Below are 72,089 nucleotides of genomic sequence, written 5' to 3' on the forward strand. Positions count from 1 at the left end.
ACGTCGGCGGACTGGCCGAGGGCCAGTATGGTTTCAGGAGGGGGAGGTCGACGGACGATGCGGCCTCCCTCTTCAGGGACTTGGCCCTCAGGGCCAAAACTGAGCAGGGCTTCGGGTTGGCTGTGAGCCTGGACATCCGAAACGCGTTCAACTCCGTGCGATTGTCACACATCCTCGGAGCGCTGGACGCGTTTCGGGTGCCTCCTTACCTCGGGCGGATGATCCGGTCGTACCTTAGCGATCGGGTCATCTCTTACGAGAGCGCCGCGGGCCCGAGAATCCGACCTGTTACGGGAGGCGTCCCGCAAGGGTCAGTTCTCGGGCCTTTGCTGTGGAACATCGCGTACGACGCGGTGTTCCGCGTTCCGCTACCACCGCACGTGCGTGTCGTCTGCTACGCGGACGACACGCTGGTGGTGGCGGAAGGCGCCTCGTCCGAGGAGGCTGGATCCCGGGCAAACTGCGCGCTCAGAGCAGTCTCCGCCTGGATCCAGCAGGAGGGGAGTGGACTTAGCCTCACCCTGGACAAGACCGAAGCGGTCTTGTTCACGGGCAGGTACAAGTTCACTCCTCCACGGCTCGCCGTGCTGGGGGTGGAGATCCCGCTTAAGGACTCCATGACTTATCTGGGCCTCGTCATAGACAAACGTCTAAAGTTCGGGCCGCACATTACTCGTGCGGCCCAACGGGCCCAGAAAGTCATGAATTGTCTGGCGGGAATCATGCCCAATCTGTTAATCAGGCCGAGAGAGATGCGGCGCAGACTTTTAGTCAGCGTCGTACACTCGGTCCTCCTGTACGGGTCCCCGGTTTGGGCGGATACTCTTGAGTATTCGTCCAAAAACCGTGAAGCCCTGCTCAGGGTGCAGAGGCGGGCGGCGATCCGGACTGTTTCGGCGTACCGAACGGTGTCCGGAGTGGCGGCGGGTATCCTGTCGTCACTGCCGCCCGCCGACCTGCTCGCCGAGGAACGCGCCGCCGGGCATGAGCTCCGCCGAGAGCGAAACCGGTCCCTCGAACCCGAGGACCGGCTAGCGCTCAGGCGGATGACCATGTTCCGGTGGCGGACTCGCCTCTCGGAGGAAACGAGAGGCGAGTGGACCAGGTCCCTCATAGGACCCGATCGGCTGGACAGGTGGGTGGACCGGACTCACGGTGAGATGACTTATCGTCTCACCCAAGTGATGTCCGGCCACGGCTGCTTTAACGAGTACTTACACCGTATTCGTAAAGCAGCCGCGCCGACGTGCGACCACTGTTCGGATCGCCCGGGAGAGGCTGATAGCGCTTTGCACACCCTCTTCCGGTGCGAGGCGTGGGCCCAGGAACGGGACTCTTTAGAGTCTCGACTAGGGTCCACGTTCCGAGTCGGGTCCATGGTGGACCTGATGTTGAGAAGCCGGGAGGCGTGGAGGCTCGTCCAGGTGTTCGCCGAACCCATCTTGAAAAAGAAGGAGGAAGCTGAACGCCTGAGACAGAGGAAGCCGCGCCGCCCGGTACAGGAGGACCTAAAGCGCTGGTTTAGGCCGGCGCCTTAGGTACTAGTGTTTATATGTTTTTNACAGATAGCGCGTTATGGGCAGGTGCATTGTCCTGGTGCAAGATCCACGAGTTGTTCTTCCACAACTCGGGCCGTTTCTTACGAACCCGTTCTCGCAGTGTTCCTAAAACTGACAAATAGTAAGTCTGGTTGACAGTCTGACCCTCCGGAACCCATTCAGTCATCACGATACCGTTAATGTCGAAAAAAACGATCAGCATTGCCTTAAATTTTGATTTGGACATCCTTGCTTTTTTGATTCTGGGCGATTGAGGCGTCTTCCAATGCATCGATTGCCGCTTTGTTTCAACATCGTATTGAAAAATCCATGTTTCGTCGCAAGTAATAATGTTTTCCATCAGTCTGGGATCGTCTTCTAACCTTTCAAGAAAATCTGAGCAGACTTGTTGACGCAAGAGCCTTTGGTCAGGAGTCAGATTTTTTGGCACCATCTTCGCACAAACTTTTGTCATGTTCAATTCCTCGTGAAAAATTTTTCTAACCGTTTCCTTATCGACGTTTACGGCCTCGGCAATCATCCGAGGCTCATTCGACGATCTGCACGCACAATTTGGTTGATTTTGGTCACTGTTTCCGGAGTTGAAACAGTGACAGGGCGACCTGGGCGCTGATCATCTTTAGTGCTCTCTCGGCCATCACTGAAGCGCTTACACCATTCGAAAACACGCGCACGAGATAGAGAATTGTCCCCGTAGGCCTCTTTTAACAATTTATAGCACTCGGTTGGAGATTTTTTCAACTTGACGAGAAATTTGAGATTAATACGTTGCTCGTGTTTTTCGTCACAGATGGTTTTCGGCACGAAAAAACAACACGTTTGTTTCTAACCGCTATTGCACAAATACTATAATAGTGATAAAAACGTGTTTTGGTACGTAAATAGATAAGACTTTAAGCTATCCAACGCACTACTCGTATTTTGCACCACCACTATAGGACGCTCTATAGGCCCGCAGTCTCGTTATTTAATAGCCAGACCTCGTATATGTTTTTATTCTTTGACCAAAATTAATAAATGTAGGTTTTAACCATAACGGTGAAGGCGGCGGAGATGGGGGAGGACGATTTCTTGCGTCCCAAACGAAAGGAGATCTCCCTACCATCATATTGGAGGACACCCTGCCCATGCCGGCGACTCCTCTGTCTTTTTTTTTCTACCGACGGCATGAACAGGCGGGAGCGTGGTCGCTGCTGCGTCGCTCCTACGGAGAGGAAGGGACGTGTCCCCGACGGCCATAGATGGCGGGCCATAAGTGTCCCAGCAGTAGTCCGTCTGGGACGACACGTCGACTTTGGTCACCGGGGCACCAGGATCTGTTGTCGGTGACTCCTGCTCCGGCGTGCGAGTCAGATGAAGATCAGCTAGGACCCTAACACTGTCTATGAGGGCCCTTGCCATCTTAACCATACGGCAGTGCGGGGAGTAAACCTCTAATACGTCCTCGAGTTGCCCCGCTTGTTCTCCGAGGAGGGCCAACCCAGCCGATAGCACCTCGTCGGATCGGCCAACCACCCTATTTGGTGATCCGTCGGCGCTAAACAAGTCCAGTGCTGTCAGGGTCACCAACCTGGGCTTCTTGGCCAGTACCGGTGCAGGCATCTCCGGCATGGGGATGGCCACGCTAGGCGGGGTGTCCTCAAGCGTAATGGTGGTGGGTTCGAGGGGTGGAGAGATCCCCTTCCTTTTGGGACGGAGAGAATCGTCCTCCCCCAGATCCGCCACCTGTACCACACTGCCTACCACAATGGTCTGACCCGATGGATCCATCCTTGTAGAACCACCCCTAGACGCGCTCCGCAATCTCTCCAATATGGAGGGTTTTAGAGACGCATCCAGGGAGGTGGCCGACGTCAATTCCGTTCCACTATTCAAGCTGTCCATCCAAGGGCGCGGCCCCTCCCCTCCTCGTCCAGCTCCTTCTGACAGCGCTCCAGCCTCCGCTCTGGTGGTTATNGATCGGTCCGGGACTCTGCCGGCTGGTTATTGGACCGGTCCGGCAGAGCGGCGATCGGCGTGATGGACCGCGGCCTGACGGTCGCGGACATCGAGTCGGGCGACGGTTACGTAGTGGCGAGGATAGTAGGCATGGACGTCTTGAGCTGCTACGCGCCGCCCAGCTTGCTGATCGCCGGACTCCTCGAGTCCGTGTCCTCCTGCCTACGGGCGAGGAGACTATAGCGGCCGCGCGACGGCCGCGGGGAGCTCGTGGCCGGGGACTTCAACGCTCACTCCCCGGTCTGGGGGTCGGCGGACACGAATCAGCGTGGCGAAGAACTGTTGGACCTGATGTCGGCCCTCAGGCTGGTGTCGGCCAACAGGGGATCCACCCCGACGTTCGAGGGTCACTCCTCGAGCTCGGTGGTGGACGTCACGCTGGTGTCTCCGTCGCTGCACCCGCACGTGACCGGCTGGTCGGTTCTCCCGTACAGGGAAAACCTCAGCAACCACCGGTACATCGTGTACGAGTGCGGCGATGGCGGCCGTCCCCTTTGAGCCGTGCCCCGCGTGCCGTCTCGCGGAGGGCGAGTGGGCTGGCGGGTCGGACCGGCCACGGACGTCGACGCATTCGAGACGTGCTTACTGCTCGCTCAATGGTCGGCGCCCGCGGTACCGGACCGATACGTCTCCGCGAACGAAGCGGCGGAAGAGTTGGACCCGAGGGAGGTGCTGAGGTCGGCCCGCAAAGAGCTGAAGCTCGCCATCAGGCGGGCCAAAGCGAAATGCTGGGCTGAACTCGTGAAGTCGGTGGACCCGTGAGGGAAACCCTATCGGGTCGTTATGCGGAAGCTCCGCGGTCCACCGGCTTCCGGTCAGCTGGAGGTGGAAGTGCTGGAAAGGGCGGTAGACTCGCTCTTTCCGACACATCTGCCCTTGCCTCCCCCGGTGCTCGGGGACGACGTGTCGGTGGTGGAATTCACCAGCCATGAGGTAGCTGACGCGGTTGCGCGTGTGCGGGGCCGGAACACAGCTCCTGGCCCCGACGCGATTCCAAACCGGGTGTGGTGGTTGGTCCACGACCTCGCCCCGGACTGGATACGCGCCGTCGCGAACCGCTGCCTCTCGGAGGGTGAATAGCCCTAAGGTCGCCATGACGTCCAACAGTTTGTCGCCACGCCGGTCCGCCGAAGCGGATCCCCATACCGGGGACGTTAAAGTCCCCAGCGACGAGTTCGTCCCTGCCACCCCGCAGACCCGAGGAACGTCTGCCCCGCAGGCTGTGGGCGACACCCTCCAGGAGAGGGGCGATCAGCTGGTTTGGCGACGCGTAGCAGCTCATGACGTCAATGCCGTCAATCCTCGCCGCCACGAATCCGTCGCCAACCTCGATGTCCGCGACCGTTAGGCCGCGGCTCATCACACCGATCACCGATCTCCCGGACCGGTCCAAGTACCACCCCGGGGCGTCCTTGATCAGTCCGACAAACGGTTCCGAGATTACGCACACGTCGATGCGCATCTCGTATACCGCCTGCCGGACCAGATCCTGCGCCGCCCTACAATGGTTGAGGTTCTTTTGAAGGAACCTCATCCACTGGTGGGCGGCGCACAGGATGCATTAGGGGTCCCTTGGATCGCCGAGGCATTTCTCGCCTCTGCTACGGGCTTTGCCGTAGCCCCTCCCTTTTTCCCCTTGTCCTGAGGACCGGGGCAGTCTTTCGACAGGTGCCCCACCCTCCGGCACCTGAAGCAGGCACCCTTGGGGTCCGGGCCTTTGCAGGCGGCCGCAATGTGCCCTCGCTCCAGGCACCTGTAGCACTGAGGACCCTTGTCTTCAAGGATCTTCAGCCTACAGGAGCTCCACCCTACCCTCACTCGCATGAGAGCCGCTAGGTGTGGAGCCAGCCGGATGGGCAGGTCGCACCTGGCGTACCACCCCTTGCCGACTCCGTTGGTGCGGACCGTAACCGCACCAACTTCGGCCTGTCTGTGGCCTGGTGGGTGGAGACCAGGGCGGACTTAATGTCCCCCGGTTCCATCCACTCCTCTACGTCCAGGAGCATGACGCTGCAGGTCTTAGTCGGCCTCCTGAAGGGCCTCCTTAAGCTTGGCGGCCAGGAGGTCTGCGTGCGAGGCCACGCCCTTGACCTCCAGCAGCACCGCCCCTGCTTGGGTCCTCCTGGTGCCGGTAACTTGGACCCCTAAGGCCAACTGGTTGACTGGAGGTCAACAGCCTTTTTTTTTTTTTTTTTTTTTTTAAACCGACCGGCGCAACTGTGGACCGCCCTGGAACTACCGTGAGGTATTACTTCAGGGCGGCCCACGCCGTCTCTAAAATTCACACCATCACGTTGTGAATCAGCCCGAAATTAATCAAGAGCTGATTCACAACGTGGTGTGGCCTCCTCCGTTGAAAGCGAAGGGGCAAAAATAACTCACATAAACAAAAAAAAAAAAACATATAAACACTAGTACCTAAGGCGCCGGCCTAAACCAGCGCCTTAGGTCCTCCTGTACCGGGCGGCGCGGCTGCCTCTGTCTCAGGCGTTCAGCTTCCTCCTTCTTTTTCAAGATGGATTCGGCGAACACCTGGACGAGCCTCCACGCCTCCCGGCTCCTCAACATCAGGTCCACCATGGACCCGACTCGGAACGTGGACCCTAGTCGAGACTCCAAAGAGTCCCGTTCCTGGGCCCACGCCTCGCACCGGAAGAGGGTGTGCAAAGCGCTATCAGCCTCTCCCGGGCGATCCGAACAGTGGTCGCACGTCGGCGCGGCTGCTTTACGAATACGGTGTAAGTACTCGTTAAAGCAGCCGTGGCCGGACATCACTTGGGTGAGACGATAAGTCATCTCACCGTGAGTCCGGTCCACCCACCTGTCCAGCCGATCGGGTCCTATGAGGGACCTGGTCCACTCGCCTCTCGTTTCCTCCGAGAGGCGAGTCCGCCACCGGAACATGGTCATCCGCCTGAGCGCTAGCCGGTCCTCGGGTTCGAGGGACCGGTTTCGCTCTCGGCGGAGCTCATGCCCGGCGGCGCGTTCCTCGGCGAGCAGGTCGGCGGGCGGCAGTGACGACAGGATACCCGCCGCCACTCCGGACACCGTTCGGTACGCCGAAACAGTCCGGATCGCCGCCCGCCTCTGCACCCTGAGCAGGGCTTCACGGTTTTTGGACGAATACTCAAGAGTATCCGCCCAAACCGGGGACCCGTACAGGAGGACCGAGTGTACGACGCTGACTAAAAGTCTGCGCCGCATCTCTCTCGGCCCTCCCAGATTGGGCATGATTCCCGCCAGGCAATTCATGACTTTCTGGGCCCGTTGGGCCGCACGAGTAATGTGCGGCCCGAACTTTAGACGTTTGTCTATGACGAGACCCAGATAAGTCATGGAGTCCTTAAGCGGGATCTACACCCCCAGCACGGCAAGCCGTGGAGGAGTGAACTTGTACCTGCCCGTGAACAAGACCGCTTCGGTCTTGTCCAGGGCGAGGCTAAGTCCACTCCCCTCCTGCTGGATCCAGGCGGAGACTGCTCTGAGCGCGCAGTTTGCCCGGGATCCAGCCTCCTCGGACGAGGCGCCTTCCGCCACCACCAGCGTGTCGTCCGCGTAGCAGACGACACGCACGTGCGGTGGTAGCGGAACGCGGAACACCGCGTCTTCGCGATGTTCCACAGCAAAGGCCCGAGAACTGACCCTTGCGGGACGCCTCCCGTAACAGGTCGGATTCTCGGGCCTGCGGCGCTCTCGTAAGAGATGACACGATCGCTAAAGTACGACCGGATCATCCGCCCGAGGTAAGGAGGCACCCGAAACGCGTCCAGCGCTCCGAGGATGTGTGACCATCGCACGGAGTTGAACGCGTTTCGGATGTCCAGGCTCACCGCCAACCCGAAGCCCTGCTCAGTTTTGGCCCTGAGGGCCAAGTCCCTGAAGAGGGAGGCCGCATCGTCCGTCGACCTCCCCCTCCTGAAACTATACTGGCCCTCGGCCAGTCCGCCGACGTCGGCCAGGTGGGCTTCGATCCGGGTGACGAGCAGCCGCTCGAGGATTTTCCCCAAGTCGTCCAACATGCAAAGCGGTCGGTACGACGAGGGGAGACCCTCGGGCTTGTCACCCTTTCTCAGAAGCACCAGCCTGGCCTTCTTCCACTTTGTGGGGAATTCACCCTCCGAGAGGCAGCGGTTCGCGACGGCACGTATCCAGTCCGGGGCGAGGTCGTTTACCAACCCTCACACCCGGTTTGGAATCGCGTCAGGGCCGGGAGCTGTGTTCCGGCCCCGTACGCGCGCCACCGCGTCGGCCACCTCCTGGGTGGTGAATTCCTCCACCGACACGTCGTCCCCGAACGCAGGGGGAGGCAGAGGCGGGTGTGTCGGAAAGAGCGTGTCTACCGCCCTTTCCAGCACTTCCGCCTCCAGCTGACCGGAAGCCGGTGAACCGCGGAGCTTCCGCATAACGACCCGGTAGGGTTTCCCCCACGGGTCGTGGTCCACCGACTTCACGAGTTCGGCCCAGCACTTCGCTTTGGCCCGCCTGATGGCGAGCTTCAGCTCTTTGCGGGCCGACCTCAGCGCCTCCCTCGGGTCCGGGGATTCCGGGTCCCGCGGCCAACGGTTGGAGCGCGTCATAGTCCTCCTGACCCTGACGCACTCCTCACGCCTGACCGCCACCTCGGCGTTCCACCAGTGGACTGGCGGTCCGCGAGTCGACGGCGGTCGTTTGGCCGGGAGGGCGAAGTCGCAAGCTGCGACCACCCTCCGGTCCAATTCTTCCGCCGCTTCGTTCGCGGAGACGCGCCGGTCCGGTACCGCGGGCGCCGACCATTGAGCGAGCAGTAAGCCCGTCTCAAAAGCGTCGACGTCCGTGGCCGGTCCGACTCGCCAGCCCACTCGCCCACCGCGAGACGGCACGCGGGGCACGGCTCGAGGGGGACGGCCGCCATCGCCGCACTCGTACACGATGTACCGGTGGTCGCTGAGGTTTTCCCTGTACGGGAGAACCGACCAGCCGGTCACGTGCGGGTGCAGCGACGGAGACACCAGCGTGACGTCCACCACCGAGCTCGAGGAGTGACCCTCGAACGTCGGGGTGGATCCCCTGTTGGCCGATACCAGCCCGAGGGCCGACATCAGGTCCAACAGTTCTTCGCCACGCTGATTCGTGTCCGCCGACCCCCAGACCGGGGAGTGAGCGTTGAAGTCCCCGGCCACGAGCTCCCCGCGGCCTTCGCGCGGCCGCCCGAGTCTCCTCGCCCGTAGGCAGGAGGACACGGACTCGAGGAGTCCGGCGATCGGCAAGCTGGGCGGCGCGTAGCAGCTCAAGACGTCCATGCCGTCTATCCTCGCCACTACGTAACCGTCGCCCGACTCGATGTCCGCGACCGTCAGGCCGCGGTCCATCACACCGATCGCCGCTCTGCCGGACCGGTCCAATAACCAGCCGGCAGAGTCCCGGACCGATCCGGCATGCGGGTCCGAGACGATGCACACGTCGGTGCCCATCTCGTACGCCGCCCGCCGGACCAGATCCTGAGCGGCCCGACAGTGGTTGAGATTCGTTTGAAGGAATCTTCAAACGAAGGATCGAAAGGATCNCGGACCAGATCCTGAGCGGCCCGACAGTGGTTGAGATTCGTTTGAAGGAATCTCATCCACTAGCGGGCTGCGCTCCGGGAGATCCCTCGGCCTTTCCCCCTTTCTTCTTCACGGGGGGAGCCTTCTTTCCAGGCCCCCCCTTTGTCTTCGTGGCCTTTGAGGCCGGCCCCGCACCCGGACAGTCCTTGGCCTGGTGCCCCGCCTTTTTACAGGAGAAGCACCCCTTGGACCTGTCTGGTCCCTTNGGACCTGTCCGGTCCCTTGCAGGTCTGAGCCACGTGCCCGTGCTCCAGGCACCTGTAGCACCTCGGACCCTTGTCGCCAAGGATCCTCAGCCTACAGGTGACCCATCCCACACGGATACGAGCGAGACCTGCGAGGCGAGGGGCCAGCCTTGCCGGAACCTCCACCCTGGCGTATCGCCCTTTGCCGCCGGAGTTCTCTCGGACCACGACGGGTCCGATTTCCGGCGGCGACTTGTCCTCCGGACGGCGGAGGGCGTCCAGCAGTGCTCTCTGCACATCGCCCTCCTCCGTCCATTGCTCCACGTCCAGGAGCATGACGGGCACTGTCATCACCGGACGGTGGACGCGAACGTCATGCTCCTTCAGGGCGCCCTTCGGCTGTCAGCTAAGCTGTCAGCCTGGGCGCCCGATCCCCGGACCTCCAGCAGGACGGCTCCCGTACGGGTCCGCCTGGTGCCCGCTAATTGGACCCCAAGGGCGTTGAGATCAACGGCAGCCATCGCGGTCTTTATGACCGTGGCGTACCGTTGCCCCTCCTTGAGTGGTCCAATCACCACCGCCTCCGTCCTCGGAACTTTTGCCCTAAGCTGGGCGGCAGTCGGACCTCGGGACAGTGGTGGCGGCTTAGGCTTGGGCCCACCAGGGACCTCCGCCTTGGGAGCCGCTGTTGCTCTGTCCACTCTCTTGGCCCCCCTCCGCTTTACCACCTCTGACCAAACGGTGGCAGGAGCGGGGGCTGGAGAGCTTACAGGAAGAGCTGGACAAGGAGGGGGTGGGGCTGCACCACTTGACGGCAAGGGCGCTGTAATGTCCACAGGTGGACACACATCGTTCTTTGCCGTCCCCTCCTTCATCTTTTTCCCTTTCTTCCGCCGCTTCTTGGCGGCAGGGACAGGCGGGAGCGTGCCCGCTTCTGCGTCGCTCCTACGGAGGGGAAGGGACGTGACCCCGACGGCCGTAGATGGCGGGCCATAAGTGTCCCACCAGCAGTCCGTCTGGGACGACACGTCGACTTTGGTCACCGGGGCACCAGGATCTGTTGTCGGTGACTCCCGCTCCGGCGTGCGAGTCAGGTGAAGATCAGCGAGGGCCCTAACACTGTCTATGAGGGCCCTTGCCATCTTGACCACACGGCGGTGCGGGGAGTACACCTCCAATACGTCCTCTAGTTGCCCCGCTTGTTCTCCGAGGAGGGTCAACCCAGCCGACAGCACCTCGTCGGACCGGCCTACCACCCTATTTGGTGACCCGTCGGCGCTAAACAAGTCCAGTGCTGTCAGGGTCACCAACCTGGGCTTTTTGGCCAGTACAGGCGCAGGCGTCTCCGGCATGGGGATGGCCACGCTAGGAGGGGTATCCTCCAGCGTAATGGTGGTGGGTTCGAGGGACGGGGATATCCCCTTCCTTTTGGGACGGAGAGAATCGTCCTCCCCCAGGTCCGCCACCTCTACCACATTGGTCTGTCCCGAAGGACCCATCCTTGTAGAACCACCCCTAGACGCGCTCCGCAATCTCTCCAATATGGAGGGTTTTGGAGTTGCATCCAAGGAGGTGGCCGACGTCAATTCCGTTCCAGTATCCAAGCTGTCCATTGCCAATATCCTCCCGGCTATTTCACCGGTGGGAGTGGCTTGGTCACCACCACTCCCTGCAGTCGCAGTACCAACCCCGTGGTTGGCTGCAGGAGCCTGCCTCAACACTCCTGCATTTAACGTGTATTCGCTTGATCCTAGCGACACCTGGTGGGTACACCCCCCACCAACCGCCGGCACTGGGGCATCCGAATCCCCTGATGCAGTAACCTTTTTCTCCGTGTTTGCCATTATTCATATAAAATAATTTTCTGAGGGGGCTGCCCTCATAGCCAGTCCCTCCGGCCAGTGAGTGGCTAACTACACTGGTTGCGTTGCCATATATCTCCATTCTCACCCAAACGCTACCGCTTATTCGACCATAAAAGGCTTATTTCACGGCTACCCTGTATATCTACAGGGCTAACAAGCGTTTGGGCGGCTCGCTGTCCGCGACCGCTTATTCGTCAGTCCAAATTAATGGACTGCTTATTTCGCGGCTAACCTGCATATCTGCAGGCCGTTCCTCTATCCGCAACCTGAGGACGCGCCCGATTCCCCGAGCTAGGGAAACTGCGCCCGTGCCGACGTTTCGTAGCCCCGTAGAGCCCGATCACACCGACACTGTAGCGCAGCGCAACGGGAGGTCAACAGCCGCCATGGCCGTTTTCATAACGGCCGCGTACTGCTGCCCCGCCTCCGTGCGGGGTACCTTCGCCTTCATCTGGGCAGCCGAAGGCTTCCTCGACCCCGCTTTCGGGGAAGGTGGCTTCGGCTTCAGGGCGGCCGTTCTTACGTCCCGGGACCCCGGGTCGGTCGGCTTCTTTGCCTTGGCCTTCCGACCGACGACTTCGGTCCACAGCGGCGCTACGGGAGTGGCGCTCGCCGGGACCTTGGCCGTCTCCGGGGCCGTCGGCGCTGTCTCACTCGACGTAGCCGGTTTGTCCGCCGGCTACGTTTGATTGCATCGCGGGGGGAATAGAGGCGAGAGTAGCGCCACTGGCATTCTCCGCCACATGTTCGCCCGTGCACGACAGGGGCTGCAGGAGCCTGCCTCAACACTCCTGCATTTACTGTGTATTCGCTTGATCCGAGCGACACCTGGTGGGTACACCAACCGCCGGCACTGGGGCATCCGATACCCCTGATGCAGTAACCGTTTTCTCTGTTTGGTCCATTATTCATAGAAATAATTTTATGAGGGGGCTGCCCTCGTAGCCGATCCCTTCGGCCAGTGAGTGGCCAACTCACTGGTTGCGTGGTCCATGTAGCTTCTTCTCACCCAATCGCTACCGCTTATTCGTCCATAAAGGCTTATTTCACGGCTACCCTGCATATCTACAGGGTTAACAAGCGTTTGGGCGGCTCGCTGTCCGCGACCGCTTATTCGTCAGTCCAAATTAATGGACTGCTTATTTCGCGGCTAACCTGCATATCTGCAGGCCGTTCCTCTATCCGCAACCTGAGGACGCGCCCGATTCCCCGAGCTAGGGAAACTGCGCCCGTGCCGACGTTTCGTAGCCCCGTAGAGCCCGATCACGCCGACACTGTAACGCAGCGAAACGGGGCTAAAGAGTGCCCATCAAGGATGGACCCAACCCATCGCGAAGTCCTGCCCCCACATCCGCGTGGTGCAGCCCGGGCAACGCACCCACCAGTGGGGTCCGGCTAACGGGGGAGGCAGCACCGCGCTGTGATCCGGCCCCGGATTAAGTTCGGGCCGAAGCACAGCGCGGTGGCAGAATTGTTAGAAAGCGACGTAGGCCGCCTCGAAGCAATGCTTAACGGCAGTCCCGGGGCGGTCTGCATGAAGTCGGCTGTAAGAAAAAAAAAAAAAAAAGGAGGAGTAACGGTACGCCGCGGTCTTAAAGACCGCGATGGCTGCCGTTGACCTAAATGCCCTTGGGGTCCAATTGGCGGACACCAGGCGAACCCCTACGGGAGCCGTCTTATTGGAGATCCGGGGATCGGGCGCCCAGACTGACAGCCTTAGAAGATGGTTTTTATCGTAATATTGAATAGATTTTCATAAATAAATACCTTCGAAAAAAAAATGTATGACTTAAAATATCCATCAAAGTTAAAATGGGTCATATTGACCCTCACGCGACTATGAACGTTATAATTTTTTTTTGGACTTGTATTTTTTTCAAAATATCGTTTTATCGTAAATGCAATTTTATAATCGATATAATATTGTGGAATTGGGATTATGTGGATCTGCCACCGTTTGTGCAATTAATTTTTAAAAATAAATAATCTATTGAGAATTTCCACTACTCGATGATACGGAACAAATACGAACTAAACATGTAATAAATACATCCCGTCGCAATGTGGACACATTGATTATCGGTGCCTCATTTACAATTACCACTATTCACATTTACCTATCCTGACCTTACTCGTATTATAATAATTAAATTGTATTGTAATATTAATAATAAAAAAATTCAATTTAGAAAAATGATTATTTAAATGTAAATACACATAAAACTAGTAAATATAAGCCATGTTTGAGCTCAAAGAAATACAAGAAAAATTAATAATAATACATTTTGTAATAGGGTCAATCCATGCCAAATCATCCAGAAGTGGTTGCACGACCACCTCATATTTTCCTTAAATTTTTAGGGTTCATTATTTGTGCTATAACTAGATTAAAACAATTTTTTTTTTTTTTTATGACCTTCCGATTTTTATGGCTATTTCAATGTAAAAAATGTTGAAAATAGCCAGAACGTTAAAAAACACACAGATTATTAAATATTAACACAATCGAATTAAAATTTTAGGATTGACCTTATTATAACTTAAAGATTACATTAAAAAAAAAAAAAATTAATGTGAAATTATAAACTTAAATGACTTTCAAAAAATGGCACTTTTTTGAGAAAATTGACGTTTTTGAGCTCACTTTAAACCATTAAGAAGTTAATATTTTATTGTGATTTTTACATGTGGTATTATATAGTGTATAATCTATGTTTCAACTAAATTTCAAATATTAAAAACAATTATCTTGGGATTTAGAGGCTTACAAAGTTGGAAATTTGATAAAAATACGTGTATCAAAGTGCAATATATCTGTTGGGGGACCTAATTTCTAAAAAATTTTTTTTTTAGTTTTGTAGATATATATCTGCTTTATACACCATAAAAATTAAAAGTTTGAGAAAAATGTGTAACATGTAAAATTTAGCATTAGAAAATCAGTAAAAATTAAATAATTTAATGACAGTTTTTTGTTGTTTTCAAACGACATTTTTAAAATTTTTTTATATATCATTGTATATGTAATATATTATAATTCAATATAATTATTAGACACATTATAAATATAAAACTCATTATTTTAGTTGGAAAATAAAAAATAAATAAATAAAATTATTATGATAGTATTGTAAAATATTTTAATAAATATTCATGGTTTTTCTAGTAGTTAGAATATTGTGTCTTCATAAGTATCAGTTAATGATATCTTAAGACTTTTTATGGTATTGTTACTAATTGATAAAAATCTATGATATTCTCTATTCCCGGGAATACTTTTACAAAATTTAAATCCCATATTAGGTGTTTTGTTGTACTTCTGAGGTGGGTATATTAATGTATTTTATCTCTTTAATTTTGATACATTTTGTTACTTTTATTTTTGTTGTTCCATCAACTCCAAACTGCTGGTGGTTTTATTATATAGATAGTGGACGATTGGGAAGGCGTGCGTGATTGCTTCCGCGATGATATGCCACTGACCCAATCGGAGTTTACTCGATGGGTCGACTGGCTCCATTGCATGGGGGTTGTGGAGTCGACAACGGATTGTTTTCCGTGTGGCCCGTTCCGGACGGCTGAGGCGTTCCGGAGTTCAGAGTCCACTGTATTAGGGATGATGCAGAGGGACCTGGACGATGGGCGTCCGTTTGCCCCGGAAAGGGTAAAGGAGTATGACCCTTTAGAGAGTGTCGATGAGCACAGCCAGAGGGCTAAGAAAAGGCGCAGGAAGAGGTCGAAGAGCGGTAACAAGGGAGGGGAACCCGCTACAGTAAAGGCAGCGCCTCTGCCGGGTCCGCCGCCCCAGACTGTGGCAGCACCTGTGGTACCGCCGCCGGCCACTTGGTCTGAGGTGATCAAGCGACGGAAGACGCCTAACACGATGGTGTACCCCCATCCGACCCCTGGGTTTCCCGCTACCACGCGAAGGCCCGTAATTAGGGCGAGGGCCCCGAAAACCGAGGCCATTATTATTGGTCTTCTTAAAGAGGGCCAACAATATTCGGCCATTATAAAAAGGGTCATGGCGAATATTGACCTTCAGGTGCTGGGCGTCGTTGTCTCCGGTACCCGCAGAACCAAGTCGGGAGCAGTGCTCCTGGAGGTTTGGGGTACCGCTGCCCAGGCCGACATGCTGGCCGCCAAGGTCAGAGAGGCCCTGAGTGGCATGGACGTCCGCGTACATCGCCCATCAATGTCCGTGGCGTTCATGCTGTTGGACGTGGAGGAGTGGATAGTGGAAGAGGACGTCGTAGGGGCGTTGACTACTATCCTCTCGTTATGTAATGAGGAGAGAGGAATAAGAAGATGTAAGATCAGTTATGGTAATTATTGTTTAAGGAATTAAAAGTAGAGGATGATGAGATGGAGGGATGTTATTGAATGCGATACGAGGATGGCTGATGTGTGCGTAGATGATATAGGAGATCTTGTCAAGTGGAAGTTTAGACTAAGGATGGCCGATCCCAAGAATTTGCGATAAAGGCTAGAAAAAAGAAGATACAAGAAACAATAAGCTTTCATTTATTTATTTTTTTAATAATTTCTAAAGCTTCTTTTATAATAACTGGATACCATCTTAAAATGTCCACAAAGTTATAATATACAATTAAATTATGATATATTAATGATGTAAAGAAAACATAGCTAAAAGTGGTAACAAGCACTTGTCTACATTAGCACAAAATGGCTACAATTTTATATTTCATACAGAAAATATATTAACATTTTTTAAATTTGTTTATTTTAATAATATAGGTTTAATAAAAAGAATATGATAACAAACACCTTAGTGAACTGCCACGTAAACGAGTAATTCAATTTAACATCATTCTTCTACTGCTAATTTTATAGCAATCACATTATATAATTCCTTAAAATATTTCTGTTGACTTTTATTAAACTTTTTCTGTAAATAAAAATTGTAAGTACATATAAATCTGTTGTCATCTATTATTATTAAAATAATATCTGTGGTTTTTAACCTAAAGCTTATTTGACATTAAATTTCGATTTTGGGATTATATGTTTAAAAAAAAGTGTTTTTTAGATAAAAAAAAATGAAAAACATTTAAATGGTTAGCTATGATTTTTGCAACCAAAAAATATCATTTTGCATAAAATGCTATTAAAATATTGTTTAGTAGTTACAATATCATATAGATAATATTGAATAAATTATATAGATAATACAATTTTTTCATAAATTTATGTTATATTTCATTTTTTAAGAATACTAAATATAACTTTAGTTTGTAACTAAAATATAAATATAAGTTATATGCGATACAAAAATAAAGTGCAATTTACTCTAAGTTACTCAATAAATTTTTAAGGTTAAAGGTTAATCAATTTTGTAAAATAGATACAGAAGTGTGTTAGCAAGATAAAAAATAAAAATACATCAATTCATAACATAGTTTAACAGTAAAATTTGAAATGTTATTTAAAAATAGTTTTAAATGTAATTTTTTTTTTGGTTACCAATAATAACATATTATTATTGTTTAAATAGCTATGTAAAACTTTTTAAATTTATCCTTTATGCCATGTATGGGTGGCATCTTTATTTTATAAAATATTTTGAGCTTAATAAAATATTTTATGTTAGCTTCGATGCGAAGCTGAGAAGATATTGGTTTTACTATGATGTGTTGTGTTTTTTTTTGTGTCTGTTACCACTTTTTCTCAGCTCTCACCGAACGGATTTCTTTCAACGATACGTCAAAAGATTACAAATCGTATCTAGTCGAAGACATTACCCTTAAAAATTCAAAAAATTCCCTCGTTCCCCGTAAATGGGGGAAACCTCCAAAAAAATTACAAATTTAAATATCGCTAATTTTCGAAATTTTTTCAATTTTTTTTACTAAAAACTGCCGTAACTTTTTCAAAAATGAACATATCAATATTATTTTTTTTTATAGATGCTTGATGTCTTTACCTATCATTTAGTATATTTTTTTTGTAAATTTGACTCTTTATCTGCCTACAGGGGGGGTTTTAAAATGACAACTTTTTCACAAAAAATTAACTTTTTCAACTTAACTTTTGAAAATGTTCCGGAAGGTCTGACACTTTTATATATATCTTAAATTAAAACTAATGTAATGGACTTTAATTTGAAAAAAAAAATTGACCTCTGGACTTGTCTTCATGGTGAAAACGGCTACAAAATGCTATTTTTGTGTGAAAATTCTCGAATTTATAATTTACATTTTTTACTTTAAAGTGCTATAACTTTTTGAAACATATATGGACCAATACAATTTTTTATGAGAAATAATATTTTTTAATAATCTCTTATTCATTTGAAATACTTTATCTTAATCAGGATATTAATAAGGAACTAGTAGATCATGTAGCTTTAGGAATAATACACCAATTTTTAAAAATTAAACTCTATCTAAAGATTTGCATCGAAGCGTTTTTTTTTTTTATAGGGATTTTAATCACTATCAGATATCATTATACTTGATCCAACTATGCCACGTCACCACTGTGCCACNTAATCACTATCAGATATCATTATACTTGATCCAACTATGCCACGTCACCACTGTGCCGCGACCCCACTGTGCTGGGTTTTTTATTTTAATAGTGAATGACATTTGAGTTTTTAATATAAGATTATTTGCTTATTAGAAATAAAACATTAAATTTTTATATATATAAATTAAAAATTTGTGTTCCTACTTGAAAGTTAACACCTTTACAAGGCATAAGGAATGAATTTAAAAAGTATTACATAGCTAGTAATAATAGTTCAATAATAATATGAAATTAAAGGTAACCAAAAAAATAAATGTGTAAATTATTTTATCAAGAGGAGAATTGTCCTTCTCCTCTTGTGTTTACTCTTTCGACTCTAAGTTGGAACGCACACTCAATGAAATGCCATGAAGTAGAATTAGGATAGTCCTAGGGGACTTAAATGCCAAGTTAGCGAAGGAGAACGTATTTACGTCAACGATTGGTAACCATAGCCTAGATGATGTAACTAGTGAGAATGTATTCAGACTTATAGATTTTGCAAGTATTGGAAGACTTATTTTAAAGAGCACAATGGTAGATATGTCAGTCAGATGGCCCATAGCATTTTATAGATTTGATTTCGAATTTTGTAAGAATATTCTATAAAAAGATATAAAAACCTATATAAGTTTTCAAGTGATTTTTTCAATATAAGTCAAGATAGAAAAAAAGAAACGTTATGTAAAAACGAATACTTTGATATATAATCTTTAAAATGTATTGAATTTTTTACATGTGATAACAATAAATTGATAACACAAAAATAATTAAACAGCTTATTTTTTTACTCTGTTATTTTAAAAGTTTTAACGTGTCATTAAAACCTTTTCCAATGTTTATACTGACTTTAATATAAATTACATAAGTTATTGAGTTGAATTTTATAGCATTGAACTAGTATTAGTTTAAACAAATCATTGAAAATTTGTATACAAAAATAAATACATATAGTAAAAATATAATCATATAACAAAATTTTAAATGTGAATTAAAAATAAATTTTAATTATCTAGATTTTATTTTAGAATGTCTTACCCATGCACTACTACTGAGACTTCGATTATTTCTACAAAATAAATCTTTGTAAAATGAATGAAAACACTTTTCAACGGCCATTTTACATTCCTCGTTATCATTGCATAAATTATTTCGCATTATTCTATATTGGTTTACTATATCGAAATCTTCCAATAAAATTGCATGACTAATGTCTGTTATCATATTAAAAATACTTTCATCATCTTTGTTATAGTTGTAGTCTGCAATATTTTTATTAAATAAATAAATTTAAAATTAATCAAAGGTCTATTAATTTATAATAAAAGAGTTTTGGTGTTACTCAATAATTAAAAAAAAAATATATTGTTTTACTCCTCATCTCTTACCTCATCCTTTCTCAAGTTTCCTCAGTTGGCCAACAAAATATATATTTTTAATATTTCAAGTTAAATGTCCTATATTTATTCTTTTTAATATATTCTCAAAATATACATAAATAAATATTTAAAACATTATTTTGTTAGCATATAGTGGAAATATTTCAATATAATATATTTGTATTATATTTTGAGATATTGTCACAATATTTGCTTCAAAATATTTTAAAAATTATTTTGTAAAAATATTTTGACAATATTAATATATCGAAATTGCTATTGTGATGACTAATACGAAATCTTAATAAATATTTTCTAATTTTTCTTCATTCTTGGGATTTGTTTAAATCCTATTTTTTTTATTATTTTATTTAAATAATAAATGTACATATCTCTTTTTTTTTAATTGTTAAAATAACAATTTTTCAATAGCCATTTTATTATAAAAATTTTTGATAAATTGATAATAACTTTAATGCTTATTGAGTTACAAGCATTTTAAATCAAATTTCGGTATATAGCGTGGGTCGAATGTTCGTTGTAAATATACACCATTACGAGCTGTAACCAACCACCTAACATATTCACTCATTATAATAAAAATTTAAATCTAAATTTGTGATATAAGATATTTTGAAATAATTCATATAGTTAATTATATTCTGTCTTGTTATACAACTAACTAATATAAAATTTTGTTTAGTATTTAAAGAAATGTGCAAAATAAAGTAGCATAAAATGTAACTGTAATTGACGGAAAAAACTTATTGATATTTTAACGTTTTACATGGTATATTTATATTATATTACGGCGTTTTAAAATGTTATAATTAATAATTATTACGTTGTAAATACGTTTTCAAGCCCTGTTGTAATTTACACAAATTACCTTTAAGATCTTCCTCAAAACACATCAAGATATCATCTATAGCGGTTTCTCTGTTACAATTTAATATTATATTTAATTGCATTTTTTCATCTTCAGATATTGCCGAAATGGATCCCTGTACATAAAAAATTTTTTTTTTATTAATCTTGTTTAATTACGTATTAAAAATAAAATTATCTATAAATTTAATGAAACAGTAAATGTTTACTGAAAAGTATTTTATTTAATATTGGCATTAATTAAATCGTATTACACGTTATTAAGACTAAAATAATTTACCTTTAATGATTTAATTTTTAGCTTCGATGCAAAGTTGAAAAAATATTTACTTTTTTTTTTATTAATTTTTTTTGTGTATCTGTATTTTTTTGTAACCCTTTCCAGATAATTATCATAAAACTTGAACAGGCGGAATTTCGACAAGAAAAATTTAAAAAAACCTCGATAATGTCAGAAAATTGTTCGAGCCAAATAATAATAATAAAGAAAAACATCATATACAAAAATAGATAAAAATGAAGTATTGAGTTAATAAAATCAATTATGTTTTGACCCATGACGATAAATGTCGGTTATAACCGAGATGATACACTATCTGAATTATCTGATGATACAGCTTTAAATAAGGTTGAAAAGTTGTGTTTAAGAATGGCGCTTAATCGAAAAGTGGCCAAAAATAACATCTTTATGTATGCTAAAACATCTTAGAATTAAAATCATATGTCATGTACTAAAATACATTTTGTGTTGTTAAACGAGTACCGCAGAGCATTTAACGTGAAGATGAGTGAATCCAAGTATATTTAATTTAATTTCTAACAAAAATCTTTCATTAATTTCCTTTACGATCATTTAAAATTTTTAATAGTTTCTGAGAAAATGAGTATCATGCAGTACATATTGACACTGAGCATTTGGGAGAACAACGGCGCTTTAACTAGTGTTATCAGAATATACGACCACTTATGGGGATATTTTATAAAAACGTCTCAAAAATAAACCAATTTCTTTCAACAATACGTCAAAAGGTTATAAATAGTATCTAATAGTAAGACATTACCCTCAAAACTTGAAAATATTTCACTCGTTCCCCTTAAATGGGGAAAATCTCCAAAAAAAATTACATATTTGAAAATGTTCTGAAATAACTGCGTCCTTTAAATATACAGGCTGTTCAGTAAGTCAGGAAACGGGTTTCTATTGTTCTCATTGTTTGTAATAATGAGAACAATAGATACCCGTTTCCTGACTTACTGAACACCCTGTATATCAAATTAAAGTTTGTTTTAAATTTTTTTCTACTTAAAACCGCCATAACTTTTTTAAAAATCTATGGATTAATACAATTTTTTCTTATAGATACATGAGGTATTTACCTATCATTTTGTATATTTTTTTTATAAATGTGACCCTTTACCTGTTTACAGGAAGAGATTCAAAATGACATAATTAACTTAATTTTTGAAAATGATCCGGAAATACTGACACTTTTATATACAGGGTGTTCAGTAAGTCAGGAAACGGTTTTCTATTGTTCTCATTGTTTGTAACAATGAGAACAATAGATACCCGTTTCCTGACTTACTGAACACCCTGTATATCTTAAATTAAAGTTAATGTAATGTACTTTAATATGGGGAAAAAAAAATTTCGGACTTTATTTCATCTTTATGGTGAAAATGAGATACTATGTAAATTCATTTGTAATGTAATGTAAATTAGCGTTCTCACAAAAAGAAATTATTGAAACTAAATTGTAAATTTAATTGTTTTGTATATATTAAGTCCTAACAGTTTTTCTTTTAAATCCATTAGTTTTCTAGAAAAATGTCAAAATACATAATATTTCATACAATTGTCGAAATTGGCATATTTACGAATATTTCATCATATCTGGCAAACTATATGTGATACGACCTAATGTTTCATACAAAATAGTTTAAAATTAAATTATACGAAATAAAAGTAATAAGTACAAATTTCATTGAACCGATCGTTTTATTGCTATAACTGAAATAGATCGGTCATATTACGATTTTTACTAAATATATTAATTTTATTCTTAGATTCTATTAGTTATCATCTGGTACATTTCAACACTTATCGTGCAATTACGTCGATAATACTATGGTATGACTGGATTGTTATTATTTTTTAATTATTAATAACTCTGGAAACGTAAATTTATTACAAAACGCAATAGGTATAGCAAACTCATACTTATATCACTTAAGTTGCTTACGTCACGTATTCAGTTCAACTGCTTCCTATTGTTTTTAGCTTCGATGCGAAGCTGAGAAGGTATTAATTTTACTATGATGTGTTTTTTTTTTATTTTTTTTTTATTTTTTTTTTTGTGTCTGTGAACGCTCAATCTCAGCTCTCGCTGGACCGATTTTGATGAACAATATGTCAAAAGATCACAAATCGTATCTAGTCGAAGTTATTACCCTCAAAAATTGAAAAAAATTCCCTCGTTCCCCGTAAACGGGGGAAATCCCCCAAAAAATTACAAATTTAAAAATCGCTAATTTTCGATATTTTTTCAATTTTTTTTACTTAAAATTGCCATAACTTTTTTAAAAATGACCGAATCAATATAATTTTTTTTTTTATAGATACCTTAGATAATTACCTATCATTTTATATATTTTTGTGAACATTTGACCCTTTAACAGCCCAAAGGATGGGGTTTCAAAATGGTAACTTTTTTACAAAAAATTAACTTTTTCAACTTAACTTTTGAAAATGTTCCGGAAAGACTGACAATTTTATATATACCTTAAATTAAAGCTAATGTAATATACTTTAATTTGAAAAAAAAAAATTTGACCTCTGGACTTGTCTTCATGGTGAAAATGACTACCGTATGCAAAAATATGCTATTTTTGTGAAAAAATTCTTGATATTATATTTTACATTTTTTAACATTATGTTGCTATAACTTTTTAAAAAATGCATGAATCAACTTTATTCTTTAATGATAAATACTTTATATATACTTCTTTCATTCGACATACTTTTTTTTAAAATCGAACCATTTCCCTTTATACAAGGGGGGTGCAAACCTTTTAAAATGCGTATAGAAAGTATAACTTTTTCAAATTAACTTTTGAAAATGTTCCGGATAGACTGACACTTTTATATATATCTTAAATTAAAGCTTATGTAATATACTTTAATTTGAAAAAAAAAAATTTGACCTCTGGACTTGTCTTCGTGGTGAAAACGGACATCAAAGTTAAAGAAAAACGTACGATTTCCGTGAAAAAAATCTCGATTTTATATGTTATATTATTTAATTTATATTTTATATAACTTTTGGAAAAATGTATGGATCAATATTATTATTTTTTTATAATAAATATTTATATACCCCTTTCATCTGGCACGCTTTTTTTGTAAATCGGATCATACCCCTTTAACAAGGGGGGTCAAAACTTTAAACATGCGTATTGTTACTACGATATTTTCAATTTAATTTTTGAAAGTATTCCGGAAATACTGACACTTTTAAATATATCTTAAATTAAAGCTTATGTAATATACTTTAATGTGAAAAAAAAAAATTTGACCTCTGGATTTGTCTTCATGGTAAAAATGACTACCGTATGCAAAAATATGCTATTTTTGTGTTAAAATTCTGGGTTTTGTATTTTATTTTATTTTAAAATACCTGACAAGGGGAGTACAGATTTTCATAAATATTATATAAATTAAAATTGATATAGTATAGATAGTTAAACTTATTTAAATTTGTTTGCTTCTTTTAAGTCGAGTAAAATAACTTTGAAATTTGAACTAGCTTAAATAGCCAATTTTTTCATCCGACGCCATCGACGTACGGTTGCCGAGTTGGTAAAAGTGATGTTTTATACGCTTGGGGTACGAGGTTCCAACCCGCATATGGCAATGAATTTTTTGCATTTTTTCTTAATTCTTTTTAAGTTAGTATAAATTTTAACTCGTTTGATTTTTATCACATTTAGATTCAATAACTTCAATAAAGATCAAGGATCCCATCACTTTAGTCGCCCCTTGCAAGAAGAAATTTCTTATTCGTATTAAAATTATTTTACTATATTTTAAGTTTTCGCTTCGATGCAAAGCCGAGAAGATATTTTTTTGTGACTATCATTTATTTTCTCTGCTCTAACTTGACCTACTTTTTTCAACAATACGTCAAATTACTACAATTCGTATCTAGTTGAAGATATTACTCTCAAAAATTGAAAAAAAAATTCTAATTTATCAATTAAACAGTTAGTTATTACATCGTCTCCATAAAGACAATTAAAATCATTAATTTCTAATGTTTTCAAAATATTTATTAACGAATGAAGTTTGATATGATAGGTTTCAACTACAAAATTAAATCATTTTACTTTGTAATTTAATAATTTTTTTACTCTATTTGTGTGTGCTACTACTAGACTATAATATTACAATTTTTTTTTGTAACATGTTGCTATATAAATCATTTCTAAAAAAAATGATTGTTTTTTCTCCTGAATTAACAATTGATTTTTACAAATATAATCAAATTTTATAATACACTCAATTGAGTAAATCTTTTTAACAACTTTGTTTTGATTGGTACATTTAGTTAAAGTAAATCATTAAAATTAATTAAGTTCTCAATATTTCAATTATAGAATCTTTTCAACAAACAACAAAAGTTCCTAGGAAATTATTACTATTACTTCTATTTAAGTTATCTATTACCATAAAAATGCAAAAAAATATTGAGCTTTTCTGATAAATTTACAATAAATAGTAATTATAAAACTTTCTGACTGCATATTGATCTTAACGATACAATTTTTTTAATTGTCATAAAATTTTCTATTTAATTATGTCAATGTCAAACTTACCAATTGAGCTAAAAGTTATGGTAAAATAAATTTTTTTTTTTTATTATAAACATTTACAACAATCAACTTTAAACGATTAACAAAATAGGTTAAATATGTCATTTTCCTTATTTTTAACTTATTAATAATCAAATTAATATTAAATATTATATCAAATCAGTATTAATTTAAAACAATTTTTTTTGTTCTTAATTATTTTTTTTTATATGTAAAAACTATTTTTTAATAATATTAAAACTTAGAAGTTATAGAAAAAGTCTAATTGCACATTTTAAAACATCGCGAAAAGTTGATTTAGAATAGTATATTTTTGTTTCTGATGGAAGTTCCTTGTAGTCCAGTGTATAAAACTTATAACTTTGTTAATTGTTATAACTTTATCAAAAATGACCAAATCAGTATATTTTTTTTTATTTAGATGCATGTCTTTATCTATCATTTGGTTTTTTTTATAAATCTAACCCTTTACCTGCCCACAAGAGGGATTCAAAATATTAACTTTTTTTTTTTTAGTTAAAGTAAATCATTAAAATTAATTCAGTTCTGGATATTTCAATAGTAGAATCTTTTTAAATATCAAAAATTACTTAGAAATGATTACTATGATTTCTATTTAAGTGTTCTATTACGATAAAAATGCAAAAAATAATGAGTTTTTCTGATAAATTTACAATAAATAATAATTATAAAACTTTCTGACTGCATATTAATCTTAAAAATAACATTGTTTTAATTCTCATAAAATTTTCTATTTAATGATTCATTCTAGTCAACGAAGGAGTAATTTTGCAGAATAGCAGAAAAAATTCCCAACAAACTTTTTTTTTTTTTGTTTTAATTAGGCAATTGGTGGATTATTCCAAAAGCAACATCAACTCTTATTTCTTTAATTATATCATGATTAGTAGTTCTTTGATTTTAAAATATAATATTTGAATATATACTAATTATAATTATTAAATTTAGTATGAAATTGATATTTAATATTGTAATTTAAACGGAGAAATTATAAAAATAATAAAGAAGTTATATTTTGCTTTACTTTTACGTGTATAAAAATTTAAAGGGCTTGATACAATAATTTTCAATAAAAACTGTTTGTTACTATAAAAAAATGCACTGGACTACAAGGAACTTTCATCAGAAGCAAAAATATACTTTTCTAAATCAAATTTTCGCGTTGTTTTCAAATCTGCAAGTAGACTATTTCTATCACTTCTAATTTTTTATATTATTACTAATTATATATATAAAATAATAATTAAAAGAAAAAAAAATTTGTTTTCAAATTATTACTGATTTGATTTTTAATATGTTAAAAATAATCAGTCCAAATTTTCAATTTTAACCTATTTTTTTGGTTCTTTAAAGTTGATGAAAAATTTTTGATAAAGATTTATGAAAGTTTATAGTAAAATAAATTGAATATATTACCATAACTTTTAGCTCAATTACAAGTTTAAAATTGACATCTAGGCCTGTCAACAAAGGAAAAATTGCGGAAAAAATTTTGTTTTTTTAAAAGTTGAATTAAAATATGTATAATGACATACTAATAGTCCTCAAAATTGGAATTGAGCTTTTTTTTTAAATCCTCGCAAAAGTTCAAAAATATGAGCTTTCTTAATTTCTTTCTCAAAAAATATTTAACTTACAAAAAAAAGTTTCGTACAAAAGTTGTTTAAAAGACAATTATAAATAAAAATATAATCTTATATTTTTTCATTTAAACAAATATTTTTCGAGTTACATTACATTTAATATGAGTAATAAAATTTATATTCCATTTTTTTCATTTTACGGTTACTTTTTATCATGTTATACTTACATTAGACACAATGTTATAAATGCATATGTGTGTATGTGTGAGTTTATTTATTTATTGTATCATTAAAGTGTAGTGTATATTGAGATACAACCGATAGAGTAGGTAATTGATTTGACGCTATATTATTTAAACCCAACTAAACGCTAAATTGTACATTCCGAAACAACAATCATATTATGTCAATTGCCACCGGAATTTCTGGTAATATTTTTCTTTTTCTTTGCCTTAATCCCAACTACTTGGGGTCGGGCACCCTTATCCTAAGATTCCACTTGACACGATCTCCCACATCTTCTACGCTCACATCAGCTGTCCTCAAATCGCATTCAATAGCATCCCTCCATCTCTTTTTTGGTCTTCCTCTATCTCTTCTTCCTTCAACATTCATTTCTATAACTGTTCTTACAGCTTTCGATCCTTCTTTCCTCATACCATGACTAAACAATCTAAGTCTATTTTCTGTCAACTTATGCACGATTGACGCAACACCTATACTTCCTCTTATATGCTCGTTCCTTATCCTATCTTCTCTAGTCACTCCACTCATCCAACTAAGCATTCTCATCTCTGCTACACTTATTCTCTGCTCTACTTTCTTATCAACCGCCCAACACTATTAACCATACATCATAGCTGGCCTCACAATTTCATACTAAATTTAAAAACTATAATTAGTATTTATTCATATATTATATTTTAAAATCAAAGAACTACTAATCAGGATATAATTAAAGAAATAAGAGTTCATGTTGCTTTTAAAATATTTCACCAATTTCTCTAAAGGAAACACTATCTACAGATTTGCATCGAAGCGTTTCTTATGATAGTGATTTTAATCACTGTCAGATATCATCTATATTTATCTCATCTATGCCACGTCTATACTGTGCCTCGACCCCACTGTGCTACCGTTTTTTTTATATTTTTAACTTAATAATGCTCTAACTTTTTTTATTTTAGTGTACGTAAAAATGTCGGTTGTATTACAAAATGACAATAAAATATTTTTGTTAAGGTTTTTGACTACTCAAATTTTAGGTTCAAAACTTCCATCCATTGGGTAAGTTCTAAAAGTTTTTTTTTATAAATTTAGAATTTTTAATCTTACTATAAGAAAGAGTGTAGAATTTACTATTCGCAAGTGTAATATTTTTTTGGACAAACCTAGAATTCCTACTCGTGCATTTCTTCACTGTGTAAACAAGTTAGTTAATTTTTATGACAAGTGGCTCATTTTACAAAAGAATTCTTACAAAATTGAAGAAACATTTAAAGTAAAAGAAATTGAGTTCATGAATAATTTCGATAATTTGTTTGATATCGCTCAAGCCGATGCTTTAAATTTGATTAAGGTAGTTACCAATGAACAAATTTTAATGAACCAAAGACTCCCTGGTTAAATTGGTTGTCTAGGTGGTATCGACAAAAAATTACAAGAGAAAGAAGAGAGATATAAAGATTGCCAAAGAGCAGTATGCAATTTTTTAAATGATTCGATATCAATACTAATTTTTTAAATTTGCATACAAGTAATTGGAATACTCATGTTTTTTATTTACACGAAAAAGAAATTTTATGTTCACAATTTCAGTTATAGCAATATAACGAACGGGTCAATGAAATTTGTACTTATTACTTTTATTTCGTATAATTTAATTTTAAACTATTGTTGTATGAAACATTAGGTCGTATCACATATAGTTTGTCAGATATGATGAAATATTCGTAAATATGCCAATTTCGACAATTGTATGAAATATTATGTATTTTGACATTTTTCTAGAAAACTAATGGATTTAAAAGAAAAACTGTTAGGACTTAATATATACAAAACAATTAAATTTACAATTTAGTTTCAATAATTTCTTTTTGTGAGAACGCTAATTTACAAGTTAATTGCTAAAAACTAATAAAGTACCCATTTTTGCCGATTTTCAACCCCAAGTCGGCACGGGTTAAACTTATTTGTTCGGGCTGAAATTTTTTGTAGGCGCTTTTTATATGTATATACACAAATCTAGGAGGGAGCCGAAAAAATTTCCAAAATTTGAAAAATAAGAGACACCCTAATTTATATACTTGTCTGACACTTCAGTACTATCGAAAGTGTAAAATAGCCGTTGATATAGAAAGGACAAGATAGAATCGTCGAAGTACAAGATGCAGAGAAAGTGCAAGATACAAATACCTGATGTACTTAATTGAAGTCTGAAGTACAAGGTGTAGACAATGTACAAGACACAAGATAAGGAAAGGTATCCAGAATAAACAGACAAATTATTGACGTGCGGTTGTTTAGGCAGCAATAATTGGGTATTGAGACTGATATTTGACAATAAATCTGAAGTTAACTGACATTAAATAACTTTTGTCTAAATATATCAGATGTTACTAACATATTTACACCTGGGCGATATGAGAAATGAGGAAAAAAAAATGTCATTAGAAATTTCTCGTTTTATTGTATAAATATACAGTAAACTGAAACATAAAGATGTGTAACAAGATTATGATAAGAACCATTTTAATTCCATGTCACGTAAACGAATAATTAAATGTAAAATCATTCTTACTTCTAATTGTTTAGTAATCCGATCATTTAAATTGTCAACATATTCCTCTTGCTCTTCACTTAACTTTGCCTGTAAGTAAATGTATAAATTCATAGAAGTCTATTTGCCACATGTTATTATTAGTATAATATTTGTGACTTTTATTCTAAAGCTGATTTAAAATTAAATTTCGATTTTTAAATTATATGTTTGAAAAGTTGGTTTTTTGTCATCTACCAAAAATTATAACCCAATTATAATGATATGCTATGCTTTTTGCAGTTCAAAAATATCACTTTGTATAAGACGTCCTTAAAATTAAAAGACATTTTGCGTTTTTCAAAAATAAGTAAAATTGACAAAAAATTTACTAGGGTATGAGTTTTTAAAGGGTCGATTAATATCAAAAGTTAACCATATTTAAAATTATATAGATAATATTGAAAACATTAGATAGATAATAATTTTTTTTCATAAATTTATGTTATTTTTCACTTTTTAAGAATACTAAATATAACTATAATATACTATAAGTTATTTGCAATAACGAATGTATATATGAATAATGAATAGCGAATGTACAAATTCGCTCTATTTTTTAATATTAAAGTAATTAAAGTACAATTTAAGTTACTCAATATATTTAAAGGCTAATCAATTTTTGGAAAATAGTCACAGATATGAGATAAAAGGATACAAAAATAAATACATGTAGTCAAAATAAAATTATACAGCAAAATTTTATATGTGAATTCAAAATACATTATAATCATCTAAATATTATTTCTGAATACTTTACCTTGATTTTAATACAACATTTTATGTTATCTAAACATAATAAATCTTGGTGAAATGTATTAAAACATTTTTCAACGAATTTTCTACAATTCATTTCGTGCTTGCATATAATATCTCTCATTTCTCTATATATCGAAGCTATATCGGTATTTGCAAATAAAATCTTATGACTTGTGTAATGTGCCTTATAAATTAAATTTTTTTCATCGGATTTGTTATATTTGTATCCTGCATTATTTTACTTAAATAAATAAATTTAAAATGAAGCAAAGCTATATTAGATTATAATAAAAGGGTTTTTGTGTTATTTTATAAAGGAAATATTGTTTTACTCCTCATTATAGTTCTTAAATGTATATATTTTGAGTTTTTCTAATAAAAGAATACTATTAATAATATTAATATGAAGACTCATATTAATATTAGAATATTTGATTGATAACAACTTATGAGCTATAATTTTAAATACTACTATTTTATATTTGTATTATATTTTGACAATATTAATATATCGAAATTGCTGTTGAATTAACAAATATGTAATCTTAATAAATCTTTTCTAATTTTTCTTCATTCTTGAGAAATGTTTAAATCATATTTTTTATTATTTGATTTCATTAAAATATATATACAGTTTCACTATTTGCGGAGAACGAGGGAAAAATTTTCAATTTTGGAGGGTAATATCTTCAACAAGATACTATTTGTGATCTTTGACGTATCGTTGAGAAAAATCGGTCCAATGAGAGCTGAAAATATTCAGTGACAGACACAAAAAAACAAAATAAACACATCATGGTAAAATTAATACCTTCTCAGCTTCGCATTGAAGCTAAAAAAAACATGTCAATAAATTTTTTGCTAATAACTTGACAGATATATAAACTTTTTTTCATATATGTATAATATTTCAATAAAAACAAAGGGTATTAGCTGTTTTATGATACCTGCGTTTTCAAAAATGCAAAATATTTATTACACTTTTATAATTATCATTGAATAAAAATATAAAATTTCAAATTAAATTAGTCAAAACTACATAATTCAACTGATAGCACAAGTTATAAAAGTAGTTTAATCAGGGATTAAAATTAAAAAATTATTTTAATTTTTACCTTATACATTTTAAAATTTGTTTTGTTAATGGTATGTTTTACTTAAACGTTTCCTTACTAATATTTGAATTTTTTTTTACTATTCAAAAGGTTATATATTAGATATCATGATAATACAGACAAAATGTTATTGATATTTAACGTTTCTTGTGTTATAGTTGTATTGTTTTTGACGTTTTAATACGTAATTATTAATAATCATAACGTTATAAAAACGTTTTCAAGCCTTGTTTTAGCTTACCCATTTACCTTTAAGATTTTTTTTTAAACACTTCATGATATTATTTATAGCGGTTTTTGTGTTACAAGTTACTAAATAATTTAATTGTATGATTTCTTCTTCCGATATTGCCGAGATGAATTTCTATATATGTAAAAGTTTTTTTTTATTAATTTTTTCTTTAATTATGATCAGTACGTAATAGTTATTAAACAATTTATTAAATTGTGCAAGAAACATGATAAATGTCATGTTCCTTTTTAAAACAAAATTTTAATAATTTTTAATACCCACATAGCAATTTTCACATATTATTATTGTCAAAATATTAAAAAAAAAAATTTTGAAGTAAATATTGTTTCAATATCTCATAAATATGATAAAAAAGTATATTCTATTTGAAATATTTTTACAATATGCAGACGAAATATTTGTCTATGTATATTTTGAGAATATATTAAAGAGATCAAATACAGAATATTACACTAAAAGTATTTCTACATTATGCTTAAAATATATCTTTTTAAATATTTGCTAATTAATATTATGAAAATATATTAATGTGAATAAATATAGAATATTTAACTCGAAATATTTATACGTTATAATATCAATATAATTTTTTAAATATTAAAAATATATATCTTATTGACCAATTGAGTTAACTTAAGAGAGGTAAACCATCCCCTTGCGTTCCTTTAGTTACATCTTTGGATGTTATATATACTAATTCCTAAATCTTTTCCAAGTAAACAACAGTTTTCTCTAATTAGTATCAATTTTAATTAACTTAATTCAATTAAACTAGACAAGTCAGAGACAATAAAAAACCTTATTGCTATTATTTGCAGGCCTATCGAGTTAAAATTTGTTTAATTTTATCAACGCAATTATATCTTATTATTGTTCATTGAAACTTAAAACCCTAAAAAATGTATTTTACTATAGTAAGAATAGTACAATTCTCCGGTTCAAACTTTTCAAACTGGAAATTTACATTTATTTTAATTCATTTTACATTTAGGTTAGAAACTATTACTTTATTCGTTCGTTACTAAGTCACGTTGTTACGGCTCTGTTGGTCGAATATGTCATGTATTAATAAATAAATAGTATTTTTCTTAGAAATTTTAACCATGTCATTAATTAGTTACTATTATTATTATAGTTACTATTTAATGTAAATTGTTAAAATTATAAATACAAACAAAAACATATATTTTTAGAGGCTGTTAGAAGTAACAATGATACAGACTATACAAATACAACTAATTTGATTATTGAAAAAAGTATGGCACAAGTTTTACAAGTCATCCTTCAAAAGTTTAAATTATACACAAAATTAAACCAGTTAAGTAATTGAAAAAAAAAATGATATTAATTATTATTTAATTTTTTTAGTTTAGTTTAATGCTTCTCTCAATTTTTCAACCTTAAGTTTATTTTATGTTCATCCCTTATACCTTATAGGTGTAAAAAAAACGGTAGCACAGTGGGGTCACGGCACAGTATGGACGAGGCATAATTAGGACAACTATAGATGTTATCTGACAGTGATTAAAATCACTATCATAAGAAACACTTCGATGCAAATCTGTAGATATTAATTTTAATTAATTTTAAGAAATTGGTAGATTATTTCAAAAACAACAGTAACACTTATTCCCTTAATTTTATCCCGATTTATAATTATAACATATGAATACTAGGGTGGTTCTTAGTCATATAGGTCAATTATTTTTTGTCGAAATTCAGCTTTGCATCGAAGCTAAAACTTAAAATAAAGTAAAATAATTTTAATATGAATAAAAAACTTCTTCTCGCGAGTGGCGACTACAGTGATGGGATCCTTGATCTTTATTGAAGTTATTGAATCTAAATGAGATAAAAATCAAAGCAGTTGAAAATTTATTCTAACTTAAAAAGAATTAAGAAAAAATGCAAAAAGTTCATTGCCATACGCGGGTTGAAATCTTGTACTCCTAGCATATAAAACACAAGTTTTACCGACTCAGCAACCGTACATTGATATCGTCGTTTGAAAAAATTAGCTATTTAAGCTAGTTCAAATTTCATAGTTATTTTTCTCGACTTAAAAGAAGCAAACAAATTTAAATAAGTTTAACTTTCTATGCTATATTAATTTTTTATTTATATATTATTTATCCAAATCATTGTACTCCCCTTTTCATGTATTTTAAAATAAAATACAAAACCCAGAATTTTAACACAAAAATAGCATATTTTTGCATACGGTAGTCATTTTCACCATGAAGACAACTCCAGAGGTCAAATTTTTTTTTTCAAATTAAAGTATATTACATAAGCTTTAATTTAAGATATATATAAAAGTGTCAGTATTTCCGGAACATTTTCAAAAGTTTAGTTGAAAAAGTTAATTTTTTGTAAAAAAGTTACTATTTTGAAATCCTTTCTGTGGGCTTGAAAAGCGTCAAATGTTCACAAAAATTTACAAAATGATAGGTAAATATCTAAGGTATCTATAAAAAATAAATTGTATTGATTCGTTCATTTTTAAAAAAGTTATGGCAATTTTAAGTAAAAAAAATTGAAAAAATATCGAAAATTAGCGATTTTTAAATTTGTAATTTTTTGGGGGATTTCCCCCGTTTACGGGTAACGAGTGATTTTTTTTCAATTTTTGAGGGTAATGGTCCAGCGAACACTGAGATTGAGCGATCACAGGCAAAAAAAAAAAAAAAAAAAAAAACACATCATAGTAAAATTAATACCTTCTCAGTTTCGTATCGAAGCTAAAAAGACTTTATGATTGACAAATTAAGAAACTTAGTTTCTTCTTCTTTTTGTTTAAAAACATTATACGTAAAAGTAACAAATAAAAAAAAACCCAGCACAGTGGTGACGTGGCATAGATGGATCAAGTATAATGATATCTGACAGTGATTAAAATCACTATAAAAAAAAAAAACGCTTCGATGCAAATCTTTAAATAGTGTTTAATTTTAAAAAATTGGTCGATGATCTTAGTAAAACCAATACTTTCTCAGCTTCGCATCGAAGCTATAATATTAATATAATTTTTATTTTTGACTAATTATGTTAAGTAATTCATGATAAGTGGAATCACTTTTAAAATATTATCTAGATGTACGATAGTTTCCTTTATTATTGTTGTTATATTAATATGACAAAGTAATTAAATTAAACTAATTATTAATGTTTTGCATGTGTGGATGTCTTTAATAATTATACATAAATAACGATAAATATATCATTTATTTATATTCATAAGACATCCTGCTAAATATTGTCGAAATATTTTTTTTTATAATATTTCAGAAATATACCTAAAATATATTGTGAGAATGTAATATTCCTTGCCAAAATATAATCTGAGAATATTATGAAAATGTTTTAAGATATTCTGGTTATATCTAAAAATATTTTTAAAATATTCTAAAATATTTCATTGCTATGTATGTATATTATTTTTTAATCAATAAACTTTAACAAATAAAATTACTTACTAAAAGGCATAAAGCAATAAGTAAATTTTTGATCATGTTTAAATCAATAAATTCGTGAATAAATTCATGTAATTTACTCTAACAATAATTTTATATTTATGAACAAAAACTTTATAAAGGAAGTAACTTAATATTCAACTGTATTATTTAGAAATATTTTCTGAATTTAAAATACTTTCTGAACATTTTGGATACTTATATTTAAATTCACCAAGAATCAATATTTGACCAGATTTGTTTTTTGCAATACATCTTATTATTCCTGCATAGAATTGCAATTAAGTTGGCAGGTAATATTTAATAAATTATTCAAACAGCCAAAAAAATTCATATTATGCGATTTCAAAATATACTGACGAAATAGAATAATTCAATTTAAAAAAGCTATATAGTATAATTACAAAAATATCATTTTTGAAAAATTCAAATAATAATAATTTTAATTTTTAGCTTCGATGTGAAGGTATTAATTTTACTATGATGTGTTTTTTTTTTTATTTTTTTGTGTCTGTAAACGCACAATCTCAGTGCTCGCTGGACCTATATTGATGAACAATATGTCAAAAGATTACAAATCGTATNGGACCGATTTTGATGAACAATATGTCAAAAGATCACAAATCGTATCTAGTCGAAGACATTACCCTCAAAAATTGAAAAAAATTCCCTCGTTCCCCGTAAACGGGGGAAATCCCCCAAAAAATTACAAATTTAAAAATCGCTAATTTTCGATATTTTTTCATTTTTTTTTACTTAAAATTGCCATAACTTTTTTAAAAATGACCGAATCAATATAATTTTTTTTTTATAGACACCTTAGATATTTATCTATCGTTTTATATATTTTTTTTATAAATTTGACCCTTTCCCTGCCCACAGAAAGGGGATTCAAAATGACAACTTTTTCACAAAAAATTAATTTTTTCAACATAACTTTTGAAAATGTTCCGGAAAGACTGACACTTTTATATATATCTTAAATTAAAACTAATGTAATATACTCTTATTTGAAAAAAAAAAAATTTGACCCCTGGAGATGTCTTCGTAGTGAAAACGGACATCAATGTTAAAGAAAAACGTACGATTTCCGTGAAAAAATTTTGGATTTTATATTTTATATTATTTAATTTATATTTTATATAACTTTTGGAAAAATGTATGGATCAATATTATTATTTTTTTATAATAAATATTTATATACCCTTTTCATCTGGCACGCTTTTTTTGTAAATCGGATCATACCCCTTTAACAAGGGGAGTCAAAACTTTAAACATGCGTATTGTTACTAGGATATTTTCAATTTAATTTTTGAAAGTATTCCGGAAATACTGACACTTTTATATATATCTTAAATTAAAGCTTATGTAATATACTTTAATTTGAAAAAAAAAATTTGACCTCTGGAGTTGTCTTCATGGTGAAAATGACTACCGTATGCAAAAATATGCTATTTTTGTGTTAAAATTCTGGGTTTTGTATTTTATTTTAAAATACATGAAAAGGGGAGTACAATGATTTGGATAAATAATATATAAATAAAAAATTAATATAGCATAGAAAGTTAAACTTATTTAAATTTGTTTGCTTCTTTTAAGTCGAGAAAAATAACTATGAAATTTGAACTAGCTTAAATAGCTAATTTTTTCAAACGACGATATCAATGTACGGTTGCTGAGTCGGTAAAACTTGTGTTTTATATGCTAGGAGTACAAGATTTCAACCCGCGTATGGCAATGAACTTTTTGCATTTTTTCTTAATTCTTTTTAAGTTAGAATAAATTTTCAACTGCTTTGATTTTTATCTCATTTAGATTCAATAACTTCAATAAAGATCAAGGATCCCATCACTGTAGTCGCCACTCGCGAGAAGAAGTTTTTTATTCATATTAAAATTATTTTACTATATTTTAAGTTTTAGTTTCGATGCAAAGCTGAAAAGATATTTTTTTGTGACTATCATTTATTTTCTCTGCTTTAACTTAACCTACTTTATTCAACGATACGTCAAATGACTACAATGTGTATCTAGTTGAAGATATTACCCTCAAAAAATAAAAAAATATTCTTATTATAAATGAAACAGTTACTTATCCCATGTTCTCCATACAGACAATTAAAATCATTCATTTCTAATGTTTTCAAAGTATTTATTGACGAATCAAGTTTGATATGATAGGTTTCAACTACAAAATTAAATCATTTTACTTTGTAATTTAATTATTTTTTTACTCTATTTGTGTGTACTACCTCTAAATTATAACATTACAAAATTTTTGCTAACATGTTACTATATAAATCATTTCTAAAAAAAATGAATGTTAGTTTCTCCTGGAATAATTGATTTTTACAATTATAATCAAATTTTATTATACGCTCAATTAAGTAAATCTTTATAACAACTTTGTTTTGATTGGTTCATTTAGTTAAAGTAAATCATTAAAATTAATTAAGAATATTTTTAAATACCAAAAATTACTTAGAAATGATTACTATGATTTCTATTTAAGTGTTCTATTACGATAAAAATGCAAAAAAAGTTTTTTTGATAACTATACTGTAAATAGTAATTATAAAATTTCCTGACTGCATATGATTCTTAAAAATACCATAGTTTTAATTTTCATAAAATTTTCTATTTAATGATGTCAATTTCAACTTGTAATTGGGCTAAAAGTTAAGGTAACATATTCAATTTTTTTACTATAAACTTTCACAAAACTTGTCAAAAATTTTTTATCAACTTTAAAGCACCAAAAAAATAGGTTAAAAATGAAAAAAAAATTGTTTTATTATAAACTTTCACTTTAAAGGACGAAATAAAGAAGGTTAATAATTATTACTTTTAACATATAAAAATTAAATCAGTAATAATTTGAAAACAATTTTTTTTCTTTTAGTTATTATTTTATATGTAATTAGTAATAATATAAAAAATTAGAAGTGACAGAAAAAGTCTAATTGCAGATTTGAAAACAACGCGAAAATTTAATTTAGAAAAGTATATTTTTGTTTCTGATGAAAGTTCCTTGTAGTCCAGTGCATTTATATATAGTAACAAACAGTTTTTATTGAAAATTATTGTATCAAACCCTTTAAATTTTTATACACGTAAAAATATAGCAAAATATAACTTCTTTATTATTTTTATAATTTCTCCGTTTAAATTACAATATTAAATTATTGAATATCAATTTCATACTAAATTTAATAATTATAATTAGTATTTATTCTTATATTATATTTTAAAATCAAAGATCTACTAATTAAGATATAATCAAAGAAATAAGAGTTGATGTTGCTTTTGGAATAATCCACCAATTTCTCTAAATGAAACACTATCTACAGATTTGTATCGAAGTGTTTCTTATGATAGTGATTTTAATCACTGTCAGATATCATCTATAATTGTCACATCTATGCCTCGTCCACACTGTGCCTCGACCCCACTGTGCTACCGTTTTTTTTTCATAGTTTACGGAAAATAAAATTTTAGCCATAATTTTTTAGAAATTTGAAAAAAACGTCACTTTTACCCATTGCATTATTTATGTTTTAAATGACTTATCTTAAAATAAATTTATAAAAATTTACGATTTTTATTTTCATAAATAATACTTATATATACATGATATTTTAGGGTAATTCAAACCATAGAAAAAGATTTTTTTTAGATATTTGATCATGTCATCCCCTTATTTTTTTACTTGAAAAAGAATAATTAAAATGTAAAAATTTGGACTCGATCAAACAACCTCGTTCCCGTACCACCTTGCGTGTTGAAGTTTGACCAAATTGGGGTTTTTTTTAGTTTTTCACATTTACACATACTTTGATAAACTTACAGTTATAAAACTTTAATATATTATATTTTGTAAGGTAAAATAACAAATATAATTTTCTTAATATAATTACAATTTTAAGAGAAACAAAGTGATTATCTCATAGATTCATCTTGTAATGCTAAAATGGGGAAAAATAATAAAGCTTTGCAAATAAGTATTTACAATGTACAGTATTCATTCTAATAACAATATTTCAAACATCTCACTTTACTCATTATAAGGCCAATAATCAATCATATAAAGAGGTTCATAATTTGTATGATACTCAAATGTAATATTTGTATCAATGTCAGGTTCATCGTTTTCATCTTTTAGATTCTTTAATTCAAATTCTGTAACATCATATTTTACATTTTGCACATCTTCATAATATCCTATTTCAATTTTATTTATATTATTCTTACTAACATTGTATATTTCAGAATGTGATTCAGTATTACAAATACGATCTAAAATAAATAAAGTGACGATTTTAAAATGACATATATTACAAATATTTGCTTAGTACATAAGATGATTAAAATTCCATATTAAAGATTTAATGTTTTTTTTAAGTTTTTCTTTATAATTAGATTAGATATTAATTGATCAAATAATCCACTCACCAAATATTCTCTAAAATAATTATTTATTTGGAAAAAAATAAAATGAATAATAAATGTTTTATTCTCTTTATTAAAATCATGAGAACTAATAAAAACAGAAATTATAAAATATGTTATATGATCATTATGTTGAACGAATAGTTCTTTATACAACAGTTAATTGTTATGTTCGTAGTTAATATTAAAGAATATTCTAAGGAAGTTTTAGAAATATTAAAAATAATATTAAAATATATAATCTTTAAAATAATCATTAATAAATCTTTTATAAATTATTTCGCACATTTTGAACCGTGTAATTTACATTTTCATATGACAAATTTCTTAGCTTCAATTATTATTGTTTAATTATTTTTTTTTTGAACTTCGTATTATAAGCTCAACGAGATCGCAACGTATCAAAAATTAAAAGCCAAAATATATTTTAAATAATTTTAGAAGTATTAAAAATATCAATTCTTAAAAAACTTCGATAATTTAAAAAAAAAAACTTTTAATAATTATTTTACACAATTTTTAAGCACGATAATAAAATTTTCATTTGAGATCTCATTAATTTTATTATCTTATTTTTGAATTATTTTTTATTTCTTTTTACATAAAGACAAATCAAGTGCTAGCTATTTTTTGTTAAATACATAGAAGTTTATATTATATATAAATTATAAAAAGTAACTAGATTTTCTCTTACCTATAACTTTAAAACCAATAAATTTCTTAAAAATTGAAACATTAAAATAACGAATATTAAGATTTTTTACTATAGATTTAAAATATTCATTCCATTTTTTCAAATCGTTCATATATATTTCAACTTTTTGAATGATTTGAACTAATTGATTTTTAATTTTATCAGCATTATTTTCAGTAATAATTTTATTAGTTAGAACTATATTACTTGAAAAGTACAATTTGGTTTTAATGAAGAAATTCGAAAGTTTTTCAATCAATATATTATTAAGTATAATATCAAATTTGGATAACTTTTTTTTTTCAATATAATTATTTAAGGCATTAACAAATTTATTTAAGATGTCGTATAAAAAATATATCAGTTTATTATTGTATATGGAGAGAGAAATGAATTCTTTTACATAATTCATTATTTTTTGACCGATGTCAATAAAATTTGATTTTAACCAAAATTTTACATGATCTGAATTTTCTGAAGACGCAACTTGAATTAAGGTTAAAAAGTTACGAATTAGAATAGCTATTGGTCGAAATGTAGCCCCAATTACCATCTTTATGTATGGTAACACATCATTGGAATTAAAATCATATTTCATATACTCAAATATATCTTGTATAGTTAAATGAGTACCATTAGTGCATTTAACGTTAAGTGGAGTAAATCGAAGTAGATTTAATACTATGCGTTGACTATTATCTATTTTTATAATATTATTTTCATTGTTGAGATTTTGTTGGGTCATTATATCGTAAAACAAAAAGTATTTGGAATGAAAATTTTCATACGAATTCCTTTCTACTGTAAATTTAAACTTCGTTAGTATTTTATCCTTGAGATCGTTATTTATATTTATTAGATTAGTAGTATTATATTCGTTTTCAATGATTGGAGGATTGCATCTAACCATATTATCATTAGATGGTATGTTATTACAATATTTATTTATGTAATATGTTAGTTGTTCTTTAACTGCAAAATGTATAATCTTATAGCCTTCTAATAATTTTCGAGCGTCATTTTTTTCATCATCATTTTGTGCAATCATATTTAATGAGTCAGAAACGTTATTTAAGTACATATTTACTGAGATCAAACCAAAAGGAAACAAAGATCCACAATTGGTTATCAAGTCATCTAAAAATATCATAATTACTTTACTGTGTGTCTGAAGTGCTTTACCATAGTTCATAAGATTTTCTATAGTTAAATGTTCTTCATTTTTTTCGAATTGTAACAAAAATCTTTCATTATGGTTAAAAAAGTTTAAAAAATAACGAGAATGTGAGCAATTTAAATATTGTCCAAAATGACATAAGCTTATTTTTATGGTCATTATTAACATAAAAATTGATAAATATTTCATTGTGCAATTTATTTATTTTAAGTTGATTCTCTAATGATTTTTATTTGAAAAAAAATAGATGCACTAGTTTTAAATAGAATGTTGAGAATTAATTAAATGAATTTTGTAGTACCATATTAAATGTGTTAATAATTGAAAAGAAAGAATTAATTTTTATTTATTCAATATATTTACTTAATTGTTGACGTAATTATTATATCTATATACTAAAAGTTAATTTATATACTGATAACGTTATTTTTAGATTTCTTAAATACTACGATTTTTTATGAATAAATATATTTAAAATATAAAAGGAAGTAAATTTTTCAACAAATTACAATATTAATCATATTCTACTTTTATGCAAAGTTGAGAAGATATTGGTTTTGTGTTATTGTGCGTTTTTTATGTTTGACTATAACCGATTGTAATGAACAATACTCAAAAAAACTTTATCTTGTTGATACTAACGTCGCTTAAAATTGTAAAAAAATTTCCTGAATATTAATAATTTAGATATATATCTCAAAATTATGCTACCGTTAAAAGTCATTTTAAAATGAGTTTTTTTGCATTATAAAATTTCAATAACGGTTTTTTACTTATGTTTTTGGAACCACGCTAAAAACACAAAGGAAAATAGATAATTACAATATAAAATTTTTCATCGTCCTATCATTTTCTTATTTAAATTATTTTTTTTTTTAGCTCGTTAAATATGTAAGATGTCAATAAAGTTGACACTCTTTTAAGTTATATAGGAGGACATTAAAAACAACTTATAATTTATAAATCAAAAATATATAAAACTAAAAATTATGACTAATATTAAAGAATCATCTTGAATCAAAAAATGTATAAATTTTTATAATTTCTCCATAAAAATTAAAATACTGTATTATTAAATATGAATTTCATAAGAAATGTAATTATTATAATAAGCATTTATTCATATATTATACTTGTGATTCATAAAATATATAGTCAGGGTATGAATAAGAAAATATAATTTAATTTTGCTTTGTAATCAATAATAAAAAATAAATACCCAATTACTTTGATAACAACAAAAATGGGGACATCCTCACTGTGTCGGGAGTTTTTATAAATTATTTCGCACAATCTGAAGCGTGAAATTGATATCTTCAGTTGAGAAATCTCAATGTTATAATTATTATATTGTTGGGTTATTTCATGTAACTTTGTATTATAAGTCCAACGACGACACTGTAGATAATATTCTATATATGAATATTATATTTAATGAGTGTTACCAAAAAGAACTGATAATTCAAGTATTATTTATTGTAATATAACTTATAACTTTGAAACTTGAAAGACATGTAGATATTTAGAAGTAATCATAAAAATTATCTTTGTGCATTTGCAGTAAATAAAAAAAGTGATAATTCAAAAATGTCAATTAAAAAAACCCAGCACAGGGGGGTCGCGGCACAGTGGTGACGTGGTATAGATGGATCAAGTATAATGATATCTGACAGTGATTAAAATCACTATCAAAAAAAAACGCTTCGATGCAAATCTTTAGATAGTGTTTAATTTTAAAAAATTGGTGGATTATTCCAAAAGCTTCATAAACTGCTAGTTCCTTATTAATATCCTGATTAAGATAAAGTATGTCGAATGAAAAAGGGATTATTAAAAAATAGTATTTCCCATAAAAAAATTATATTGATCAATACACTTTTCAATAAGTTATAGCATTATAAAGTTAAAAATGTAAAAAATAAAATTGAGAATTTTCACACAATAATAGCATTTGGTAGCCATTTTCACCGTGAAGACAAAATAAAGTCCGAAATTTTTTTTTTACATAATAAAGTAGATTACATTAGCTTTAATTTAATATATATATAAAAGTGTCAGACTTTCCGGAACACTTTCAAAATTTAAGTTGAAAAAGTCAATTTTTTGTGAAAAAGTTGTCATTTTGAATCCCCCCCTGTAGGCAGGTAAAAAGTCAGATTTATAAAAAAAATATACCAAATGATAGGTAAAGACATCATGCATCTACAAAAAAAAGAATTATATTGATCCATACATCTTTCGAGAAGTTATAGCATTATAAAGTTAAAAATATAAAAAAGAATTTTTTTACAAAAATCGTATTTTTTTTATTAAGTTTAATGTCTGTTTTCACCATGAAGATAAAATAAAGTCCGAAATTTTTTTTTACCATTATAAAGTATATTACATTAGCTTTAATTTAAGATATATATAAAAGTGTCAGACCTTCCGGAACACTTTCAAAAGTTACGTTGAAAAAGTTCTACTTTCTATATGCATTTTTATGTTTTGAATCCCCCCTGTATTTAGGGAAATGGTCCGATTTAAAAAAACAGTATGTCGAATGAAAGATCTATATAAATACTACTTCTCATAAAAAAATTGTAATGATTCATACATTTTTCAAAAAGTTATAGCATAATAAAGTTAAAAATGGAAAATACAAAATCGAAAATTTTCACACAAAAACAGCATTCGGTAGCCATTTTCACCATGAAGATAAGATAAAGTCCGAAATTTTTTTTTTTCATGATAAAGCATATTACATTAGCTTTAATTTAAGATATATATAAAAGTGTCAGACCTTCCGGAACATTTTCAAAATTTAAGTTAAAAAAATTAATTTTTTGTGAAAAAGTTGTCATTTTAAATCCCCCCTTGTGGGCAGGTTAAGGGTTCAATTTATGAAAAAAATATACCAAATGAAAGGTAATGATATTATGCATCTATATAAAAAAGATTTATATTGATATGTTCATTTTTGAAAAAGTTATGGCACTTTAAAGTAAAAAAAATTGAAAAAATTACGAAAATTAGCGATTTTTAAATTTGTAATTTTTTTGGAGGTTTCCCCCTTTTACGGGGAACGAGGGAAATTTTTTCAATTTTTAAGGGTAATGTCTTCGACTAGATACGATTTGTGATCTTTTGACGTATCATTGAAAGAAATCGGTTCGGTGAGAGCTGAGAAAAAGTGGTAACAGAAAAAAAAAAAAAAAAAAAACACATCTTAGTAAAACCAATACCTTCTCAGCTTCGCATCGAAGCTAAAAAAAATTATAAAAGGTGTTCCTTTTTAATATCCATCAATAACATGCATGATCCATGCATTAGAATTTTTAAAAATAATATCCATTTATATTAATTTAAAAAAATAAAAACCTGATAGGAACAAGTAAATAGAGAAGAAATAGATTTAAATAAGAATATGTCTAAAACAGTGTTCTATAAAATAATTCAAGCTAGTACGAGTAAATAAAATATTTTTGACAAAATTAATAGTCTTTTTCCATAATTCCAACTTTATAAACTCTTTTAAATACATTTGCTTTAGATTGTTCAATAGTTATGGGTATTTTCGAATATCTATTAAAATATATAGTTTGCAATCGAATAGTTTATTTTTAGCATTTAATATCAAATTAAAAAAAAAACATTAAATGGTTTTTAAAGCTACTCATATATGTTGGGTAACTATTGAATATTTTTACTATTTAATAACTATCCATTAATTTGAATAGTGGACAAATAAAGAATATTTCGATAATTGCAATTAGATATTTCCCATCACTAGTATTTAATATTAGTAACAGCTATTTTTAGGACAAATACGTCTTAATAAAATTGATGTTACTTAATATAAATTTGATTTGATTTTATAAATTTTCTGAAATTATTTCTTATTTGTTAAGACATATACAAAATTTGATTTCCGTCAAGTGAAACCGAATTTTTGCATGTTTAAAGTTGAATTAGAGTCTCAATAAAAAAATGCTAGTACTTTGAGAATTATTTATTTTAATAAATCTTATAATTATAAAATTTGAACATATTATACTTTATAGGATATAATAGATGAATTAAAAAACATTTAACCATTTATAAAACTAATATTTCCCCATGGATAGGGGTTAAAAACACTTGCAAGGCCTTTTCTGACAGCTGTAAGAAGCGACTAATGAGGTTGTATTAGGTAGACAGCCGGTGTAAAATTTTGTTAAAAAGTATGAGGAGTCCTGCACAGAACCCAGAAGGATTATTTGACCTCGAATGTACTTTGGGACAACAGGCGAGGCAAAATAAAGTAGTTAGAGACGAAAAAAGAGAGTTGGTCGGTTGACAAGAGAATCAGCGTAGCAAATATGAGAATGCTTAGATGGACTAGTGGAATGATTAGAAAAGATAGATTAAGAAACGAACCTATAAGAGGCAGTATCGGTGTAGCTTCAATCATGGATAAGTTAAGAGAAAATAGGCTGAGATGGTTTGGTCATGTTATGATGAGAAAGGAATAAGAAGCTGTGAGAACACTTATGGAAATAAATGTTGAAGGGAGAAGAGGTAGAAGATCAAAAAAGAGATGAAGTAATTTTATTAAATGCGATATGAGGACGGCTAATGTGTGCGTAGATGATGTAGATAGCTATTTTGTAGAGTATATTTTAAGAAAAGTTTTTGTTAACATTTTTAAAATTACATTTTTTTTTATTTAATTATAAAAAATGTAATAATTACATTATTATTATGGCCCTCAAGTATATTAAATATTAAAAGAAATATATCAAAAAAAATTAACTGGATCAAAAATTATTTAAGTCGTCAGTAAATGCTGGGACACCCTTTATATATTCATATCATACAAAGTATATTATCATTGAACTAATGATATATCTTAATGATAACTTATTTAGTTTTACTGTATTTTTTTCAAATTTAAAAATATCGGTTGCTCATAACGATATTATTACTTTATTTAACGAATTTTTTGCACACGTTTTCCTACATAGGTTAAACAATTCTATAATTTAAAGTTTATTTTAGATAGTATTGAATAATGGCTATGAAGAAAATGAGTCACTTTATGGTCGTAAATCATTTTTAGCCCAACGAGATTTTTTCTTTCCTTCACTTTTTCAACTTTATCCGACAACTATGTGAACTGTCAATCACAAACCCACCTAGTCGATTTTATTTATAAACATGCTGGTTTTTATTTTTTGGTCTTATCTCGGCCTGACCATTCGACCAGACAGTGGAATATGTATGTATCCATGGGATTTATAATGCACTGGAAGACTTCCAAAACGACCCATAGTATGCCCCTCTTTCCATTGGAAAACTCATCGTCCCGGAAAATGTTTCGGTTTTTAAAACTCACCATATAATAAACATCATACACGCAGCATGTCGATTATTTCTGCATGATAACATTTTAAAATAAAAGCATATTGAGTATGAAGTGGTCTCTGTAAATCATATACTCATGAATTTTGATAACACTAAAAAACTACTGTAGCCAAATATAAAATAACATTATTTAATGCTACTTAATTCCATATTTCTGTAGAATAATTCTGTAGATAATAATACATAAAAAGATTTCATCAAACAATTAATTTTAGTTAATAAACTATATTACTTTTATTTTATGTAAATAAATTTATAATAAAAAAATCATCACATTTTTTATTAATTATGTGTTCGTACTAATATTATGATTTTCAAAGGTCAGAGCCTTATGTATACCAATAAAATTAAAAAATAGTTTTAATATTTTGAAAACTAGCTTGATTTCTATGAATTTATTTACAATAAAATTACAAGTAAAAAAAATTTCATAATAATTTAAAAGTATATTGCTTAATTATTAGTTTTTTTACTTTTGCATATACATTTTTATTTTATGTATGATATACACGATACGCGATGCACAAACCAACAAAAACTGGTATTGGCCTTTTATATATTTTATGCATATTTGTGTATAGACAAGTTCACAGTTTCTCAGAATAAAATGCATTTCAAGTTTATTACGCACAAATCCATATAGAATAATAAATGATAATAAATAAATATAAAATAGTTCCATTTTGACTAGACTTCTAAACGGCATTATGCTTAAACTTAACATTTAATATATTCTAATGGTTATCGTTCCACACCATAAGTAGCAATTGGAACACACCTGTTTGATTACTGCGCAGTAATCTAAGTTGTTTCCTCAGTCGGTCCAACAGTATATCTAAAAACGTTCAATGAACATTAAATAATTTATTCCATTCATAAGCACAAAAAGTATTTAAATCAATTAAACTCCTATTTATTTATCTGGCCATTTATTCATTCAAAAGTCCAAGTCATCGAAATTGAATCATGGAAGTTAATATGTATTTTATATTTCTAATGTACTTTAATGTATTAATTTTAAGCAAATACTAACCTTAATTTTTAGTATGTAGAATACTTAATTAAATATTTTGTCATTAAATACTAGTTAATTTGTGATCTTACATATAATAAAAATGTTTACTGGCAATAGAAATAAAAAGTCATCTTGACTTCTTCTATTTTGAAACTCACGTAGTTCCTAAAACAGTTAATAGTATAGTAACAGTTAATTTCATAGTATTAGTTTTTTGTACTTCCGTTATGCGTTTTTCTCGGCCCGTAACGAGTAAATATCATTAAAACTATTGGATATTTATTATTAATGTTTGTTCCCTTTTAAAAGGACCTGCCAGCTATACAAGGGGAAGACGACCGGATCCCTTTCAAAATCTCCAATTACGTTTTGCCTCTCGATAGAACGTTATATTGTTCAAGTTGAGAATTTTTCCCGGTAATTGGACACTGTCCAGCAGAAAAGCTTTATTTTTTCCCGTACTAATAGATACGGCTGACTTAAGAAACACGTTGTCATTTTTGTACACAGTAAAGCGGACCTTACATAAATCGCTGTAAATATAACTTGTATAATAATAATAATAATAACATAGGGGAAATGTGGCCGGACTTCCTCAAAACTTTACGATAATTGTAACGAGGTGGTTGGTCACAAACTACGTGAAATGTCCAAAATGTGCTGTCAAACCTAATAGGTAGTAAAACGATTGTCAGATTAAAATAGAGAGTAGCCGAAGTAAAAAACACCCAAATACAATGACATATAACTGAAAACTATTTCTATTATTTTTAATGCCTATATTGTTAAAACATTTGACATTTTGATCAATATTTTTAATAATATACTACATTTACTCAGTAAAAAATATAATTTATTTGTTGGATATCGAGTTTTAAAAAATCCATTAGTTATATATACTATTAAAAATGTAATTTACCTTAAGAGAATATGACTGATTTAATTAATTCAGCCAACAATGACAAATCGAGTTAAAGAAAAGCTTACATTTAATAATCGTACACGAAGGAAAAAACAAGAGTGCAATCATTTGGTAGTTGCACAGAAAAAAATGTAAATGAAAAAAGCACGCGACGACAAAAAAAAAAAACCATCACACCAGGAGCTATGTCCATGAAAAGGACAACGGCTTCAACAAGCACTTTTGCTACAGAGACAACAGGTAGAAATAATAATACATGAACGAACACTCATATACAAGAAGAACGATGACGAGTAAATGTCAAATGAGCATTGGTAAAACATTTCCATAATTTATGTGTCTGTGTCGGCTTCTTTGACTGTGGTGGAGAGGAGGTTTCTGGGACACGGGGAAGGCAAAGCCCGGTAGCTGTTCCGACGGACTGACGGCGAAGAGGAGGTTCCATGTATTTACTAATGCTGGTTCGCGTGTCTGTCATAGAGGAGAGGGAATCGGTGTAGGGAGACCCGGGAACCCGGACGGTGGAGGCACATCGGCTGCCGGGTGGATGGATGGGAGGCCCGGTTTTTTATTCTCGGTATTTGAGCCAGACTACTGGTTTTGGTATTCCGTCAAAGCGTTTAGCCATGGAGATTTATCGATGTAGTGTACACAACCACATGCGACAACCATTTACTTACACATTGCTATAGAGCTACTGTTCAACATATTTTAAAGGAATCACGATATAGTCACAATATAGTGGTTGCAGTTTTGAAGAGATAAAATTATATCGCCTTAATTTTACACATATTGTACTTGAATAGTTAGGTTTGTAAAAAATAACATTTAAATTTGAATTCGTTTTAGGTAATAGATAGTATTTGAATAATAATAAAAAAAACTGTAAGTATATGGATTTTAGATTTTTCACGTAATACTTTCCTCCACCTTCAAAGTGGCAACACTATTTTAACGGTTACAGGCGTTTCATGTAATAAATTAGTGTAATTAACTTATGTGTATAATAATTGGTACTACATAATTGGGGCGTATCCTTACAACCGAGAACATGAACACAATAATAATACAAAATGAATAAATTTTTTTTCGTTTATCGAATCACAAATTGCTTTAATTATAGTTTGCGTTCAATTTGACGGCTATAATTACGCGCAGAATCGCTCCGTAGCCATTTCAGGAATAATTTTTTCACAATTATTACATTGTCTAACGAACGTAACGGAGGTCACAGCTATTTTTTTTAATTCTTACAACCTTTGCATGGTAATACATTAAGTTTCTGCATTAATTTGTAGACAAAAATAATAAAAATAAAAGTTGAAGGTAATGTTGGTGTTATATTTACGACCAAAGAAAATTATGACAAAGCGGACATTAGATTTTACAATGAGTAATGTTGACGGAAAAGTACGTTCTACAAAATTACTGTGTAACTTGACGTACAATACTAAACTCCACTTTTACCTCTATTTTTATTTCAGTAAACAATCGATTTAATAGTGTTAAGCAATGGAATAAAGCTACAAACTTTGAGTTTGTTTTTATTATCTAAGATTGTAGAATCGCAAGTACGAAATATATTGATATGTAATATATGTAAATTCAACGAACTTTCTGTAAATAGAAACAAGTTAATTTTTTAACAAAAATAATAAACAAATTTATTAAATGACATCTAATCATTTCCATTAACACCGTGAACATTTTAATTATAAACTTTAAAATATAAATGGTGGTTAATTAATAAAATAAATGCATATATGAGACATAATAAATTAGTAAAGTAATAACTTATGTGTTTATTACAATTCAAAGCTAATATCCTCAATCTTCAAATTTTATTTATCAAATTAATTAAATTAATTAAAAATTGTACTTTTTCTAAGATGTAATAATTTCTGCGAGAATGAGTGTAATCATTACTATTATTGACATTAAGTTAACTTGAACTATAATCGAAATTGTGGTTGAGTTTATGTAGATCAATTATATTAATTGATAGAATTATATTTGTTTTATGATTCCGCTACAATTTTAATTAAAAATATTGTAATCGAATTCATGTTTGACAACCGGTCCTGAACTCAAATATTGCAAATGGACCCAAGTTGATTGGTATACACAAAGACCATGAACTTGACTTTTAAATAGCAACGAAAAATGAAAGTCTGTCGCATACTATTTTTAATTACGTGTTAGCATATTTCTTTTAGATTTTTTCATTTAAATACTTAGGGATTGATTTTACTTAAAAATCTTCTGAAAAATAAAATTTATTCGACATAAAAGTAATTTACTATCTTCTACTGCTTAAGTAGTAGAAAATGTATAGTTTTTACATTGATATACATGTACTGGTCATTCTTTGTTCACAAATATACTAATCTCACCCGATAATCTACCCTTAGCCCCTTCACAACTACAACCCCTCAAATCCACAATCAGCATTCGTCACACAATAATGGAATTCGTCGAATGTCTATTAAATCCATTGCACCCTCTTACTTCCACAATAGGATTTATTCAATGTAATATATTAAGTATAGTTATATGGTAGATACGTTTTTTCCTAAGTTAAAACTGTATTGAAATCAATTCATTAATTCCTATAATAGTTTGCTATTGTCAATAAAAAATGATTAATTTATATGAATTAGTATTTATATATTTCTAAATTATTGTCATGAAAATACTTCAAAACCTTGAAAAGTAATTCGAGTATGAAATATAGTGAATATTTTAATTTATTTTACTAAAATTAATAATAATTATAATAACTTTATTGCCATAATGAATTAACAAAATCAAATATTACAATTCAGTTTATAAATATAATATAATGTGAATAATAATAATATTATTACATATATATATATAGTATGTCATTACCTTAATATATGTAGCTTGTTGTTGGGTGTAGATGTTAATTGAAAACTTTTTATTTACAGGTTTTAAGTTGTAAAATTGCATTTACTTGATATTTTTAATTAATATAAAGATTTATTGATACCAATTCCATTGAATTTTGGTTTTTATTAAATGTACTATGGGTATAATTTGGACAAAGAAGTAATATAGTCTAATCGCCTAGTTTGATGTATCTTATTGTATGTACCTTACTTGGCGTGGTTCATTAATAGTAAGTTATGAAAATCAGTTAAAAATAGTTAATTATTGTTCACACGTCGCGGGCTTTATTTCATACATTGGTAATATTTTGATATTTGTGTCAAAAATCTATTTAAAATATTTTCTCACTTTGGTCGAATTTGTCCATTATTTATACAAAACAACTAATATTTCTTTGATCACTACTTTAGTGGCTTTTTAACTTTTTTTGTTACTCACATTAATTAAATTGTAGTTAACATGATCTTATAATTGATTTTTAATAATAGTTTTATTGTAATACATAAATAAAAATGACACAACATTTTTATAATTAGACTTAGGTCTACATCATAATATTTTTATTTTAAAAGTGCTGAAATTAACGAAACCTAAAATGATCGTATGTAATTAATTATTACATAAAATGAGAAAATAAAACGTTATCCTATAGGAACTTAAATTATAATCGTTCATTATATCACATACTCAAGTATGACAAAAATAAAAGTGCGGTATAAAAATAATAAATGTATAAATAATAATAAAAAAAATTTACGCGGTTTTCGACTCATATCGTATTTACTATGTGCATAACATTATCGACACACAAGACACGTGACAGACATGGTCAAGTGACACATTAACATATTATCATAGGCCAACTTGCTTATGCGTCGTTACGCATATTTATGTATACAACAATGGAAACTATGTTTAGAAAACGTTAGAAAAAGAAATACTTATAACATTATACGTTTTTATAATCATTTTGGAAACACTAATCATTTTCTTCTCCTTCATTTTCTAAACTTATTTGTAACGATCATAAAATCAAAAATGTCTTTTTTCACCTTTATTTTAAAACATCAAGTACATTATGTTAAAATTTACCAAGAGAAAAAAATGTGTTAACCACGTAATGTTTTCTTGAAAATTAACGAATGAATTTCAGCAATTATAAAATAAATAACAACACTAAAGTTTTCAACTGCAATAAAATAGCGTCCGATAATAAATATATCAAATAATAAGAAATTGGGATGGAATTAAAAGTTCTTATAGGAATTTTAGCAAATTTAACAACGCAGGTTACATTTATAATAAAGCTACTATTGACTTGAATAACTTATATAAACCACTCTAGTATTGTGTAAAATAGGCTAGAAATGGCTGTTAAGATTTAATGTCACTATTTACAGAGTTACGTGCGATGAGTAAATCAACGCTCTGTATACATTATCATATGATGCAGAATTACAATATTTTAACCGAGCTGACACGTATTCGAAACCACAATTGGAAGGCCTTCGACATATTGAATAAACTCAATCACAACATCACACGGTAATATTTTTTATTATTCTAAAATGGTTCGAAAGTTTTACTCGAACATCGAGGGAAATCGCACATTATTTTGCATTTGGCCTCGTCCAACATTTTTTTATTATTGTACCTACATCAGTAGTAACTGTTTGCACCATTATTGCAAATACAAACCTGATGCGTTTCTATGTAACTTTATTATGTAGACGAAGGATGACACTAATACAGAGAAAACGCCTTGAATACGACAACATAACGGAATGAAAAAAATCTATGTGTAGACGGTTCGATCGCAGTCACCTTCAAAAGAATAAGTCAAGCGTATGTTTTTATCGCTTTTTTGCACGACACTAATATTGAAATACACGGAAAAAGCAGTTTAAAGTTATTCAAAAACCTCAGGGTTGTTTATACTTTGTCGGATCATCGAATAACGCTAGTTTCAAATAATTTTTTTTATTTTTAGGGCAAACTCACCCCAAAAGACATCTTTGCAACAAGGGCGACGAAAATGATATTTAAAAAATATCAAATCCCTCTTTATATTGCGACAAACCAATAAAAAACGATTCTTCCAAACCTCAACCCGCATACCAAACGCCCTTTAGAAGAATTTTTAAAATGATTTAACCCCCACGTGACCCATGGCCTAATTTACAATGGTCGAACAACCGGAGAGGTAACCGGAAAGTTATCGAGCTGTGTTTTTCTTTTTTCTTCTTTTTTTCAATACCCCAAGGGCTAAGTTTTTATTCTCGATTCAAATCCTGCCACATTCATTCGTTTTATGGTTCAATTCTTCAATAGAAAAAAAAAGACTTAAAACCACCCTCATTCTCCGTTTAAGTTTTCTGTTTCTCTTATATATACATTGAAATATTAAGTAGGGTAAGAATTCAATTAAACTTCCATGAAGCTACACTTATATATGTGTGCAAATAAATCTACCAGTTGGAAAGTCTACTCAGTAATATTTGACGTGACTACTGGGCCTGTTTACAGTAACTAACTAAATCCACTGAACCATAGAATAACACGTTAGGTTTAAAACGCAATCGACATTTTCTTTACTGATTTATTTAACGTGTTTAACATTGGCAATCTTTCCTTTAGAAATTAAGAATATAAATTTTTGTACCGAAAGGTTTTGTCACTTAACATTATTATAAGTTACAACTTAAGTTAAGTATCAAATCAAATAATAACGCCATTATATCCAATTAAATCGTGTGAACATGACACATTACAAACGAAGTGTGCACGCCTATTTTCGACTTGCAATACATTGTTGTTTTCAGTAAATGTTACACAATGCTTAGCTTGTATTTTACATACATGAACATAATTCGAAGCGTTACTATTAATTCAATTGAAAATAATCAAGATAAATAAGACGATTTTTGGGTCTCTACGCCATTTCAATTTGAAAAGTTGCCAAAACTTCAGACCCCCCATTTACGCTATAATTTAGGTGTTGCTATTATAAATTAGTCAATTTTGGCAATATTGGGAGTACAGCATTGAACTTATAAACCTAAATGAATATTGAATTTACAATACACTGTCAATTAAAATCGAAATAAATTTCTTGAGCTTGATGCGAATTACTCGCGTCTAAAAAAACATTACAATTTTGAAATTCATCTATAACTTTGTAGACTATTTTTTGTATGTAAAAATTCAGCTGTATTTTTTCATTCCGCATTAAGCAATAATCTCTTAAATTTAAGAATTACAAACAATTTATAAAATAAAATAAATTTTATTTACAATACACAATTGATTTCAGTAAGTTATACATTAATTTTATTCAAATAAAATTCTGTAAGCATTATAGTAATTAATAATTACTATGATTGATAATGGATTACAATGTAAATACAATGATTTACTGTGAAAATCAGTTTATGGTTTTCAGGTAAATATGTGTTGTGTAATAGACAATTTTAAACTGTAGCAATAACGTTAAGACTTTCAAGATGTATAAACTATAATTATAATAAAATCCGGTATTATTATGAGGTTAATGGCTCCCGTTACCGACTATTGTTTAAGTTGATGATTGAAAAATAAATATGACTGCATCATACGCTGTCGCCGCATTATTTACTCTTGATTTATACGCGCATTATATGTTATAACATGTACGAGTATAAAAAAATATATATATATAATTCTTCAGGATTTTTTTTTATACATATAAAATGTATTTTTCTTTTCATTTTAATTACATATGCGTTTGACAGGTCACCAATGCCGCCGCCGCTACTTTCAAACGCATTAGAAACAATGCACATTTATGATAATATTACACTCATTTTATAATAATGATAATAGTAGTAATAATTTTTAGTATTGATTAATAGAAATCGCGGATTCGACTCACGGACTATACCGGTACTGTGCGACACACATTATTTATATTTTACCTCATTTCTCACGGACGCCTATTCCGCAACGGTTACCACAGTGCGCAGTGGTATCAAAGGGCTGATCGGATCACCCATTATGACAAATTGAATAACCAAAACGCGTTGTAAACAATCAAAACCATCGTTGTTGCATTTAAAAAAATATCACAGTCCACAACTTGTGTGGTTTTGTTATTTAATTTACATTATCACACTTTAATTGTGTCCGTACGTGTGAGTGTATTATTAATTTTCACCTATCGACTTAATATAATAATTCATATATTCGTGTATGTTTCTACTGTAAACTTCGTTTTACACTAAGGTTTTGGCAAGTTACTATACTTGTAGATGTAAGTGCAAAAAATAGTACGGCTTACCACGTCGGCATATTTATTGGCTACAATTGCGACCTTGTGTACAACAGGTACCCTTTATTAATTTCCTAAATAAAATTGGAGTATTTGATTGCAAAAAACTGTTCCGAGCAATGAATACCCTATTATTAGAATTATTATTTCTGAAGGAAAAATAAATATCGACGTGGCGCCTCATAAATATGAAAGAAGTCAGCTAAAGGATTTCCATAGAACTAACTTGTTTTAGGCGTAACTGCATGAACCATAATTACAGCAACATAAATCACGATCATACCCATAAATATGATCTAAGCCCTAAATGAAATTGATATTCGGCTACTTGCTGTACACAGCGTTTAAAATTGCTGTGGTGTTATTGGATTTTATAAAATCTAAAATAATGGGCAAAGAGTGCCGCGCGTTTACTGTGGGATAAACTGTTTTGTAGATTTAAGTAAAAATATAAATCCGGCATTTCATTAAATTTATAATATAATGTTATAGAATCAGCTACCTTTAGAAATAATAGTAGTCGAATGTACCGGATACCCTGAGGCAAATCAAAACCTTTTTCTACCGTTAACGGTCATTATAAATGAGTTTTATACTATCGTAAAACACACTCAATAATATCTGAAAATGCTACTTGCTAGTGTGCGGTTATTAAAAATATAAATAACATCTTAAAATCTATTTTTTATTATTATATCCAAATTTTTTATCAAAAATAAGAATCGTTTTTCTCACACCTTGTCGTATTAATTTTTCTGAGTTTATTGAATAAAAAAAAATGTGCACATTGCGCTTGTTCAAAATAATGCCAAAAGAACAAATTTTAAATTCTAAATATACTTGAATGTTGCAACTCAACTGTGTAATTTGTAATTGTGAAAAATATTATACATATGCTTCTGTGTGCATTATATATAGTATAGTTTGACTGACGGCCGCAAGAGAATTCGCATAATGCAAACATCACTGTAATCATATTCAATGAGCAGGTGTACGTACATAGGGCGGATACTTAAGACACACATAAGTAACGGCCCAACTCAGCCATTAGTGAATTAAAATAAGTACAACTTGGCCTAAATATAATGTAAAAATTCATCAGTGTATTTTCAACTCGACTCAAGTCTAGTACCAAATGGTCTGAATACAGGTCACTTAATATAAGCAAATCTTTATTAGATAAAAATTCAAGACATACTCTATAAAGTTTTTTACGTCAGCAAAATGTTATTTTTAGAAAAAAATTTTCAATGTAAAAAATGTAATGTGTCTGGACAGCTTAAATTACAACGCAAATTACTATACAAATACTTGCACAAATTACCATTTATTTGTAAAAATAAATAAAATAATTGGTTAGCGGACATAATTTACTTATACTTTTAAATATTGTACTAAATATTGGTTAGCGATAGCAAATTGATTATCTGCATTATATACTTAAAGCTTAATATAAGTTAAATACTAGTAGCTAATATACTTAAAAAATGGGCTAATTTAATCTATGAGTATATTTTTTCATTAAATATAATCTTTTATACAAAAAAAATGTCTTAAATAGTATTATTGTATTAATTATAATTAATTACAAAAGCATCTACATTCCCCAAATAGTTGGGATTAAGGCGAGGAAGAAGAGGAAGATCTACATTTCCGTTTTATAACTAGAGAGAAATTTGAAGAGTATACTCCATTGCCATACATAATATTTGGTCGCACTATTATACTATTTTTTTTAAGTAAAAAATGTATATTTATAAGAAACACAAAATAATTGTTCACATAAATTAAGTGATAAAATTTTATCTGTTCCAAATTCAACCATCATGCCAAGTTGACCTATTCGACGATACTTAAAATTGTCATTATAATCTGTCATAATTTAAATAATACATATTTTTAAATAATCATAATACGTTCAAATTAAACTTGAAATTCTTTAAATAAGTTAGAAAATAGAATATGTATATTAAATCATAGGTTGATCGATAGGGTTAGAAATTATGATAGTAATTTTAATCACTGTCAGATTAAATCTATACTGGACCGAACTATGCCACGTCCCTACTGTGCCACGACTCCACTGTGCTGGGTTTTTTTATAATAAACTTAATATTTACAATGGCTTATAAAAATAAATAAAATTTTAATCTACACACTTTTATGAAAAAATTACTATTTAACGACAAAATAAGGGGTAATTTACTGAATAAATCACGCTGTATAACTAATGTTGCGTTATAAAAAATCAATACTATCCTTAAAAAGATAACAAGGTACTTTTAATGTTAAAATAAATGTATTTACTAAAAAGTATAATTTAAAAATTAACATTATAAAACTTTTTAGCACTAAATGAAGTACTATCAGTAGCCTAAATACAACTTCAAGAATCAAAAATGTACAATCTTTATTTGTGATTCTACCAATATCTTCGTACCGTAATTACAGATTTTCAAATATAAGAGAACGATAGTTAAAATTAAATACGAAAAATTACCATAAATAAAATAGAGGGAAGTGAAGTCAATGTAAATTCATATTTTCTCATAGATTATTTGGCAGATTTTATTTTGAATTGAAAAGTTCTGATGCTTATTATGTTGCTATTATATTAAATACAAATTCAAAATAAAAACCTGTATATTTATCTCAAAAATGCATTTAAAATTACCCCACTTTACCCTTCATCACTAATAACGTTATTCCCAATATTCATTTGAAAGTAGTATAAAACTTTAGTTTTTAATGATTTTGTAAGATAATGTAGTATATTTAAGTGGCTTTTTCGTTGCCTTATTTATTCACCGAATAATATAAATTTAATAATCTCAATTAATATGGTGTAGGTTATATGATAAAAGATTTATTACTAAACCTAATAAAAATGTTTAAACCAGTAAATGATGAAATTTGATATTCTAATGTAACTGATAAAGTTTTGGATATTGTGATGATAAACTGTTTTGCTCTAATTGAAACAGCGGATGTAAATTTAAAAAATGCCTCTATAAAACTCTTAAAAGATAATTTCAATAGTATACCTAGACATTGTTTAAATATCGTAATAGGAGCAGGCCCGCATTTAGGGGGGGGCATTGGGGGCATTTTCCCCGGGCGGCAAATTTTGAAGGGCGGCAAAAATCTTAATAGGTATACAATTTTTAAAAATTAATTATTTTTATTTAATTTTAAATTTTTTCAAACAGAACAATTTATTTTTATGAAACAAAAATATCTATTTCTAAAAAAAAATATTACTTTATTATTTTCTAATTTAAAACGTGTACAAAGATATAAATGTAAAAGAAGATATATCAAAGCTGTAAAATTCCTAAATGCGATCCTGAATAGGAGACATGAACGCGCAAATTGGATAAAAAAAAAATGTTTAAAAAAATGTCAGGTAAAGAAAGCTTACATTTAGAAATCAATAACAATAGATTAAGAATAGTTGGTTTTACAGCATCTAAAGGCCTTACTATTAGTAGTAAAATGTTTTAATGGAGAGAAATTTATAAACACATCCACGTATGAAAAAACTAAAAGTCAAACAGATTATTTCTTGATCGATAAAAGACACTAATCGTACATTAGTAAGATTCATCTAGTGATAACTAACTTTAAAACTAAAGCTAGACCAAGACTAGACACAGAATAACTTAAGATCCAGAAATTATAAAAACATACCAAAAAACGATATCTAATCTGTTAGATAACAATTCAAATGTGTCAATTCAAAACTCAAAAGTTGAATGAAAAGAAGTAAAAGAAGCTACTCCGAAGAAAGTAATAAAAACTCTATCAGTTCACCAAGTAATGGAATAACTTAAAAAAAAACTATACTTGCTTGGTAATCTTGGTGATTAGATGCTCATGTCAAGAAATTATTACTACAATGGCTAACCTCATCACGACGGCTAAACCTATGTGACTCAAAATTAACCAAGATAAAACCAAGTAAATGGTTATAGACATAATGGCTGGAAATTCACAAGACCTAATAGTCGTCAATAACAATTTTCAGGCCATAACTGACTTTAAATATTTTGAAATTATTATAAATACAAATAATATGTATAGTGAGATAAAGCTAAGAATTGCAGCCGATAACAAGAATATTTCGCACTGGGAAAATTATTTAAATTAATTTTTTTATTTATAGAATAAAAATTCATCCTTTACACAAGTTATCTACGACCAGTTCTATCCTATAGATGCAAAATATAGTCGGTTACAAGAGGCGATAAAAAAAAGATTTTGATATTCGAAAGGAAAATACTGAGACGTATATGTGGCTCTATTATAGAAAATGGAGAATGTAGAAAATGAAACAATAGAGAAGTCTACCAAATTTACTCAAAGTCCATCAACAAGTCATTTATAAAAGGTAAACGGTTGGATTGAGCAGAACATGCCTGGAAATCTATTGGTATAATAATAAATGTAATTACAAGCACTATCGATGGAAAAAGACCTAGGGGTTGACCAAGAAGTGGTTAGACATAGTCAAATTAGATATTGAAAAATGTGCACCAGGATCAAAATTAGAAGAATGTGTAGGTAGAGATATATGGCAACAAGTAGTAGAAGGAGGAAAGATCATAAATGGGCTATAGAAGCTAAAAAAAAATTTTTTTTGATAAACCTACAACTATTACCATTTAATAATTTTAAATATTTACTAAGTATGTAGAAAAGTATTGCGTTATTGAACAAATTGTTTTTATGAAAAAAAAAAAAAAAATTAAAGTATAATATAATTTAAAGCTAATAGTAAAAAAAAATGTCATTTTAATTAAAAAACTTAATATTATCGATTAAGCTAATTAAACAATTTAAATTGTTATCGAGTGAACTAAAATTTAATATTTTTATGTGGTTGTAAAATAGTGTAAAAACAATTTTTAAAGGAGTATACGCGAAGAATGTTGTGATACGTCAATCAACGTAAATAAAATATCTCCAAAGTTGTTCAAAAAAGCCTAAATTATGAACGAATTATAGTCCAAAAATTTTGTTTATGTTAAAAGATATATATCACCTGAGAATAATTTAATTGTTTTCATGTATCGAATTAAGACTATGTGTCTCGAATTACAATTATAGCTATTGGTAAACTATGCATAAAGATATTCCCATCACAGTTTCCAAAGATATTCTTTTGTTTTCGCTAAGCAGAGAGACGCCGCCGAATCAATTAGGCAAAACAGGAAACGTCTGGAAACGGCCACTTTGAATATCGTAACGAATAATATACATAAATATTTTCGTGTATACGTTAAAAAAACAAGTACTCGAGAGAAACAGTCGGAGAACAAAAGGCACCGTACGAAAATATTTTCGCCGACTCGGTTGACATTGATTGAACGCTGTCAAGTAAATATTCGCACGTTGTTTTGCATTTTACAACAAAAAACAAACTTTAAATGCAAAAAAAAAAGAATCAAAAATATTCCATCTGTGTACGTTCTCCAGTAGCCAACGCTTAACGTGTATGAAGAAAAAATAATGTACCTGACTTAATACATACTGCAACAGACCAATGTGTAGACGCATTTTATACTTTGTCGGTTGCCGGTCATTGTTCAGTAGCATTTCATATGACCCTAGCCGCCGTCGAGACGGTACTCATTAATCTGGTCGCCGCCACCATCAGTTTAGGAGTTTCATTGATAATGTCCGAATTACTTGTAAACAGCCAATTTTAGTTCATTAATTAAACAATAAATATTAAGAATGGATTTATTTAAATTTATAAATAGAGAGCTTGTATTTCTATTTTTAGTTTTTAATATTAAATTAAGAACTCAACATCTCATAACATAATCATTGCCTTTTTTAAAGTTGTTCAACAACACTCATAGTATTTGTTATTTAAATAGTTTACTCTAATTCAACATTTACTCTATTGTCCAAAGAAAATTTCTTAGTACTTAAATTTTTTCATTGCTGTTGTATAAATTCAATACACCGAGAAAAATGATAAATAATTTGTTGTTCTCGATAATGATGCAATAGAATTAATTAAACATGTATTTGTTTTGTTTGTACCAAATTGAATATCTATGAAATTGTGTTCTCGGTATACCTTTAAAAATAACAAATCGAATAATATGTTGTCTGTGAGTTTCCAAAGAACTTTACTGTAAGGTCATTAGTACACTATTTAAGTGTACTTTAAAGCTTTGTAGGCATTTTTTATTATTATACTAATAAATCCCTAACTTACGGATGCGTTAAACAAACATATATTTATGAATTTTCTTTTTACGGATCATTTACTTAAGAATTTTACTATACCGGCCATAAACTTAAGAACCTTTTAATAACTCAAAGGGTTATAGTTGTAAGGTACACACGATTTGTCCGCTTTAAAAAAAATATGATTATACAAGTGATTGAGTCTAATGTGTGTTCTTTAGAAATGATTCTCATAACTTAATTTTTAGGTGTTGACGTTAAAAAAAATATTTTTAAAAACATTACTCGTCGAATTTAACGAGTCGTCTTAGCCTTCAACACTCTTAAACGCCTAGCCAAGAAGTCCTACTGCTCTTATACGTGTACGCCATTGATGAGGTACAATGACTATGCACATAGTGTATAACCAGTTTACCGTTTACCATATCCGCCCACCGGAAATGACAGCGGCACGCGGAATACCAGTACCAAGTAAAACAATATAAAGTGGTCTGCGTATACGCATAGCAGACACGGCCTGATGATTGTAATAAGATCGAGTTTTCAGCGTAGACAATGAAGGGAATCTGATCACAACGTCCTCACGATACACACAACGGCCGTTCATTCATGAATTGTCCGGCCGAGTATATATACATTTATTTATCATTGGCCATTGTAAAAAAAAATCATAAATATTTAGCCAGTTGAATAGAATCTGCGCGTAAGTTATAATATATATATGCTTTCTGTTTGTGTACGTAAGCATAAAGTTGTTTCTACATCTACTCCCATGGTAGCGTGTCGACGTTTTACCTTCAATTTATTATGTGTTTATGCAGCATAAATTGTTCTAAAATGTAAATTCACGTGTGCCTTAGAGCGATGGTGATGATTTCAGTAGGTAGATACATTTAAAAAATTCATGCAATCTCTTTAAGAAGTATCATCCTTTTGCAATCTGAATCACTTTCATCTATTTGTTATATATACATTATATTTAGATTACATTGAGTATTTATATATCTATCCTAATTAAGAATTTATCAACCAACAAACCTTAAGTTCATAATATCTCGAGTGGTTTCTAGTAGATATCTAAAAGTTAACATAAAATTTAATTATGATACAAATGCATCGACATCTAAGTAGCCATAGCAAATAACTACAATTTTTGTGGAAGTTATTATTTAGTATGAAAATTATCGTATTCTCCTTGTAGTGGTTAACTTTGGTAAAATAAACATTATTGTGATAATTGCTTATTCCCTTCATTTTATAAATAAGTGATATAATGAATTAAATTAAGTATGATATCACGTTAACACAAATGATATATATTTTTTTTTTAAAGAATATTTATATTTTTTAATTAATACGGCACAATATAAAAACATATATAATAATAATATATCTTTGGTCCTTCCGGAAAAATATCAATAATATAGTTATAACCTATTGCCATTAATGTATCGACGTAGAGTTTAATCCTGGTGGGTAAAAAATATTTTTGCTGACTATATAACTTTTAAAAATTACGTGACATTTTATTAATACCTTTCTTTTTAACGACTTTAAATATAACTTCCTGAAGGGACAGCTCTGTCAGTAGTTATACAATATATTTATTATAATAAATGATTTAAATTCTAAATTGAAACAACTACCTCAGAGCATCTAGTAATGAAAATTTATAGGATATCCTATATCGTACAATCATTGATTATCCTAAGGTCTCCTGTTTCATTTCAAATAATCATTTAAACAAAGTTATGTATTAACTACCACCTTAAATAACTACATATGCAATAGGTGTATAGATGAATGGAGCTGGCGCTTAAATAAAGATGTCAATAGATACAAAAACGGCTCAGGGTCTAAACAACAAGATGATCCCATGAACTCTTCCCATTCACTAACAATAATAAACCACATTCTCACCTAGAACACCAGGTAATTCAATGCGATAGCGCAGAACATTACAAAGATGTGCTATTGATAATTTCGGCCGTAACCAAGCTATGAATATAATATTATACTACTGCTATTCAATGGGCCAGAACGATGCTATTTTCAAATAATTTTTTTAATGAGGTTGACCTTCTAAGTGAATAACAGAATAGGGATTTTTTACCCCTTCCGAGAGGGTTCTCGCTTCTGTTTAAAGAATGCGTGATTCGGCAATATTAAATTGTATAAAAAACGTATTATATGCAGAGAGGGAAAGACAAAGTAAAATATTTGTTTTAATAGATTAAATGTATTGAAGCTACCAAATTACTACTTTAAACTGTTCAAATGTTAGATAAAAGTAAAATAATGTGTATTTACTAGATGAAATACAATTAAAATAAATTGAACTTAGTGCATCCATGTTGTACTTTTACAATCTCGTTTTTTAATTAAAGGTTGAATAGTTTTGTTTTTCAAAAATAACGATATAGCATACACAACTAATTATTAATTGTGTTAAATAAATAATTTTGTTTTACAGATAGACTTTACTAGGATATAAAATAAAATAAAACTTTTCTAGTAGAGTATTTATGTGGTATATACTTTTTTTAGTATATTAAATTTGTTCTATTATTTAATAAAAAGTAAAAAAGCCTAATTACAAAACTCAAATAACTACTTATCTAAACCTGGCATGAGGTTAAGATAATTATTTTATGAAAATATACGGTAATTTGTTAAAAAGTTGTGTATTAAAGAACTAGTATATCATGAAATTTAAATAAAAATATAACTCTAAGAATGATATTAAAAAAAAAAATGAAAACTTATATTATAATTTGTTGAAAATATCTATCGTCTTATATTTTAAATGTAGTTGCATTAAATATACAATTAATGACAGAGCTGTATATACTGATTTCAATAATTTAATTTAATTTTAACATACATAGATGAATATATCTAATATTTCCGTCAGCTGAACAAGCAAATAAATATGTTAATGATAATTTATTCTCCCCTATGAATATTACAATTAATCAAATACGACTTATAAAATATTGTATGATTAATACTCAATATTATTATTACAACTAGTTTCAAAATTTAATTTCATGCTGAAATCATTAGGGAATCAACATAACTTAAATAAGTGGTATAATAAAATATTTTTTATTTTTTTTAAATATATATGTCCTTAATTGTAAGTTTATTGAATTCATGTAATAATAGTGAATTCGCAAAATATTTACACTGCTCCTGAAGTCATTATTTTTTAAACTTTTTTAACCATAATGAAGAGTTTTTGTTAGAATTCGAAAAAATAAAGATTATTTATCATAAAAGAATCTCATGAACTATGGCAAACATTTCAAATACATAGTATAGTAATTATGATACTATTGGATGACTTGATAAACAATTGTGGATTTATGTTTCCTTTTATTTTGATCACAGTGAATATGTACTAAATAATATTTCTGATTCATTAAATATGATTGCATAAAATGATGAAGATGAAAAATATGATGCTTAAAAATTATTATTATTCATCTTACAGTTAAAGAAAAACTAACAAATAACATAAATGTATAATGTTTTAATATACCGTTTTATGACAATAAGGTTAGATACAATCCCGCAATCATTGAAAATGAATATAATACTACTGATCTAATAAAAATAAATAATGAACTTAAGGGTAAAATAATGACGAAACTTAAATTTGCAATAGAAAGGAATTAGATACATTTGAGTATATGAAATATGATTTTAATTCCAGGGATGTTTTAGCTTACATAAAGATGGTAATTGGGGCTACTTTTAGACCAATAGCTATTCTTATTGGCAACTATTTAACATTAATTAAAGTTGCATCTTCAGAAAATTCAAATAATGTTAAGTTTTAGCACTAATGGTTCAGTTTATGATAAATTTATATCGTCATTGGGAATATAATATAAAGTATAAGTAATAATTCAACATAAGTAAATAAAATTAATGAGATTCTTCACTAGAAAATGTCATTCTCGTACTTTGATTATGTGAAATAATTTATAAAAGTTTTATCAAATATTATCAAAATTGTATAGGAACTCATATTGTTGGTGCTTCTAAACTTACTTAGAATATTCTTTAACTTTTAATTTTTGAATATATTATTTAATATTGTATCTAAACTTTTAACCACTTGTATTTTCTTAAAATAATAATTATGTTAAGATAATTAGTTTTGTTTTTTTTTTAACTTCGATGCAAAGTTAAAAAGGTATTAATTTTACTATGATGTATTTTGTGTCTCTGAAATCTTAGAAAACCGATGTCTTTCAAGAATAAGTCAAAAGATCAAAAATCGTTTTTAATTAAAGATATTGACGTTATAAATTAAAAAAATTACTTTTGTTCATAGTAATGGGGAAAATTCTTTAATAATTATGAACATTATAAATCGGTGATATTCGTGATATTTTTTCAATTTTTTTTCCTTAAAAGTGTCATAACTTTTTGAAAACGAACGAATCAAAATAATTTTTTTATATTAATCATTTTGGTATTTTCCTTTCTTCTGATAAAATTTTTTCTGAATCCTTTTATCCTTTTATTTTAATATTTTTGTCATAAGATTGTCATAACTTATTAAATGTATGGATTAGTAGGATTTTTTATAAGTACTTCATACATATTTTTTTATACGATAAATTGTTTTTAAGAATCACACATTTGTCCATATGTTCAAATTTTGAACATATGTATTATTAGAAGAATTTTTCAACATAACTTTTGAAAATTACCCAGAAAAACTTTAGTCTTTAACATATATTATATTAAAACTTATTCTATTTACTATAAGTTAAACAAAATATTTGCAATTTGTCTTTTAAAAGTAAAACAGCATCCGTACATATATAATTTTTTTTAACATACTGGATATTTTAGTAAACCAATTAGCTATCACTAAAAAAAATTCCTTGTATTGCAATATTAGTATTGAACTGCAATCATAAAACAGACATAAACCATTTTGAAATCACAATGTTACAGTACGTTGATATGGAATGAAAAATTTTATAAATAAAATTTATGCAGTTTAATGTCCAAGGAAATTAATATTGTTAAACTATGTTAAATAAAATGTTATAATTATATTAAAAATATATTAAAAAGAATGCTATTTATTTAAAATAAATATTTTAATAGTTTATTTCCATTAATTGATGTAAACTCTAAAAATATATTGCATATTTTGTCCAATTAATTGTTAAACCAATATAAGTTTATGATTTTGAACTTTATTCTTATACTAGATGTTTTTGATTCTTTTATTTTTTAAGTTTAACTATTGTTGAAAAATTTTAGTATTCGAAAATATGTTGTAGTTATTAACAAACTTATAATATTACTAAAAATTATATTTCTCAGTAAATTAATACATATTTACCACATAATAATAAACAAAATAGTAATATATATATATAGAGTGTTCAGTAAGTAAGGTAACGAGTTTCTATTATTTTCATTGTTTGTAACAATTAACCTGTTCCTTACTTACTGAACACCTTCTATAAAACAATATATGGTTATTATTTAAGATAAGATTGAAACAAGAGTTAAGGTTACGTATATCAGTATTATAATTTAACATTTAGTATATAGTTATTATAATTACGTTAGCTGAACAATTGAGTAAATATGTTGTGTGACAAACAGATATACTTACATACAAATTAATTTGTTACAATGACTTTTTAATCAAAAAGAGTATAACAAACACCCAGCACCCAGTGGGGACGTGGCATAGTTGGGTCAAGTATAATGACAGTGATTAAAATAACTATCATAAGAAACACTTCGATGCAAATCTGTAGATAGTTTTTAACTTTAAAAAATGCTTGGATTAATCCAAAATCTACATGATCTCCTATTTCCTTATTTATATCCTAATTACAAGTTTTATGATTTATAAGTGTAATATATTAATAAGTGTATATAAATGCGAATATAAAGGGAAATGGTTTTGTTTAAAAAAAATAATGTCGAATAAAAGAGGTATATAAATAGTATTTATCATAAGAAAATTGTATTGATCCATATATTTTTTAAAAAGTTATAGCATTATAAAATTAAAAATATAAAAAAGAAATTTTTACAAAAATCTTATTTTTTTATTTACTATGATGTTAGTTTTCACCATGAAAACAAACTTAAGTCCGAAATTTTTTTTTTCCATAATAAAATATATTACATAAACATTAATTTAAGATATATATATATATAAAAGTGTTAGTATTTCCGTAACACCTTCAAAAATTAAGTTGAAAAAGTTAATTTTTCTGTATGCATTTTTAAATTATAACCCCCCCTTGAATTAAGTGAAATAGTTCAATTTAAAAAAAGAGTATGTCTAATGAAAGAAGTATATAAATATTATTTCTCAAGAAAAAATTGTATTGATCTATACATTTTTCAAAAAGTTATATAAATAAAAAGTTAAAAATGTAAAATATAAAATATAAAATCGAGAATTTTCACACAAAAATAGCATTTAGTAGCCATGAAGACAAAATAAAGTCCGAAGTTTTTTTTTTCTCGGGCAGTTCAATTTAAAATTTTAAAGACATTGCTGAAAAACGATATCTTGGGCGGATTACAAAATACCTTAAAAAATTATATTGAAAAAAAAGTTTTTTTAAATTAATATTTTATATAATAATAAATAAATTAAAGTAAATGCGAACTTATTCATTAAAACTAACTAATAAAAATATTACTGAAAATAATGCTGATGAGATTAAAAATCAATTAGATAAAATCATTCAAAAAGTTGATATTTATATGACTGATTTGAATAAATAAAAGGACTCTTTTAATTTTATTGCTAACAAATTTAGGATTCGAAGTATCAATGTTTCAGTTCATTATAAAATAATTAATTTTAAAGTTAAAGGTAAGTGAATATGTAGATTTTTTCAATATGGTTTTTTTTTACAAAAAATAGCTTAACACTTGTGTTGTTGTAGAATTTATTTTACTATAAAATAATAATTTCACAGTTACAATTGAAAAAAAAAATATTTTAGCTTCGATGCAAAGTTGAGGTATTATTTTACAATGATGTCTTTTTTTTATATATCTGTTACCACTTTTTCTCAACTCTCACCGAACCGATTTCTTTCAACGATACGTCAAAATATCACAAATCGTATTTAATCGAAGACATTATCCTCAAAAATTGAAAAAATTTCCCTAGTTCCCCGTAAATGCGGGAAATCTACAAAAAAATTACAAATTTAAAAATAGAATCAAATAAAAAATGTTTGACATTTTTTCCATTTTTTTTACTTAAAACTATCTTAACTTTTTTAAAAATGACCAAATCAATAAACATTTTTTTTATAGAGATATTTGAGGTATTTACCTATCATTTTATATATTTTTTTAAATAAATTTTACCCTTTAGCTGCCAACAAAGGGGAATTCAAAATGACAACTTTTATAACAAAAATTACTTTTTTCAACTTAATTTTTGAAAGTGTTCCAAAAATACTGACACTTTTATATATATTTTAAAATAAAATTGATGTAATATACTTTAATATGTTAAAAGAACATTTCGGACTTAATTCTGTCTTCGTGGTGTAAATGACCACGGTATGCTATTTTTATGTTAAAATAATATATAAATATACAAAATATATTGAACTTTATAAAATACCAAATAATTTTCTTAACATCATGTGTAATTTATGAAAAATCATGTAGATGCTAAATGAAATCACCTTGTATTTGCTCGAATTGCTATATTAGTATTGAACTGCAATTATAAAACAGACATAAACCGTTTTCAGATCATTAATTTCCATTACGCATATATGAAATAATAAATTGTATACATAAATAAATGTATTATAATGCCAATGTACCTTATTATATTTAAACTATGTAAATAAAATATATTAAAAATAGTGTCATATAATTTAAATATTAAAAAATAAGTTGATTTAATTGATTTTATTTCTCAAAAATTATAGCATATTTTGTCTATTAAATTATTATAATGATTTAAGTTAATAATATTGAATTTTTTTTTTTTTTACTTCTTGTTTGTCTGACTCAGTTTTGATTAATTGATTTATATCCTATACCTTTTCGATAAATTATTTTAAGATTTTTTTTTAATCTAAAAACTAAAAAAAATTATTTAGTTTTGTATCATAGAACTTCTAAATCGTACCTGGTCGTAAATTTTGTACTTTATTGTTATTCAATAGATAAAACACCGGAATTGTAACTATTCGCTCTATAACCGGACCAGTATCTGAAGTCTTAATTACTATTAACACCAAATATACGAGAAAAGTCAAATCAAAATTAGTAATAAATGAAATTTTTTTTATGTGTAGTAACCATTTTCTATTTAATAGTAAAAAAAATAATAATAAGTTTTCATTTAACTTTCGAAAGTTACACCTAAAATTTATTCTACATATTTATATGAAAAAATTATTATTTAACAAGAAAATGAGAGTAGTATGCTTAACAAATTACTCTGTATATTTATATTATCCAAGCAATTATTTATCTGATTTTTTGTCGAACGTTTTCTTTAACTTAACTACTAATTCATTATTGCTTAAATACATTTTACCACCCTTCTCGTGAATTTCAAAATATATTTTTGATATCAATTTGTTTTTCTCTCCCAATATGTCTTTTTTTTTTTTTTGTAAAAATTAATTATTAAAGAATTACAAGCTTTTGAAGTCTACAATGTAGTTAACATTAAATCACATTTTTGTTCCGAATTAAAATATATATTATGGTTATTAAAATTTATACGAACTCAATTTACACTAAAATAGTAATTATTTTAAAATCATTGTTATTCACATTATTTTAAATGATGATTTTTTAAATTGTGAAGCTCTCAAGTCTTTAGTCTGGTAGGTAATGTGACATACTTTTAGACCTGAGATGAGTTCGTATCACGACCATATATTTTTTTTGTACTTTTTACCTCGACACATACAATTATGCTAATTGTATAAGAGTCAACACTCAGTATAATTACACTATAGTGAGTATCTTAAAAATAAATTCTATCCATACCTTATAAATAAACTGATAATTAGTTTAGAACATTTTTCACTAGACTGGTTAGGAAGTGAAATATTCACAATCTAAATGTGACAGTAGATACGATGTGAAAAATAGTTTCGTGATATCAGTAGTAAACTTAATAAATCAATGATATGTTTGAAGTGAAACCGAACAATCAACCAAATCGTTTTTTTTTTTTTGTCATAAATTTTAGTAAAACAAGGGAATTGTCAAGTGGGAACATTTAACATTATGCATCTAATATAATTTAACTTTGCACCATTGTATTAATGCAATATTCCATTGTACAATTGGAATTGTATAGTACAATTCATTAATATGACCGATTTTTGAAAAATTACCAAAAAAAAAAAAAATTGAAATTTGTGAAAGGGGTGGTAAAATGCATTTGTTACAATCAAATAAATAAATTTTTATTAAACTTATTTAATGACTAACATTTTATAAATCATTAAACGTTTTAACTAGTCATAACAACCTAAACATATTTTTTTAAACAATAGAATTTCAAATTTATTACTATTAAATAAGAATTGATACAAAACTTACTATTGAATTGTTAGGAGCATATTGACTACTTGGGTGTCCATTTGAATCTATTCATATGATAACCCGTAACGGTCATATAAAATAATCGAAACGGACGACTGCTAGATTCGATATTCAGGTTAAATACGGTCAGAAGAAAATAAATAAAAAAGAAATAAAAGAATTAACAACCCATAACTAATGGTTGCTGGATATCATACAAACATTGCAAGAATAAGAATGAATTTAAATTGGATATACTCGATCACCATACTTAGCATACTAAATTACGAGTTTAACATTAATTTGTAAACAAGTGTTATGAGGTGCAGTGTTTGCATACGTTCGGTCCGTCACTAATTAATCAAATATAGTTGTACTACATTGTTAATTATTTCGGGTCATTTAACACGTTAATACATCTATCCAGGAATTTAATCAACAAAAAGTACACAACATGTTCTTTCAGAAATAAAATCTTTTTATGTATAATAATATTAGCCTCAAGTTAAAAAGATCCATTTAACTTCATTAGTAGTGGATTAATTAATTAAAATTAATC

At 32.0% G+C, this 72,089-nt stretch overlaps 3 protein-coding genes across 6 annotated transcripts in view; 1 reads left to right on the forward strand and 2 right to left on the reverse strand.

The window, feature by feature from the left end:
- Positions 1-15,908: 15,908 nt before the first annotated feature.
- LOC126902655 (uncharacterized) lies at positions 15,909-35,050 on the reverse strand. 3 transcript variants are annotated; one of them, XM_050680142.1, is made up of 7 exons: positions 34,885-35,050; positions 31,405-31,519; positions 30,042-30,268; positions 29,264-29,332; positions 19,989-20,103; positions 18,759-18,982; positions 15,909-16,098 (listed from the first exon to the last, which is right to left on the reverse strand). In XM_050680142.1, the coding sequence occupies exons 1-7, from the start codon at positions 34,918-34,920 to the stop codon at positions 16,018-16,020; spliced, it is 867 nt and encodes a 288-aa protein (XP_050536099.1). In that variant the 5' UTR covers positions 34,921-35,050; the 3' UTR covers positions 15,909-16,017. The 3 variants fall into 3 exon arrangements, with proteins under 3 accessions (XP_050536099.1, XP_050536108.1, XP_050536116.1); XM_050680151.1 differs by lacking the exon at positions 31,405-31,519 and having other exon boundaries at positions 34,885-35,009; XM_050680159.1 differs by lacking the exons at positions 30,042-30,268; positions 31,405-31,519.
- A 3,060-nt stretch (positions 35,051-38,110) lies between these two features.
- Positions 38,111-41,433, reverse strand: LOC126902329 (uncharacterized). 2 transcript variants are annotated; one of them, XM_050679495.1, is made up of 3 exons: positions 40,024-41,433; positions 39,136-39,176; positions 38,111-39,059 (listed from the first exon to the last, which is right to left on the reverse strand). In XM_050679495.1, exons 1-3 carry the CDS (start codon positions 41,387-41,389, stop codon positions 39,048-39,050), a joined length of 1,419 nt encoding a protein of 472 aa, XP_050535452.1. In that variant the 5' UTR covers positions 41,390-41,433; the 3' UTR covers positions 38,111-39,047. The 2 variants fall into 2 exon arrangements, with proteins under 2 accessions (XP_050535452.1, XP_050535442.1); XM_050679485.1 differs by having other exon boundaries at positions 38,111-39,176; positions 40,024-41,430.
- A 24,203-nt stretch (positions 41,434-65,636) lies between these two features.
- Positions 65,637-72,089, forward strand: part of LOC126902367 (uncharacterized protein PF3D7_1120600-like) — a 76,406-nt gene continuing 69,953 nt past the window's right edge. The window contains exon 1 of the mRNA XM_050679556.1: positions 65,637-65,674. Within this exon, the coding sequence (XP_050535513.1) occupies positions 65,641-65,674 (34 nt within the window). The 5' untranslated portion in view covers positions 65,637-65,640. The remainder of the gene's footprint in view (positions 65,675-72,089) is intronic.

The sequence above is a fragment of the Daktulosphaira vitifoliae genome, unplaced genomic scaffold, assembly GCF_025091365.1.
Source record: "Daktulosphaira vitifoliae isolate Bord-2020 unplaced genomic scaffold, ASM2509136v1 Scaffold_1, whole genome shotgun sequence".
In the NCBI taxonomy this organism is placed as follows: Eukaryota; Metazoa; Arthropoda; class Insecta; order Hemiptera; family Phylloxeridae; genus Daktulosphaira; species Daktulosphaira vitifoliae.

What these genes read in the sequence shown, in the direction of transcription:
- LOC126902655 (XM_050680142.1), bottom strand. Translation starts at nt 34,920, where the DNA reads ATGATCAAAAATTTACTTATTGCTTTATGCCTTTTA. An exon ending in TTATTGCTTTATGCCTTTTA is followed by an intron (nt 31,520 to 34,884) that starts GTAAGTAATTTT and finishes TTACATATATAG; the next exon opens with AAATTCATCTCGGCAATATC. An exon ending in GGATTACTAAACAATTAGAA is followed by an intron (nt 20,104 to 29,263) that starts GTAAGAATGATT and finishes TTTTATGTACAG; the next exon opens with GGATCCATTTCGGCAATATC.
- LOC126902329 (XM_050679485.1), bottom strand. Translation starts at nt 41,389, where the DNA reads ATGAAATATTTATCAATTTTTATGTTAATAATGACCATAAAAATAAGC. An exon ending in TATTGGTTTTAAAGTTATAG is followed by an intron (nt 39,177 to 40,023) that starts GTAAGAGAAAAT and finishes TATTTATTTTAG; the next exon opens with ATCGTATTTGTAATACTGAA.